The 72,089-nt window shown below is 45.1% G+C and overlaps 1 protein-coding gene across 1 annotated transcript; it reads left to right on the forward strand.

The window, feature by feature from the left end:
• Positions 1 to 7,489: 7,489 nt before the first annotated feature.
• Positions 7,490 to 56,824, forward strand: LOC140194131 (jun dimerization protein 2-like; the record flags this gene model as incomplete). The annotated part of the gene is made up of 4 exons (XM_072251603.1): positions 7,490 to 7,700; positions 53,750 to 54,051; positions 54,289 to 54,396; positions 54,984 to 56,824. Coding segments are annotated over 4 exons (783 nt in total), but the record flags the coding sequence as incomplete, so codon positions are not given.
• Between the last annotated feature and the right edge of the window lie 15,265 nt (positions 56,825 to 72,089).

Raw genomic sequence — 72,089 nt, forward strand, 5'->3', positions numbered from 1 at the left:
TGTAATTGCTGCCAAAGGTGCATCTACTGAACACTGACTTGAAAGGGGTAAATACTTACGCAATCAATTACTTTGTGGTTTATACTTGTAATTAATTTAGATCTCTTTGCAGAGATCTGTTTTCACTTTGACACAAAAGAGTCTTTTTCCATTGATCTGTGTCAAATTAAATCCACTGTGATTCAATGTTGTAAAAGAGTAAAACATGAAAACTTCCAAGGGGGGAGGGTGAACACTTTTTATAGGCACTGTATTTATGGCCTTGAAGCGCATTAAGGTTGGCAAATTCCCTGGGCCTGATCAAGTGCACCCCTGCCCCTGGACCTTATGGGAGGCCACAAAGGCCCCTGCAGAGATACTTGTTTCAATACTAGCGAAGATCCAGAAGACTGGAGAGTGGCTAATGTTGTTCCATTGCTCAAGAAAGGTAGCATGGACAGGGCAAGTGAGCCTGAATTCTGTTGCAGGGACATTACTGGAGGGAATTCTGAGGGACGAGATCTACCATCACCTGATTAGGAATAGTCAGCATGGTTTTGTGTGTAGGAAGTTATGTTTGACAAATCTTTTGGAGTTTTTTGAAGAGGTAATTAAGGGGATAGATGAGTGGGTGTAATTTATTGGGACTTTGGAAGGGTGTTTCACAAGGTCCCACATGGCAGGATGGCCTGCTGATCCGGAAGATTAGATTGATGGGATTTAGGAGAAGCTAACAAGATGATGATTGAAGGTTGATTCTCCAACTGGAGGTTTGTGACTGGTGAGGTACATTGGAACCTCTGTCATGTAAGTGATTTGGATGCAAAAGCACAAGGCATAATGGGTAAGTTTGCTGATGATACTAAAGTAAATGCTCTTGTTGATTGTGACAACACACATATGCTTGGGTTTCCAGCATCTGCAGATTTTCTCATGTTTGTGATTTGCTGTTGATTGTGAAACAGGTTATGATGAAAAGTAATTGGTTTATTATCACTAAGGAGTGAAAAGCTTACACAGTGCATTGAGATAGAGCAAGGTCAAACAATGACAATGAGTAGCAGTTGCAGAGAAAGTGCTGTGTGGGTAAACAATAAGGTGCAAAATTACATGAAATAGATTATGAGTCCAAGAGTCAATCATATAGTGCTATGGATCTATTTAATAGTCTTATAACAGCAGGGTAGAAACTGTCCTTGACCTTGGTGGAAGATGAAATGGCAGAGCAGACTCGATGGGCCAAATGGCCTAATTCTGTTCATATATCTGATAGGGTTAGGGTCCACATTGTGACCATAATCGCGCACACTGCTACAGGTGCAGTTCTACCAATATCTTGTCCAACTGTAATAGGACTCTCCACCTCTTGTAGTCAGTGCTTGTAGGAAGTAAATCAATAGGCAAGTTTTGTTGTAGAAGTGCATTTCTGGCCCCAACCAGACTGCTTTATATTTATTGCTAGAAAAGGTGCTAATTAGTAAAAGCTTTCAACTATTTCAAAACCTTTTCCTTTGTATATTCATTGTGACCAATGCTTTGGCAGCGGTGGGTAACACATTTTATGTATTTTTGTATGAATACTTCAAATAACTAAAATTTGACTCTTGTTGGAAATTGCAATTGTGGAATTGTAGTGGGGTGGAGCTGATGCATCTCTGCGTGGTCGTGTAGGTTTGGAATACATCTCAAGGAAGCCTCTGGTAGGGAGGATAGGAGATTTTCTACAAGTATGTGAAGAGCAAGAGAATAAGACGTGAGAGAATAGGACCTATCAAGTGTGACAGTGGAAAAGTGTGTATGGAACCGGAGGAGATAGCAAAGGTACTTAATGAATACTTTGCTTCAGTATTCACTGCAGAAAAGGATCTTGGTGATTGTAGGGATGACTTACAGTGGATTGAAAAGATTGAGCATATAGACATTAAGAAAGAGGATGTGCTGGAACTTTTGGAAAGCATAAAGTTGGATTAGTCTCTGGGACCGTATGAGATAAGAACTTAAGAACATAAGAAATAGGAGCAGGAGTAGGCCATCCGGCCCTTCGAGCCTGCCCCGCCATTCAATAAAATCATGGCTGATCTGTCTGTAAACTCAGCTCCATCTAACTGCCTTTTCCCCATAACCCTTAATTCCCTTACTATGTAAAAAGCTATCTAACTGTATCTTAAATATGTTTAGTGAAGAAGCCTCAGCTGCTTCCCTGGGCAGAGAATTCCACAGATTCACCACTCCCTGAGAAAAACAGTTTCTCCTCATCTCCGTCCTAAATCTTCTCCCCTGAATCTTGAGGCAATGTCCCCTAGTTCTAGTCTCACCGAACAATGGAAACAATTTTTCTACTTCTATCTTATTGAAGGAGGAAGAGCAGTAGATGTGGTGTATATGGATTTTAGCAAGGCATTTGATAAGGTACCCAATGCAAGGCTTATTGAGAAAGTAAGGAGGCATGGGATCCAAGGGGACATTGCCTTGTGGATCCAGAACTGGCTTGCTCACATTAGGCAAAGAGTGGTTGTAAACAGGTCATATTCTGCATGGAGGTCGGTGACCAGTGGTATGCCTCAGGGATCTGTTCTGGGACCCTTACTCTTTGTGATTTTTATAAATGGCCTGGATGAGGAAGTGGAGGGATGGGTTAGTAAATTTGCTGATGACACAAAGGTTGGAGGTGTTGTGGATAGTGTGGAGGGCTGTCAGAGGTTACAGCGGGACATTGATAGGATGCAAAACTGGGCTGAGAAGTGGCAGATGGAGTTCAACCCAGATAAGTGTGAAGTGGTTCATTTTGGTAGGTGAAATATGATGGCAGAATATAGTATTAATGGTAAGACTCTTGGCAGTGTGGAGAATCAGAGGGATCTTGGGGTCCGAGTCCATAGGACACTCAAAGCTGCTGCGCAGGTTGACTCTGTCGTTAAGAAGGCATACGGTGTATTGGCCTTCATCAATCGTAGAATCGAATTTAGGAGCCGAGAGGTAATGTTGCAGCTATATAGGACCCTGGTCAGACCCCACTTGGAGTACTGTGCTCAGTTCTGGTCACCTCACTACAGGAAGGATGTGGAAACCATAGAAAGGTTGCAGAGGAGATTTACAAGGATGTTGCCTGGATTGGGGAGCATGCCTTATGAGAATAGGTTGAGTGAATTCGGTCTTTTCTCCTTGGAACGACGGAGGATGAGAGGTGACCTGATAGAGGTGTATAAGATGATGAGAGTCATTGATCGTGTGGATAGTCAGAGGCTTTTTCCCAGGGCTGAAATGGCTAACATGAGAGGACACAGGTTTAAGGTGCTTGGAAGCAGCTACAGAGGGAATGTCAGGGGTAAGTTTTTTACGCAGAGAGTGGTGAGTGTGTGGAATGGGCTGCCGGCAACGGTGGTGGAGGTGGATATGACAGGGTCTTTTAAGACTCCTGGATAGGTACATGAACCTACTCTAAATTTAATCTAGCCCTTTGTTCCTACATTGCCCTCCATTTTGCTTTCATCCATGTGCCAATCTGAAAGTCTCTGAAATATCCCGAATGTATCTGCCTCCAGCACCACCCCTGGGAGGATGTTCCATGCATCTACCTCACTCTGTGTAAAAAAACTACCTCTGACACCCACCCCTATCCTTTCCTCACAACACCTTAAAGCTACATCCCCTCGTATTAGCCATTTCTGTCCTGGGAAAAAAGTGTCCTCTGATCTACTCAATCTATGGCTCTTATCATCTCGTGGCCAAGTGGTTAAGGTGTTCGTCTACTGATCAGAAGGTCGCTAGTTTGAGCCTTGGCTGAGGCAGCATGTTGTGTCCTTGAGCAAGGCACTTAATCACACATTGCTCTGCGACGACACCAGTGCCAAGCTGTATGGGTCCTAATGCCCTTCCCTTGGACAACATCAGTGGCGTGGAGAGGGGAGACTTGCAGCATGGGCAGCTGCCGGTCTTCATACAACCTTGCCCAGGCCTGCGCCCTGGAAACCTTCCAAGGCGCAAATCCATGGTCTCACAAGACTAACGGATGCCTGTAATAATCATCTTGTACACCTCTATCAATTCAGTTCTTCTGCTTTCCAGAGGGCATTGATAAAAGTCAGTAAAGGTCAACAGGGACTGAAAAGTAAAGGCACAGGTGAGCATTCCTGGTCATCGCCATTCTGTACCATAATTCAGTAATATAGTTTAATGAAACATTCATGTTCATTTAAATAATTAATGACAGGTTATACGTAAAAATACATGAATTTCATGTTATAACACTACCACATGATATATACATTATTATGATTATTATTAGATTATGAGGACACACAGTCCTCTTTTATTGTCATTTAATAATGCATGCATTAAGAAATGATACAATGTTTTTCCAGAATGATATCACGAAAACACATGACAAACCGACTTAAAAAGTGACAAAAACCACATAATTATAACATCTAGTTACAACAGTGCAAAGCAATACCATAATTTGATAAGAACAGACCATGGGCAGGGTAAAAGCCTCAAAGTCTCTCGAAAGTCTCATCATCTCACACAGACGGTAAACCTCCAGCGCCGCCAACTTGCCGATGCAGCATCCCGGAAGCATCCGACCACAGTCCGACTCCAAGTCCGTCTGAAAACTCCGAGCCTCCGACCAGCTCTCCGACACCGAGCACCAAGCACCATCTCTGCCGAGCGCTTCGACCCCGACCCCAGCAACAGGCGATAGGCAAAGCCGAGGATTCGGGGCCTTCGTCTCCGGACAGTCTCGATCACACAGTAGCAGCGGCAGCGAAGCAGGCATTTCAGAAGTTTCTCCAGGTGTTTTCCTCTGCGCTTCTCATGGCTGTCTCCATCAAATCCGGATTGTGCACAACCCCCTAGTTACACATAATCGATATTCATTCAGAACAGCCGCGCGCTCTGTGTCACACTGCCATCTTCTCCTCTCTCCCAAAAACTGATACATGTATCAATTAAAGTAAACTTGAAGTTAGATACACAATCCTGGACTCCCATATTGTCCTTTGAATTAGCTTAATGCTTTGAAGTTACAAAACATATCACTGGCTATGAAATAGTTTTAAAAATGCACCCGAGTTGGAGACTGACCCACTAGAGCACAGCAAGATGAGAGTCCTGGCTCTGTCCGTCACCGACCGCCGTCCTGGCCCTGTCTGTCACCGACCGCCGTCCTGGCCCTGTCTGTCACCGACCAATGACCTGGCCCTGTCTGTCACCGACCACCGTCCTGGCCCTGTCCGTCACCGACCGCCGTCCTGGCCCTGTCCGTCACCGACCAATGACCTGGCCCTGTCCGTCACTGACCGCCATCCTGGCCCTGTCCGTCACCGACCAATGACCTGGCCCTGTCCATCACCGACCACCGTCCTGGCACTGTCCGTCACTGACCGCCGTCCTGGCCCTGACCGTCACTGACCGCCATCCTGGCCCTGTCCATCACCAACCAATGACCTGGCCCTGTCCATCACCGACCGCCATCCTGGCCCTGTCCGTCACCAACCGCCGTCCTGGTCCTGTCCATCACCAAACACCGTCCAGGCCCTGTCCGTCACCGACCACCGTCCTGGCCCTGTCCGTCACCGACCGCCATCCTGGCCCTGTCCGTCACCGATCGCCGTCCTGGCCCTGTCCGTCACCGACCGCCGTCCTGGCCCTGTCCGTCACCGACCGTCATCCTGGCCCTGTCCGTCTCTGACCACCGTCCTGGCCCTGTCCATCACCGACCGCCGTCCTGGCCCTGTCCTTCACTGACCAATGACCTGGCCCTGTCCATCACCGACCGCCATCCTGGCACTGTCCGTCACCGACCAATGACCTGGCCCTGTCTGTCACCGACCGTCATCCTGGCCCTGTCCGTCACCGACCGCCATCCTGGCCCTGTCCATCACCGACCGTCATCCTGGCCCTGTCCGTCTCTGACCACCGTCCTGGCCCTGTCCATCACCGACCGCCATCCTGGCCCTGTCTGTCACCGACCACCGTCCTGGCCCTGTCCGTCACCGACCACCGTCCTGATTCTGTCTGTCACTGACCAACCACAATCTATTCCAGATACTACCATCCGGGAAGTGGTACTGCAGCATAAAATCCTGGACCAAAAGGCTCCAGGACAGCTTCTGTCATCTTCCCTCTGCCCCCCTCTCTCTCTCTCTTTCCCCTCCCTTTCACCATTCTCTTTCTCTACCCTTCCTACCTTCCCCTCCTTCACTCTCCCCCTCCCTCTCACCCCTCTCGTTACCCTTCCCTCTCACCTCTCTGCCCCCTCACTTTCCCCTTCCCCTCACCCCTTTTTACCCCACCCCTTTCCCCCTCTCTCACCCCTCTATTCCCCCTCTCTCCCCTCCCTCTATTCCCCTCCCTTATCCTCTCTCTCCTCCCCTATCCCTCCTTCCTCTCCCCTCTATACCCCCTCCCTCTCACCTCCCTTCCCCCTCACTTTCCCCTTCCCCTCACCCCTCTTTACCCCACCCTTCCCCCCTCTATTCCCCTCTCTCGCCTCCCTCTAGTCCCCTCCCCATCCTCTCTCCTCCCCATCCCTCCTTCCTCTCCCCTCTATACCCCTCTCATCTCCTTCCCTCCCTCCACCTCTCTATTCCCCTCCCTCTCATGCCCCTCCTCTCCACCTCTTCCCCCTCCCCTTCCCCTCAACCCCTCCCCTCCTTCACCCCTGACCCCTTAATCCCTCCTTCACCCCGACCCCTCAACCCCTCCCCTCCTTCACCCCTGACCCCTTAATCCCTCCTTCACCCCACTCCTCAACCCCTCCCTCTCCTTCACCCCCACCCCTCAACCCCTCCCTCCTCCTTCACCCCCACCCCTCAACCCCTCCCCTCCTTCACCCCACCCCTCAACCTCTCCCCTCCTTCACCCCCACCCCTCAACCCCTCCTCTCCATCCCTCCCACTCCCCTCCTTCACCCCGACCCCTCAACCCCTCCCCTCCTTCACCCACTCCTCAACCCCTCCCTCTCCTTCACCCCCACCCCTCAACCCTCCCCTCCTTCACCCCCACCCCTCAACCCCTCCCCTCCTTCACCCCACCCCTCAACCTCTCCCCTCCTTCACCCCCACCCCTCAACCCTCCTCTCCATCCCTCCCACTCCCCTCCTTCACCCCGACCCCTCAACCCCTCCCCTCCTTCACCCCACCCCTCAACCTCTCCCCTCCTTCCCCCCCACCCCTCAACCCCTCCTCTCCATCCCTCCCATTCCTTCACCCCCACCCCTCAACCCCTCTCCTTCACCTGTACCCCTCAACCCCTCCCCCTCCTTCACCCCCACCCCAACCCCTCGCTCTCCTTCATCCCTCCCCTCTCTCTATTCCCTCACCTCATTTTTCCTTCCCTCCTCTCTCTCTCTATTCCCTCATCTCATTTTTCCTCCTCTTCCCGAACCCGCTCCCTCCCCTCCCCCTCTCTCCCTTACCCCTCATGCCTCTCCCCTCCCCTCTCTCTATTCCCTCACCTCATTTTTCCTCCTCTTACCCCTCTCCCCTCCCCTCCCCTCCCTCTCTGTCCCGCTGCCCGACGTGCGGTTTCCTCTCGGGCCGAGTTCTGGAGACGGAGTGACGTGTTTGGGGGCGGACGGGTTCCGCATTCCCCCCGCTGTCGGCCCAGGCCGGACGATGGAGGGAGCGGGTCCGCGGGAGCGGCGACCAAGCGGGAGCCGGGAGCGGGAGCGGCCGGGAGCCCGTGGACGCGGACGGTGGTGGGGAGCGGTCTGGCAGGTATGGAACAAACTTGATCCAAACTTTTCCGCTGCACAAGCTTGAGCCGCAGATCAAGGTGTCCGGGCCCCGAGCCGGAGCGGGGTGGGCCGGGGAGCCAGGTTTCGGTCCCGACCCAGACCCTGCGCCCCCACCCCATTTCCCCCTATCCCCTCCCTGCAGGGCTCCTCGAACACACAGTGGGCAGGGAATTGGGGAACAGGGGATCTCTGCCCCATCTCGGTGCTGGTTGGTGACCCTCGTTCTGTTACGGGACCCAGTGGTGGTCGCGAAACTGTCCCAACCGGTGATGGGGGGGGGGGGGGCAGGTAGCCAGATCCCTTAGACCCTGGTGAACCGTTGCCCTGACCATTTCCATCTCTCCTGAGACCCATCGTCTACAGGACCTACTGGAGAAATCTTGCTGGGCGAGAACAAGCCTGTGCTGAGACCAGGACATATAAAATCGACCCCTAATGCCCAGTGTTAGGTCTCGCCTGCAACCGGAGGGTGTTTCTGCGAAAAGGGGCCGTGTCTACCGGCGTTCAGGGCTTGGTGCTGGGACCCTTGGTTTGTCATCCATATAAACGATTCTGAAGGCTACCTAAGTGACATCTGTCCTGTTGCAAAGAGACCAAAATGAATTCAATGTTCCAAATGCATTTCTATATTTCCCTCTAAATGGCTACAAGAAAGTGAATCTCAAATTCGTATATGGTACTATGTAGCTGCTTGATAAAAGTTCCAAATAAATTTATTATCAAAGTGCTTATGTGTCACCATATACACCCTGAGATAGCTGTTCTGCAGGCATTCACTGTAGAACGACAGAGGCAATGAAAAACTACATAGAATAACCATTGTGCAAAATAAGACAAGGTGTAAAACAGAAAAATTAAAAATAGTGAATAAATAACACAGGGAACATAAGTTATAGAGTCCTTGAAAGTGAGTCGATTGATCATGGGTTCACAGGTGAGGTGAGGTTCAGGAGCCTGGTGTCTTTAGGGTAATGACTATTCCTTCACCTGGAGGTGTAGGACCTGAGGCTCCTGTGCCTCCTTCCCAATTACATCAGTGAGAAGAAAGCACAAAGTATATGGTGGGGGTCGGTGATGATGGACACTGCTTTTCTGTGGCATCACTCCTTGCGAATGCGCCCAGTGGCGGGAAGGGCTCTTTCTTGTGATAGACTGAGGTGGCTCAGGTTGGTGCTGGATTCCAGGAGGGAGAATTTCTAGAATGCCTACTAGATGGTTTTAGAGCAGCTCGTGGTTGAACCCACTAGGGGGATCAGCTATTCTGGAATGGGCGTTGTGCAATGAACCACAGTTGATTAGAGAACTTAAGGGGTAAGTGATCATAATATGATCGAATTCACCCTGAAATTTGAGAAGGTGAAGCTAAAGTCAGACGTATCAGTATTACAGTGGAGTAAAGGGAATTACAGAGGCTTGAGAGAGGAGTTGGCCAGAATTGATTGGAAAAGAACACTGGCAGGGATGATGGCAGAGCAGCAGTGGCTGGGATTTCTGGAAGCAATTCAGAAAGCACAGGATATATACATCCCAAAGAGGAAGAAGTATTCTAAAGGCAAGATGACACAACCATGGCTAACAAGAGATACCAAAGTGAACATTAAAGCCAAAGAAAAGGCATATAATAGAGCAAAAATTAGTAGGAAGTTAGAGGATTGAGAAGCTTTTAAAAACCAATAGAAGGCAGCTGAAATAAGTCATTAAAAAGGTAAAGATGGAAACGAAAGTAAGCTAGCCAATAATATTAAAGAGGGTACCAAAAGTTTCTTCCGATACATAAAGTATACAAAAGAGGCAAGAGTGGATATCGGACCGCCTGAAAACGATGCTGGAGAGGTAGTAATGGGGGACAAAGAAATAACGGGTGAACAAAATAAGTATTTGCATCATCTTCATGGTGGAAGACACTTGCAGTATGGTGAAGGTTTCAGATGCCGAGGGTGATGAAGTATGTGGTTACCATTACTAGAGAGAAGGTTCTTGGGGAAACTGAAAGGTCTGAAGGACGATAAGTCACCTGAACCAGATGTTGACGTTGTGTACTTGGATGCTCAGAAAGCTTTGACAAGGTGCTGCACATGAGGCTACTTAACAAGCTATGAGCCCATGGTATTACAGGAGCGATTCTAGCATGGATAAAGCATTGGTTGATTAACAAGAGACAAAGAATGGGAATAAAGGGAGCCTTTTAGAAACAGAGAAACTTAGAAAACCTATAGCACAATACAGGCCCTTTGGCCCACAATGCTGTGCTGAACATGTACTTACTTTAGAAATTACTAGGGTTACTCATAGCCCTCTATTTTTCTAAGCTCCATGTACTATCCAGGAGTCTCTTAAAAGACCCTGTCGTATTCGCCTCCACCACTGTCGCCGGCAGCCCATTCCACGCACTCACCACTCTGTGTCAAAAACTTACCCCTGACATCCCCTCTGTACCTACTTCCAAGCACCTTAAAACTGTGTCCTCTCGTGCTAGCCATTTCATCCCTGGGAAAAAGCTTCTGACTATCCACACGATCAATGCCTCTCATCATCTTATACACCTCTATCAAGTCACCTCTCATTCTCTGTAACTCCAAGGAGAAAAGGTCAAGTTCACTCAACCTACTCTCATAAGGCATGCTCCCCAATCCAGGCAACATCCTTCTAAATCTCCTCTGCACCCTTTCTATGGTTTCCACGTCCTTCCTGTAGTGAGGCGACCAGAACTGAGCACAGTACTCCAAGTGGGGTCTGACCAGGGTCCTGTCCACCTGTAATATTACCTCTCGGCTCTTAAACTCAATCCCACGATTGATGAAAGCCAATGCACCGTATGCCTTCTTAACCACAGTCAACTTGTGCTTTGAGTGTACTGTGGACTCAGACCCTAAGATCCCTTTGATCTCCACACTGCCCAAGAGTCTTACCATTAATACTATATTCTATCATCATGTTTGACCTACTAAAATGAACTATCTCACACTTATCTGGGTTGAATTCCATCTGCCACTTCTCAGCCCAGTTTTGCATCCTATCAGTGTCCCGCTGTAACCTCTGACAGCCCTCCACACTATCCACAACACAACCAATCTTTGTGTCATCAGCAGATTTACTAACCCATCCCTCCACTTCCTCATCCAGGTCATTTATAAAAATCACGAAGAGAAGGGGTCCCAGAACAGATTCCTGAGGCACACCACTGGTCACCAACCTCCATGCAGAATATGACCCATCTACAACTACCCTTTGCCTTCTGTGGGCAAGCTAATTCTGGATCCACAAAGCAATGTCACCTTGGATCCCATGCCTCCTAACTTTCTCAATCAGCCTTGCAAGGGGTTCCTTATTAAATGCCTTGCTGAAATCCGTATACACTACATCTACTGCTTTACCTTTATCAATGTGTTTAGGCACATCCTCAGAAAATTCAATCAGGCTCGTAAGGCACGACCTGCCCATGACAAAGCCATGGTGACTATTCCTAATCATATTATGCCTCTCCAAATGTTCATAAATCCTGCCTCTCAGGATCTTCTCCATCAACTTACCAACCACTGAAGTAAGACTCACTGGTCTATAATTTCCTGGACTATCTCTAGTCCCTTTCTTGAATAAGGGTATAAAAACCACAACCCTCCAATCATCGGGAACCTCTCCCATCCCCATTGATGATGCAAAGATCATTGGCAGAGGCTCAGCAATCTCCTCCCTCACTTCCCACAGTAGCCTGGGGTACATTCCGTCCGGTCCCGGTGGCTTATCCAACTTGATGCTTTCCAAAAGCTCCAGCACATTCTCTTCTTTAATATCTATATTCTCAAGCTTTTCAGTCTGCTGCAAGTCATCACTGCAATCACCAAGATCCTTTTCCATAGTGAATACTGAAGCAAAGTATTTATTAAGTACCTCCTCTATCTCCTCCGGTTCCATACTCACTTTTCCATTGTCACACTTGATTGGTCCTATTCTCTCATGTCTTATCCTCTTGCTCTTCACGTAGTTGTAGGCTTTTCCTTAATCCTGCTCACCAGGGCCTTCTCATGGCCCCTTCTGGCTCTCTGAATTTCATTCTTAAGCTCCTTCCTGCTAGCCTTATAATTTTCTAGATCTCTATCATTACCTAGTTTTTTTGAACCTTTCATTTTTAAAAAATTTTATTTTAAAATAAAAAATAATTTCTTTGGGGGCGGGGCGGAAGGTAGAGTAAGGGGTTTATTGGTGAGTGGGTGATGTCGGCCGTGTCGCCTTTTTGAACCTTTCACAAGCTTTTCTTTTCTTCTTGACCAGATTTTCAACAGCCTTTGTACACCACGGTTCCTGTACCCTACCATCCTTCCCCTTTCTCATTGGAACATACCTATCCAGAACACCACACAAATATCCTCTGATCATTTGCCATGTTTCTGCCGTATTCCCAATATATGCTTCTAAGTTTCTGCCTGATTAACTTCATATTTCCCCTTACTCCAATTAAATGCTTTCCTAACTTGTCTGTTCCTATCTCTCTCCAATGCTGTGGTAAAGGAGATAGAATTGTGATCACTATCTCCAAAATTCTCTCCCACTGAGAGATCTGGCACCTGACCAGGTTCATTTCCCAATACCAGATCAAGTACAGGCTCTCCTCTAGTTGGCTTATCTACATATTGTATCAGGAAACCTTCCTGAACACACCTAACAAACTCCACCCATCTAAATCCCTTGCTGTAAGGAGATGCCAATCAATATTGGGGAAATTAAAATCTTCCATCACAAACAACCCTGTTATTATTGATCTTCTTCCAGAATCTTTCTCCTATCTGCTCCTCAATGTCCCTTTACTATTGGGTGGTCTATAAAAGGCACCCAGTAGAGTTATTGACCCCTTCCTCTTTCTAACTTCCACCCACAGAGACTCCGTAGACAATCCCTCCATGTCTTCCTCCTTTTCTGAAGCCATGACACTATCTCTAATCAGCAGTGTTACGTCCCCACCTCTTCTGCCTCCCTCCCTGTCCTGGCACTGTTAAGTAGCCATTCCTGCCCCTGAGTCATGCAGTCTCTGTATGGCCAAAACATCATAGCTCCAAGTACTCATCCATGCTCTAAGCTCATCTGCTTTGCTTCATGATACTTCTTGCATTAAAATAGACACATCTCAAACATATCAGTTTGAATGTGTCCTTTCTCTATCACCTGCCTATCCTCCCTCTCTCACTGTCTCTAAACTTTCTCGATTTGTGAGCCACCGCCTCTTCCCCAGTCCTCAGTTTGGTTCCCATCCCCCAACAATTCTAGTTAAAATCTCCCTGTAGCCTTAAACCTCCCCGCCAGGATATTGGTCCCCCTTAGGATATAAGTGCAACCGTCTTTTTTGTACAGGTACTCCTGGCCCAAAAGAGGTCCCAGTGATCCAGAAACTCTGAATCCCTGCCCCCTGCTCCAATCCCTCAGCCACACGTTTGTCATCCACCTCATTCTATTCCTATACAGTTGTACAAGGCCTTGGTGAGACCACACCTGGAGTATTGTGTGCAGTTTTGGTCCCCTAATCTGAGGAAAGACATCCTTGCCATAGAGGGAGTACAAAGAAGGTTCACCAGATTGATTCCTGGGATGGCAGGACTTTCATATGAAGAAAGACTGGATGAACTGGGCTTGTACTCGTTGGAATTTAGAAGATTGAGGGGGGATCTTATTGAAACATATAAAATCCTAAAGGGATTGGACAGGCTAGATGCAAGAAGATTGTTCCCGATGTTGGGGAAGTCCAGAACGAGGGATCACAGTTTGAGGATAAAGGGGAAGCCTTTTAGGACTGAGATGAGGAAAAACTTCTTCACACAGAGAGTGGTGAATCTGTAGAATTCTCTGCCACAGGAAACAGTTGAGGCCAGTTCATTGGCTATATTTAAGAGGGAGTTAGATATGGCCCTTGTGGCTCAAGGGATCAGGGGGTATGGAGGGAAGGCTGGTACAGGGTTCTGAGTTGGATGATCAGCCATGATCATAATAAATGGTGGTGCAGGCTCGAAGAGCTCAATGGCCTACTCCTGCACCTATTTTCTATGTTTCTATGTTTTCTGGCTGGTTGCCTGGCGACTAGCGGTGTTCCACAGGGGTCTGTGTTGAGATCGCTTATTTTTACGTTATAGGTCAGTGATTTGGATGATGAAATTGATGGCTTTGTTGCAAAGTTTGCAGACAAGATAAAGATTTGTGCAGAGGCAGGTTGTTTTGAGGAAGTAAAGAGGCTGCAGAAGAACTTAGACAGAACAGGAGAATGGGCAAAGACATGGCAGATGGAATGTTGTGTTGGGAAGTGTATGGTCGTGCACTTTGGTTGAAGAAATGAAAGGGCTGACAGTTTTCTAAGTGGAGAGGAAATACAAAAAGCTGAAATGCAAAGGGACTTGGAGCCTTTGTGCAGGATTCTGGAAAGGTTAATTTGCAGGTTGAGTCTGTGGTGAGGAAGGCAAATGCAATGTTAGCATTCATTTCGAGAGAGCTAGAATACAAAAGCACGAGGTAATGTTGAAACCTTATGAAGCACTGGTGAGGCCTCGCTTGGAGTATTGTGAGCAGGTTGGGCCCCTTATAGAATAGAATAGTACAGCACAGTACAGGCCCTTCGGCCCACATTGTCGTACCGACCTTCAAAACCTGCCTCCCATATAACCCCCCACCTTAAATTCCTCCACATACCTGTCTAGTAGTCTCTTAAATTTCACTAGTTTATCTGCCTCCACCACTGACTCAGGCAGGGTATTCCACGCACCGACCATTCTCTGAGTAAAAAACCTTCCTCTAATATCCCCCTTGAACTTCCCACCCCTTACCTTAAAGCCATGTCCTCTTGTATTGAGCAGTGGTGCCCTGGGGAAGAGGCGCTGGCTATCCACTCTATCTATTCCTCTTAATATCTTGTATACCTCTATCATGTCTCCTCTCATCTTCCTTCTCTCCAAAGGGTAAAGCCCTAGCTCCCTTAATCTCTGATCATAATGCATACTTTCTAAACCAGGCAGCATCCTGGTAAATCTCCTCTGTACCCTTTCCAATGCTTCCACATCCTTCCTATAGTGAGGTGACCAGAACTGGACACAATACTCCAAGTGTGGCCTAACCAGAGTTTTATAGAGCTGCATCATTACATCGTGACTCTTAAACTCTATCCCTCGACTTATGAAAGCTAACACCCCATAAGGTTTCTTAGCTATCCTATCTACCTGTGAGGCAACTTTCAGGGATCTGTGGATGTGTACCCCGAGATCCCTCTGCTCCTCCACACTATCAAGTATCCTGCCATTTACTTTGTACTCTGCCTTGGAGTTTGTCCTTCCAAAGTGTACCACCTCACACTTCTCCCAGTTGAACTCCATCTGCCACTTTTCAGCCCACTTCTGCATCCTACCAATGTCTCTCTGCAATCTTTGACAATCCTCTACACTATCTACAACACCACCAACCTTGTGTCGTCTGCAAACTTGCCAACCCACCCTTCTACCCCCACATCCAGGTTGTTAATAAAAATCATGAAAAGTAGAGGTCCCAGAACCGATCCTTGTGGGACACCACTAGTCACAACCCTCCAATCTGAATGTACTCCCTCCACCACGACCCTCTGCCTTCTGCAGGCAAGCCAATTCTGAATCCACCTGGCCAAACTTCCCTGGATCCCATGCCTTCTAACTTTCTGAATAAGCCTACCGTGTGGAACCTTGTCGTCTGTGAGTGAGTGGGCCAGTGAAGGAGTGGAGCTTTGAGGCTTTGACTCGAGAGGCTTCGACGAGACGAGGCGGAGGACAAGCTAGCTCGCAGTTAGTTTTTACAATGTCCCCTGAGACGGTGATGTACCTCTCATGTGAGATGTGACAGTCTTGGGGGAATGCCCCTCTCCCGCAGAGTCACATCTGCCAGAAGTGCATACGGCTGGGTGATCTGGAAGACCGTGTAAGGAATCTGGAGCGGCAGCTGGATGACCTTCGACTCATAAGGGAGAATGAGGCAGTCATAGATGAGAGCTACAGGGAGGTAGTCACACCTAGGCTGTTGGAAGCAGGTCGTTGGGTGACAGTCAGAGGGGGGAAAGCGAAAGTGAGCAGACAGGTAGTGCAGAGCACCCCTGTAGCCATTCCCCTGAATAATAAGTTTACCGTCCTGGATACTGTTGGTGGGGATGACCGACCAGGTGTGAGCCACGGTGGCAGGGCCTCCGGCACTGAGTCTGACCCTGTGGTGCAGAAAGGTGGGATGGAGAAGAGGAGAGCTGTCATCATTGGAGACTCTATAGTCAGGGGAGCAGACAGGAGATTTTGTGGACGTGAGAAGGACACCCGCATGGTTTGTTGCCTCCCGGGTGCCAGGGTCTGGGATGTCTCTGACCGGGTGCACGACATCCTGGTACGAGAGGGAAAGCAACCAGAAGTTGTGATACATGTTCAGACCAAAGACATAGGCAGGAAGAGAGGTGAGGTCCTGAAGTGTGAGTTTCGGGAATTAGGCAGAATGGTGAAGAACAGGACCTCAAGGGTGGCGTTCTCAGGATTGCTGCCAGTGCTATGTGACAGTGATGGTAAGAATTGGAGGAGATGGCAGTTGAATGAGTGGCTGAGGAGTTGGTGCAGGGAGCAGGGTTTTAGATTTTTGGATCATTAGGATCTCTTCTGGGGAAGGTGGGACCTGTACAGATTGGATGGGTTGCACCTGAACTCGAGGGGGAGAAATATCCTTGCAGGTAGGTTTGCTAGCATGGTTCGGGAGGGTTTAAACTAATTTGCGAGGAGGCTGGGACCCAGAGCGATAGAGCAGTGAAAGAAGTGCATGGAGTAAAGCCAGATCTAACATACAGAGAGGGTTTGAGGAGAGAGAAGCAGAATAAACGATGTAAAGACAGTAAGGTAGAAGGGCTGAAATGTGTGTACCTCAATGCAAGAAGCATCAGGAACAAAGGTGATGAACTGAGAGCTTGGATACATACATGGAATTATGATGTAGTGGCCATTACAGAGACTTGGCTGGCACCAGGGCAGGAATGGATTCTCAATATTCCTGGATTTCAGTGCTTTAAAAGGGATAGAGAGGGTGGAAAAAGGGGAGGAGGGGTGGCATTACTGGTCAGGGATACTATTACAGCTACAGAAAGGGTGGGTAATGTAGCAGGATCCTCTTTTGAGTCAATATGGGTGGAAGTCAGGAACAGGAAGGGAGCAGTTACTCTATTGGGGGTATTCTATAGGCCCGCTAGTAGCAGCAGAGATACAGAGGAGCAGATTGGGAGGCAGATTTTGGAAAGGTGCAAAAATAACAGGGTTGTTATCATGGGTGACTTTAACTTCCCTAATATTGATTGACACCTGATTAGTTCCAAGGGTTTAGATGGGGCAGAGTTTGTTAAGTGTGTCCAGGACGGATTCCTGTCACAGTATGTTGACAGGCCGACTAGGGGGAATGCCATACTAAATCTCGTACTAAGTAATGAACCGGGTCAGGTCACAGATCTCTCAGTGGGTGAGCACCTGGGGGACAGTGACCACCGCTCCCTGGCCTTTAGCATTATCATGGAAAAGGATAGAATCAGAGAGGACAGGAAAAATTTTAATTGGGGAAAGGCAAATTATGAGGCTATAAGGCTAGAACTTGCGGGTGTGAATTGAGATGATGTTTTTGCAGGGAAATGTGCTATGGACATGTGGTCGATGCTTAGAGATCTCTTGCGGGATGTTAGGGATAAATTTGTCCTGGTGAGGAAGATAAAGAATGGTAGGATGAAGGAACCATGGGTGACAAGTGAGGTGGAAAATCTAGTTAGGTGGAAGAAGGCAGCATACATGAGGTTTAGGAAGCAAGGATCAGATGGGTCTATTGAGGAATATAGGGAAGCAAGAAAGGAGCTTAAGAAGGGGCTGAGAAGAGCAAGAAGGGGGCATGAGAAGGCCTTGGTGAGTAGGGTAAAGGAAAACCGCAAGGCATTCTTCAATTACGTGAAGAAAAAAAGGATGACAGGAGTGAAGGTAGGACCGATTAGAGATAAAGGTGGGAAGATGAGCCTGGAGGCTGTGGAAGTGAGCGAGGTCCTCAATGAATACTTCTCTTCGGTATTCACCAATGAGAGGGAACTTGATGATGGTGAGGACAATATAAGTGAGGTTGATGTTCTGGAGCATGTTGATATCAAGGGAGAGGAGGTTTTGGAGTTGTTAAAATACATTGGGACGGATAAGTCCCCAGGGCCTGATGGAATATTCCCCAGGCTGTTCCACGAGGCAAGAGAAGAGATTGCTGAGCCTCTGGCTAGGATCTTTATGTCCTCGTTGTCCACAGGAATGGTACTGGAGGATTGGAGGGAGGCGAATGTTGTCCCCTTGTTCAAAAAAGGTAGTAGGGATAGTCCGGGTAATTATAGACCAGTGAGCCTTACGTCTGTGGTGGGAAAGCTGTTGGAAAAGATTCTTAGAGATAGGATCTATAGGCATTTAGAGAATCATGGTCTGATCAGGGACAGTCAGCATGGCTTTGTGAAGGGCAGATCGTGTCTAACAAGTCTGATAGAGTTCTTTGAGGAGGTGACCAGGCATATAGATGAGGGTAGTGCAGTGGGTGTGATCTATATGGATTTTAGTAAGGCATTTGACAAGGTTCCATATGGTAGGCTTATTCAGAAAGTTAGAAGGCATGGGATCCAGGGAAGTTTGGCCAGGTGGATTCAGAATTGGTTTGCCTGCAGAAGGCAGAGGGTCGTGGTGGAGGGAGTACATTCAGATTGGAGGATTGTGACTAGTGGTGACCCACAAGGATCTGTTCTGGGATCTCTGCTTTTCGTGATTTTTATTAACGACCTGGATGTGGGGGTAGAAGGGTGGGTTGGCAAGTTTGCAGACGACACAAAGGTTGGTGGTGTTGTAGATAGTGTAGAGGATTGTCAAATATTGCACAGAGACATTGATAGGTTGCCGAAGTGGGTTGAGAAGTGGCAGATGGAGTTCAACTGGGAGAAGTGTGAGGTGGTACACTTTGGAAGGACAAACTCCAAGGCAGAGTACAAAGTAAATGGCAGGATACTTGATAGTGTGGAGGAGCAGAGGGATCTCGGGGTACACATCCACAGATCCCTGAAAGTTGCCTCACAGGTGGATAGGGTAGTTAAGAAAGCTTATGGGGTGTTAGCTTTCCTAAGTCGAGGGATAGAGTTTAAGAGTCACGACGTAATGATGCAGCTCTATAAAACTCTGGTTAGGCCACACTTGGAGTACTGTGTCCAGTTCTGGTCGCCTCACTATAGGAAGGATGTGGAAGCATTGGAAAGGGTACAGAGGAGATTTACCAGGATGCTGCCTGGTTTAGAAAGTATGCATTATGATCAGAGATTAAGGGAACTAGGGCTTTACTCTTTGGAGAGAAGGAGGATGAGAGGAGACATGATAGAGTACAAGATAATAAGAGGAATAGATAGAGTGGATAGCCAGTGCCTCTTCTCCAGAGCACCACTGCTCAATACAAGAGGACATGGCTTTAAGGTAAGGGGTGGGAAGTTCAAGGGGGATATCAGAGGAAGGTTTTTTACTCAGAGAGTGGTTGGTGCGTGGAATGCACTGCCTGAGTCAGTGGTGGAGGCAGATACACTAGTGAAGTTTAAGAGACTACTGGACAGGTATATGGAGGAATTTAAGGTGGGGGCTTATATGGGAGGCAGGGTTTGAGGGTTGGCACAACATTGTGGGCCGAAAGGCCTGTACTGTGCTGTACTATTCTATGTTCTATGTTCTAAGTGCCTTATTAAAATCCATATAGATCACATCCAGTGCACTACCCTCATCTATATGCCTGGTCACCTCCTGAAAGAACTCTTATCAGGCTTGTAAGACACGATCTGCCCTTCACAAAGCCATGCTGACTGTCCCTGATCAGACCATGATTCTCTAAATGCCCAGTGATCCTATCTCTAAGAATCTTTTCCAACAGCTTTCCCATCACAGACATAAGGCTCACTGGTCTATAATTACCCGGTCTATCCCTACTACTTTTTTTGAACAAGGGGACAACATTCGCCTCCCTCCAATCCTCCGGTACCATTCCTGTGGACAACGAGGACATAAAGATCCTAGCCAGAGGCTCAGCAATCTCTTCCCTCGCCTCGTGGAGCAGCCTGGGGAATATTCCGTCAGGCCCCGGGGACTTATCCGTCCTAATGTATTTTAACAACTCCAACACCTCCTCTCCCTTAATATCAACATACTCCAGAACATCAGCCTCACTCATATTGTCCTCACCATCATCAAGTTCCCTCTCATTGGTGAATACTGAAGAGAAGTATTCATTGAGGACCTTGCTCACTTCCACAGCCTCCAGGCTCATCTTCCCACCTTTATCTCTAATTGGTCCTACCTTCACTCCTGTCATCCTTTTGTTCTTCACATAATTGAAGAATGCCTTGGGGTTTTCCTTCACCCTACTCACCAAGGCCTTCTCATGCCCCCTTCTTGCTCTCCTCAGCCCCTTCTTAAGCTCCTTTCTTGCTACCCTATATTCCTCAATAGACCCATCTGATCCTTGCTTCCTAAACCTCATGTATGCTGCCTTCTCCCACCTGACTAGATTTTCCACCTCACTTGTCACCCATGGTTCCTTCACCCTACCATTCTTTATTTTCCTCACCGGTACAAATTTATCCCTAACATCCTGCAAGAGATTTCTAAACATCGACCACATGTCCATAGTACATTTCCCTGCAAATCCATCATCCCAATTCACACCCGTAAGTTTTAGCCTTATAGCCTCATAATACCTTCCCCAATTAAAAATTTTCCTGTCCTCTCTGACTCTATCCTTTTCCATGATAATGCTAAAGGCCAGGGAGCGGTGGTCCCTGTCCCCCAGATGCTCACCCACTGAGGGATCTGAGACCTGACCCAGTTCATTACCTAGTACTAGATCTAGTATGGCATTCCCCCTAGTCGGCCTGTCCACATACTGTGACAGGAATCCATCCTGGACACACTTAACAAACTCTGCCCCATCTAAACCCTTGGAACTAATCAGGTGCTAATCAATATTAGGGAAGTTAAAATCACCCGTGATAACAACCCTGTTATTTTTGCACCTCCCCAAAATCTACCTCCAAATCTGCTCCTCTGTATCTCTGCTGCTACCAGGGGGCCTATAGAATACCCCCAATAGAGTAACTGCTCCCTTCCTGTTCCTGACTTCCACCCATACTGACTCAAAAGAGGATCCTGCTACATTACCCACCCTTTCTGTAGCTGTAATAGTATCCCTGACCAGTAATGCCACCCCTCCTCCCCTTTTTCTGCCCTCTCTATCCCTTTTAAAGCAGTGAAATCCAGGAATATTGAGAATCCATTCCTGCCCTGGTGCTAGACAAGTCTCTGTAATGGCCACTACATCATAATTCCATGTATGTATCCAAGCTCTCAGTTCATCACCTTTGTTCCTGATGCTTCTTGCATTTATCTTAGAAAGGATGTGATGGAACTAGAGAGGATTCAAAGGAGGTTCACAAAAATGATTCCGAGGTTGAATAGTTTGACATATGAAGTAAGTCTGATGGCTCTTGGCCTGTATTCACTGGAATTCTGAAGAATGAGGGGTGACCTCATTGAAACCTATTGAATGGTGACAGGCCTTGATAGAGTGGATGTAGAGAGGATGTTTCCTGTGGTGGGAGAGTCTAGAATAGAGGGGCATCATTTTAGAACGGAGATGAGGAATTTCTTTAATCAGAGGATGGTGAATCTGTGGAAATCATTGCCACAGGCGGCTGTGGAGGCCAAGTCATAGGGTGTATTTAAGGCAGAGGTTGATAGATTCTTGATTGATCAGGGCATGTAGGGAATGAGGGATATGAGGAGGGTGGGTAGGGGGAGGTGGGAGATTGAGGCTGAGAGGGAAAATAGATCAGCCATGTGAAAATTGTGGAGCAGACTTGATGGGCTGAATGGTCTCCTTCTGCCCCCATGCCTTACGGTCTCGTGGAGAAGGTGCCACACATGAAGCTGTTTAAGAAGATAAGAGCCTGAGGTATTACAGGAAAGTTTTAGATGATGAAGACACGTAGTCCTCTTTTATTGTCATTTAGTAATGCATGCATTAAGAAATGATACATTATTTCCTCCGGTGTGATATCACAAAACACAGGACAGACCAAAACGGAAAAAACTGACAAAACCACATAATTATAACATATAGTTACAACAGTGCAACAATACCATAACTTGATGAAGAAGTCCGTGAGCACAGTAAAGTTCAAAGTCTCTCAAATGTCCCATATCTCACTCAGACGGGAGAAGGAAGAAAAACTCTCCCTGCCATGCCGATCACAATCCGACTCTGAGTCATCCGAGAACTTCGAGCTCTGATCAGCTCTCCGACACCGAGTACTGAGTGCCATCTCTGTCCGAGCGATTCGACCTCTTTCTCAATCGCCAAAAGCAGGCAAGGCAGTGGGATTTTGAGGCCCACCCTCCGAAAGATTCCCGACCACACAGTAACGACAGCAGCAGACGGGCGTTTCAGAAATTTCTCCAGATGTTCCTCTGTGCTTTCACGTCCATCTCCATCAAATCAGAATTGTCCATAGCCCCTATTTAACAGATACGACATCATTTTTCACCGGAGAGCTGCGCACGCGCAGCACGCTGCCATCTTCTTCTCCTGCCTGCACTCGCATAGGTAGAAGACTGGCTGACTAGCAAGAGGCAAAGGGTGTGGGAATGAAGGGAGCCTTTTCTGGTTGGCTGCTGATGACTCATTGTGTTCCACAGGGGGTCTGTGTTGGGACCGCTTCTTTTTATGTTATATGTCAATGATTTGAATGATGGAATTGACGGCTTTGGACCAAGTTTGTGGATGATACAAAGTAAGGTGGAGGGGAAGGTAGTGTTGAGGAAGCAAAGAGGCTGTAGAAGGTCTTACACAGATTTGGGGAATGGACAAAGACATGGCAGATGGAATACAATGTTGGGAAGTGTATGATCATACACTCTGGCAGAAAGAATAAAGGTGTGGACTATTTTCTAAATGGGCAGAAAATTCAAAAATCCAAGATGCAAGGGACTTGGGAGTCCTTGTGCAGGATTTCTAAAGGTTAATTTGTAGGTTGAATTTGAGATAAGGTAAATACAATGTTAGCACACATTTCTAGACGACTAGAATACAAAAGCAAGGATGCAATGTTAAGACTTCATAAGGTGTTAGTCAGGACCAAACTACTGTGGTAGTTTGGCTCCTTATCTTAGAAAAGATGGGTTGGTATTCAAGAGTCTCCAGAGGAGGTTCTCGAGAATTATCCCAGGAAAAAAAGGGTTAACATATGAGTAGTGTTGATGGATCAGGGCCTGTATTTTTCTGGAGTTTAGAAGAATGGGTGGGGGAGGGCACTGGTGTCTTTGAAACCTATCAACTATTGGAAGAGTGGGTTTGGAGAGGATGATTCCTACAGTGGAGGAATCCAGGACCAGAGGGCACAATTCAGAATATCCATTTAGAACAGAGATGAGGAAAATTTTCTTTTGCTAGTGAGAGGTGATCTATGGAAGCCAGGTCATTGAGTATATTTAAAGCAGAGGTTGATAGGTTCTTGATTAGTCAGGGTGTCAAAGGTTTCGAGGAATAGGCAGGAGAATGGGATTGAGCGTGAGAATAAACTGGCCATGATGAAATGGCAGAGCAGACTTAATGGATTAAATGGACTAATTCTTTTCTTTCCAATATTTTTATTAATTTCTATATATAAGAATACAGTACAAGAAAAAAATGTATGTCAATACATTGAACTAAATCGCATATAGAGACTCCTTACCCTATATTCATGCAAGTCAATTAGTTCATAACATTGAAAAATAATAATTTTATTATATTAAAAAAAATGCTAACCCACGACCAAGACCGAAGCTGATTAGTAGAAAAAAAAGAAAAGAGATTGTTAGTCATCATCTGTGTTTTAACAACAAATCAAAGGTTTTGAAAATAATTCAAAAAAGGTCCCTATAATTGTTTGAAAGTCTTGACTAGGTTCAGATGAAAAAAGACGTCCCTCTACAAACACGTCCTGAAAGCATTTAGTACCTAATCTATCCCATTCTTTAAAAGCCACATCAATTGTAGAGGGTTTAAAAAAAAATTAGATAAATGGGACTCGAAAGAGAAAATCTGAATAAGCCAAAATATTTTCAGAATTGTATCCAAATCCTTATAGTGTGTTTAACTACCAGATTATCAGTTAACTTACTCAAAGACAAAGGAAGTGAGGATCCAAGAAGAGAAATAATAGAGAATTTATTAACAGAATTAGCTTCTAAAAAACCCACATCGGGCAATCCTCATGATTTATATAATATAACCAAAATGTAAGATTTCTTATATTAACTGCCCAATAATAAAATCTAAAGTTTAGTAAGGCTAATCTTCCATTCTTTTTATCTTTCTGAAGATGAATTTTATTTAATCTAGAACACTTATTCTTCCATAAATAACAAGATATAATAGAGTCAGGAGAAACAAAAAAGGATTTAGGAATGAAAACTGGCAATGCCTGAAAAAGATACATAAATTTAGGTAATATATTCATTTTGATAGAGTTAATTCGACCAATTAATGATAACAAAAGAGGCGACCAATTTGATAGTATTCTTTTTACATGATTCAATAGAGTAAGAAAATTTTCTTTAAATAGACACTTATAATTTTTAATGATTGTTACACCTAAATAGGTAAATTGGTTTCTTACAATTTTAAAAGGAAAGTTAGAATTTATTGGTATCAAACTGTTCAGAGGGAAAAGTTCACTTTTATGTGGGTTTAATTTATAACCTGAGAACTGGCTAAAACAGGAGAGTAAAGAAAGCACATGGGGTAACGAAGTCTCAGCATTAGAAATAAATAGCAGCAGATCATCAGTGTACAGCAAGAATTTGTGAATAGTGTCCCTCCTTAAAATAGAGGTGAAATCATTAGATTCTTGAAAGGCAATGGCTAAAGTTTCTAAGGCCAGATCAAAAAGCAAAGGGCTCAACGGACAGCCTTGTCTAGTGCCACATTGAAGCTTAAACAGTTTGGAATTATGAGAATTAGTGATAACCCTAGCGGAAGGAGCTAAGTAAAGTAATTTTATCCATTGAATGATAATGGGTCCAAAATTGAATTTTTCTAAAGTTTTAAATAAATAATTCCATTCAACTCTGTCGAAAGATTTCTCAGCACCTAGGGATACCACACATTCCAATATCATGTTAGAAGGAGAATAAATAACATTTAATAACTGACGAATATTAAAGTGAGAATATCGATTTTTGATAAATCCAGTTTGGTTATCAGAAATGACAGATGGGAAAATACTTTCAATCCTATGGGCCAAAACTTTAGATAGGATCTTAGTATCAATATTAAGTAAAGAAATTGGTCTATAAGAAGAGCATTCAGTTGGATCCTTATTCTTTTTAAGGATAAGCGAAATGAAAGCCTCATAAAAAGATTGAGGGAGTCTGCCTAACTTGAATGAATCCAAAAAAAACTGAACATAAATGAGATACAAGCAGTGAGGAAAAGATCTTGTAAAACTCTCCAGAAAATCCATCTGGATCCGGAGCTTTCCTCAAATGTAATGAGCGCACAGCCTCAACAATTTCCTCAAAAGAAATAGGTTGTTCCAACAACTTTCTGTTGTCGGCAGAAATTGTAGGAATGTTTAGTTGGTCTAAAAAATTGTTCATTACAGTGTTATCCTTAGAAGATTCAGAACTATAGAGTTTAGAGTAAAATTCTCTAAAAGTATCATTTATTTCTAAATAATCAATTGTCCTCTCACCATGAGCTTTGCATATTTCTTTAATCTGCTGTTTAGCTATAAATGTTTTAATTTGATCAGCCAATAATTTACCTGTTTTATCTCCATGAGTATAAAAGTGACTTTTATCTTTTAGGAGTTGGGTTTCAATTGAATAAGTTAAAAGGAGATCATATTTAGTTTTAATTTCAACACGTCTTTTATATAAGGCAGGTTCTGGAGCCAAGGCATACTCTTGGTTTAACTGTTTCAGCTGATTAGCTAAATCACTTCTCTCTTTATTAGCTTTCCTCTTAATACTTGCACTATAAGAAATAAATTGTCTTCTAATATACGCCTTAAAGGCATCCCATCTGATAAGACTAGAAGTCTCCTCTAACGTATTCTCTTCAAAAAAAAAAGGTAATTTGTCTCTCCATAAACTTTTAAAAATCTTTATCAAATAACAAAGTTAGATTAAAACGCCAAAATCTATTTGTTTGAAGAAAACCAGGAAGATTTAAAGATAGAAACACAGGAACGTGATCTGAAACAGCAATTTCTTTATATTCACAAGATCGAACTAATGGAATCATTTGGCTATCAATAAAAAATATCAATCCTGGAATATGTATGATGAACATGAGAAAAAAACGAATATTCCTTATCCACCGGATGAAAAAAATGCTAGGCATCAACAATGCTACATTTCATTAAAAAAGATTTAATAAACACAGCTGATTTATTTGATCATTAGTTTAAAAAATGAACAATCTAAAACTGGATCTAAGCAACAATTAAAGTCTCCACCCATCGCCAATGAGTACAGACTTAGATCTGGCAAAAATGAAAAAAACTGCTCAAAGAAACCTGGGTCATCCATATTCAGAGCATACACATTGGCAAATACCATTAGCTTGTTATTTCATTTCCCTGACACTATAACAGAACGCCCATTAGTAACAGAAATTACTTTATGTTGAGCAAAGGGAGCTTTATTTTCTATGAGGATCAAAACTCGTCTTGCTTTGGCCTGAAATGAAGAATGAAAATGAGTCTCTCTCCATTGAAAAAAAAGCATGAATTGTTACACTTACGTACATGTGTTTCTTGAAGAAAAACAATGGTTACCTTAAGTTTTTTAATATAGGCAAAAATCTTATTTCTTTTCACGGGGTGATTTAGTCCTTTTACGTTAAAACTAAGTAAATTAATACTTTGATCCATTTTAAGGCTCTCTATAAGAAAGATTAAAATAGCAATCAGAAAAATATATATATCAAACCCAAATAATAAACCCTGAGATACATTGACTAGCAACAGAATTGACTAGATTCCCAAATCAGCTTCAAGAAAAAAAGACTCCCCATCCCTCCTCCCCCTCTCAAAGAGAGAAACTCGGTCATAGAGCAACCGATATCTACTTCCCCGAAACACATTCTCTTAGAAAGCCTGTTGGAACCGCTCCAAGAATTCAAGGTTATTTACTATTCCAACCAAGACTAAATAATACATTGAGGAACAAGCTTAGATGGGTTTATCAAACAAAAATAACAATTATTCATACTAAAAAATATTAAACAGTCATTTTTTAATATGTAGTATTTCTGTTTTTGCAAGATTTTTAGTATATTCAATATATATATATATATTCATTCATTTTTTTCAAAGTCTAAAAATTCTTGCACCTGTTCCTTCGTATATAATCAATTAAATGATCTGTTTTCCAGTGTAATCCTTAGTCGAGCTGGAGAACGAAGAGAGGGTTTAAAATTTTGACTGTATAACTCCATCATAACTTTTTTGAACAGCACGTTTTGCCATAACTTCTGATGAAAAGTCTTGAACAATGCCTATCTTTTGATCTTGGTAGCCAATCATACCTTTTCCACTGGCAGCTCGAATCAGACGATCCTTTATTTGAAATTCATAGGAACACATAATGACTGATCTTGGTTTAGATTTTGAAGCCGATCCATGGATAGGTGACCTGTGAGCACGATCAATCAAAGGCAGAGACTTTATAATATCTGGGAATAATTCCATCAAAAGGTTTGCAAAGACTTCTTTAGGATTATCTCCTTCCGTATGTTCTTTAAGTCCCAAGATTCGTAAGTTGTTCCTCCTACTTCTGTTTTCCAAATCAATAACCTTGTCGCATCATTTCGTTGCTCTTAAATTGTTTTTTATATAGCTTTTGCATGTCATCCATTCTCCTGTCCAGTAAAGTAATAACATCTTCATGTTCCTTTATCTTCTTATCATGTTCGGTTAGAATTGCTTGAATATCTTCTAGTTTTGTACCTATTTGTTTAATTTCAGTGATGATTTCTTTTCTAAACTGTTGAAACTCCTCATTATGCTTTTGAATTGAACTTGTAATAGCTTCTAAAGCTGCTTTGGTAGTCATATTAAAATAAATCCCGTCTAGCAATAGTATTTCAAAAGGCTGGAGAGAAAAGTAAGTAAATTAGGAGCAGCAGTAGAGAGCTGTTACTCCAACAGTGGCTACCAGGCAGTCTCAAATGGACTAATTCTGCTCCTATGTTTTATGGTCTAATCTGCCTGGATTAGAGAGCATGTTTTATGAGGATAGGTTAAGTGAGCTTGGCTCTTTGGAGGCAAGGAAAATGAGAGGTGACGACAGAGGTGTACATAGATCAAAGGGACAGCCAGAGGTGTCTTCCCAGGGCTGAAATGGCTAATACAAAGGGGCATAATTTTAAGATGATCAGAGGAAGGTATAGGGGGGATGTCAGAGGTAGGTTTATTACAAGGAGAGTAGTGGGTGTGTGATACGCACTTTCAGGGGTGGTGGTAGAGGCATTCAAAAACCTGTAAGATGGGTACATGGATGATAGAAAGTGGAAGGTTATGTGGGAGGGAAAGATGAGATTATTCTTGGGGTAGGTTCAAAAGTTGAAACAGCATTGTAGGCTGAAGGACCTTTAGTGTGCTGTGGTGCTCCATGCTGTGTTCGAACGCAGATTTTCACTGTACCTTGGTAAATGTGAGAGAAGTAGACATATTGCTATTGGACCCACCTCAGCCACTCTCTCTGATAGCTCATTCCCAACGATTCAGGACCACCTGTGTGAAATTGTTGCCCTTCAGATCTTTCGAATCTTTTTTCAACCAGTGCCCAATAGTTTTGATTCCCCAGCCCTGAGAAAAAGCCTGCAACCTTCACTCAATTCCATGTGTGGTGTCAGCAGCATTCTGAAAATCACATCGTGACCTCCTGACACTTGCACTCAGCCTGGTCAAAGCCGCCTTCACTACCTTGTCTACCTGCAAACCCTGAACCCACTTTCAGGGATCCGTGTACGCTCCCCAGGGTCTCTCTGTTCTATAAGATTTCCCAGGGCCCTGCCATTCACAGCCAAAGTCCCAGCCTCAACTGTCTTCACCTCATACTTATCTGGATTAAAATCCATTTGCCACTCCTTGGCCCACTTTCCCAACCAATCAATATCTCTTTTTAATTTGATAACCTTTTCCCTTGTCCATGATACCACTTATCATCTGCAAGCTTCTGTAAAGTCAAAGAAAATTTATTATCATTTTGGCGCATTCATTTCAGACGATCTGTTGTGGGAACAGCATCTAACTGCCATTTCAAAGAAGGCACAGCAGTGCCTCTACCTAGTTCATACAGATTCTGCACGCCATCTAAAACTGGCAAACTTCGATAGCACAGTGAAGAGTATACTGGCTGGTTGCAACACGGCCTGGGATGGGAACACCAATGCTCAAAACCAGAAAATTCTACAAAATGTGGTAGGTACCATAAGACCATAAAACATACATGTAGGAGTAAAATATACTATTAGGAATATAAAATATACTGGTAGGAATTGGCCATAAAATATACTAATAGGAATATAAAATACACTAGTAGGAATATAAAATATACCAGTAGGAATATAATATATACCGGTAGGAATATAAAATACACCGGTAGGAATATAAAATACACCAGTAGGAATAGGCCATTTGGCCCATGAGACAGCTCTGCCATTTCAGAATCAGAGTCCGGTTTATTATCACCGGCATGTGATGTGAAATGTGTTAACTTAGCAGCAGCAGTTCAATGCAATACATAATATAGCAGAGGAAGAATAATAATAAATAAATACATTACAGTATATGTATACTGAATAGATTAAAATCATGCAAAAACAGAAATAATATATATTAAAAAAGTGAGGTAGTGTTCATGGGTTCAATGTCCATTTTGGAATCGGATGGCAGAGGGGAAGAAGTTGTTTCTGAATCGCTGAGTGTGTGCCTTCAGGCTTCTGTATCTCCTACCTGATGATAACAGTGAGAAAAGGGCATGACCTGGGAGCTGGAGGTCCTTAATAATGGACGCTGCCTTTCTGAGACACCGCTCCCTGAAGATGTCCTGGGTACTTTGTAGGCTAGTACCCAAGTTGGAGCTGACTAGATTTACAACCTACTGCAGCTTCTTTCGGTCCTGTGCAGTAGCCCCTCCATACCAGACAGTGATTCAGCCTGTCAGAATGCTCTCCGCAGTACATCTGTAGAAGTTTTTGAGTGTTTTTTGTTGACATGCCAAATCTCTTCAAACTCCTAATGAAGTGAAGTATAGTCGCTGTCTTGCCTTCTTTATGACTACATCAATATGTTGGGACCAGGTTAGATCCTCAGAGATCTTGACACCCAAGAGCTTGAAACTGCTCACTCTCTCCACTTCTGATCCCTCTATGAGGATTGGTATGTGTTCCTTCATCTTACCCTTCCTGAAGCCCACAATCAGCTCTTTCGTCTTACTGACGTTGAGTGCCAGGTTGTTGCTGCGGCACCACTCCACTAGCTGGTATATCTCGCTCCTGTACGGCCTCTTGTCTCCATCTGAGATTCTACCAACAATGGTTGTATCATCAGCAAATTTATAGATGGTATTTGAGCTATGCCTAGCCACACAGTCATGTGTATATAGACTATATAGAGAGTAGAGCAGTGTGCTAAGCACACACCCCTAGGTACAGCAGTGTTGATCGTCAGCAAAGAGGAGATATTATCACCAATCCACATAGACTGTGGTCGTCCAGTTAGGAAGTCAATGATCCAATTCTAGAGGGAGGAACAGAGGCCTAGGTTCTGTAACTTCTCAGTCACGATTGTGGGAATGATGGTGTTAAAGGCTGAGCTATAGTCGATGAACAACATCCTGACATAGGTGTTTATATTGTCATAGAAACATAGAAAATAGGTGCAGGAGTAGGCCATTTGGCCCTTCAAGCCTGCACCGCCATTCAGTACAATCATGGCTGATCATCCAACTCAGAACCCTGTACCAGCCTTGCCTCCATACCCCCTGATCCCTTTAGCCACAAGGGCCATATCTAACTCCCTCTTAAATATAGCCAATGAACTGGCCTCAACTGTTTCCTGTGGCAGAGAATTCCACAGATTCACCACTCTCTGTGTGAAGAAGTTTTTCCTCATCTCGGTCCTAAAAGGCTTCCCCTTTATCCTCAAACTGTGACCCCTCGTTCTGGACTTCCCCAACATCGGGAACAATCTTCCTGCATCTAGCCTGTCCAATCCCTTTAGAATTTTATATGTTTCAATAAGATCCCCCCCTCAATCTTCTAAATTCCAGAGAGTATAAGCCTAGTCAATCCAGTCTTTCCTCATATGAAAGTCCTGCCATCCCAGGAATCAATCTGGTGAACCTTCTTTGTACTCCCTCTATGGCAAGGATGTCTTTCCTCAGATTAGGGGACCAAAACTGCACACAATACTCCAGGTGTGGTCTCACCAAGGCCTTGTACAACTGCAGTAGTACCTCCCTGCTCCTGTACTCGAATCCTCTTGCTATGAATGCCAGCATACCATTCGCCTTTTTCACCGCCTGTTGTACCTGCATGCCCACTTTCAATGACTGGTGTACAATGACACCCAGGTCTCGTTGCACCTCCCCATTTCCTAATCGGCCACCATTCAGATAATAATCTGTTTTCCTATTTTTGCCACCAAAGTGGATAACCTCACATTTATCCACATTAAATTGCATCTGCCATGAATTTGCCCACTCACCTAACCTATCCAAGTCACCCTGCATCCTCTTAGCATCCTCCTCACAGCTAACACTGCCGCCCAGCTTCGTGTCTTCTGCAAACTTGGAGATGCTGCATTTAATTCTCTCGTCTAAGTCATTAATATATATTGTAAACAACTGGGGTCCCAGCACTGAGCCTTGCGGTACCCCACTAGTCACTGCCTGTCATTCTGAAAAGGTCCCGTTTATTCCCACTCTTTGCTTCCTGTCTGCCAACCAATTCTCTATCTACATCAATTGTCCAGGTGGTCTAAGGCCGTGTGAACAGCCATGGAGATTACGTCTGCCGATGACCTATTGTAGTGATAGGAAAATTGCAGTGGGTCCAGGTCCTTGCTGAGGCAGGAGTTCAGTCTCGTCATGACCAACTTCTCAAAGCATTTTAACACTATAGATGTGAGTGCTACCGGGCGATAGACATTAAGGCAGTTCCCATTATTCTTAGAAACATGGAAACATAGAAAACATACAGCACAATACAGGCCCTTCGGCCCACAAAGCTGTACCGAACGTGTCCCTACCTTAGAACTACCCAGGCTTACCCATAGCCCTCTATTTTTCTAAGCTCCATGTAGCTATCCAGGAGCCTTTTGAAAGACCCTATCATTTCTGTCTCCACCACCGTCACCAGCAGCCCATTCCACTCACTCACGACTCTGCGTACAAAAACTTACTCCTGACATCTCCTCTGTACCTACTTCCAAGCATCTTAAAACTATGTCCTCTTGTGCTAGCCAAATCAGGCCTGGGAAAAAGCCTCTGACTATCCACATGGTCAATGCCTCTCATCATCTTATACACCTCTATCAGGTCACCTCTCATCCTCCGTTGCTCCAAGGAGAAAAGGCCGAGTTCACTCAACCTATTCTCATAAGACATACTCCCCAATCCAGGCAACATCCTTGTGAATCTCCTCTGCACCCTTTCTATGGTTTCCACATCCTTCCTATAGTGAGGTGACCAGAACTGAGCACAGAGCTCCAAGTGGATCTGACCAGGGTCCTCTATAGCTGTAACATTACCTCTCGGCTCCTAAACTCAATCCCCCATTTGATGAAGGCCAATGTACTGTATGTCTTCTCAACCACACAGTCAACCTGCGTAGCAGCTTTGAGTGTCCAATGGACTCGGACCCCAAGATCCCTCTGATCCTCCATGCTGCCAAGAGTCTTATCATTAATACTATATTCTGCCATCATATTTGACCTACCAAAATGAACTACCTCACACTTACCTGGGTTGAACTCCAGCTGCCACTCCTCAGCCCAGTTTTGTAAACTATCAATGTCCCATTGTAACCTTTGACAGCTCTCCACGCTATCCACAACACCTCCAACCTTTGTGTCATCAGCAAATTCACTAACCCAACCCTCCACTTCCTCATTCAGGTCATTTATAAAATTCACAAAGAGTAAGGGTCCCAGAACAGATCCCTGAGGCACACCACTGGTCACCCACCTCCATGCAGAATATGACCCGTGTACAACCACTCTTTGCCTTCTGTGGGCAAGCCAGTTCTGGATGCACAAAGCAATGTCCCCTTGGATCCCATGCCTCCTTACTTTCTCAATAAGCCTTGCATGGGCTACCTTATCAAATGCCTTGCTGAAATCCATATACACTACATCAACTTCTCTACCTTCATCAATGCGTTTAGTCACATCCTCAAAAAAATTCAATCAGGCTCGTAAGGCACGACCTGCCTTTGACAAAGCCATGCTGACTATTTCTAATCATATTATGCCTCTTCAAATGTTCATAAATCCTGCCTCTCAGGATCTTCTCCATCAACTTACCAGCCACTGAAGTAAGACTCACTGCCTATAATTTCCTGGGCTATCTCTACTCCCTTTCTTGAGTAAGGGAACAACATCCACAACTCTTCAATCCTCTAGAACCTCTCCCATCCTCATTGATGATGCAAAGATCATTGCCAGAGGCTCAGCAATCTCCTCCCTCGCTTCCCACTGTAGCTTGGGGTACTTCCCATCCCGTCCCGGTGACTTATCCAACTTGATGCTTTCCAAAAGCTCCAGCACATCCTCTTTCTTAATATCTACATTCTCTAGCTTTTCAGTCCACTGTAAGTCATCTCTACTATCGCCAAGATCCTTTTCTGTAGTGAATACTGAAGCAAAGTATTCATTAAGTACCTCCACTATTTTCTCTGGTTCCATACACACTTTTCCATTATCACACTTGATTGGTCCTATTCTCTCACGTCTTATCCTCTTGCTCTTCACATACTTGTAGAATGCCTTGGGGTTTTCCTTAATCCTGCTCGCCAAGGCCTTCTCATGACCCCTTCTGGCTCTTCTAATTTAATTCCTAAGCTCCTTCCTGCTAGCCTTATAATCTTCTAGATTCCTATCATTACCTCGTTTTTTGAACCTTTCATAAGCTCTTCTTTTCTTCTTGACAAGATTTACAACAGCCTTTGTGCACCACAGATCTTGTACCCTACCATCCTTTCCCTGTTTCATTGGAATGTACCTACTCAGAACCCCACACAGATATCCCCTGAACATTTGCCACATTTCTGCTGTACATTTCCCTGAGAACATCTGTTTCCAATTTATGCTTCCAAGTTCCTGCCTGATAGCCTCATAGTTCCCCTTACTCCAGTTAAATATTTCCCAAACTTGCCTGTTCCTATCCCTGTCCAATGCTATGGTAAAGGAGATAGAATTGTGATCGCTATCTCCAAAATGCTCTCCCACTGAGGGTACGTCCACACTAGACCGGATAATTTTGAAAACACCGGTTTCACGTGAAAACAATAGGCATCCACACCAAGCGATTTTGAAAATACCTCCGTCCACATTAAAACGGGTATTTGGGTGAATCTCCTCCTACTGGACATGGGCAGGACACATCTACAGAAAACAAGCGACATGTTTGGTGTCGAATCTTGCTGTGAAAGTGCATGTTTGTGCAGTTTCAGACTAGAAAAACTTAAAAGGAAATTGCCAAACGAGGGACAGCTGTTGGTTCTCGCACAGGAGGACTTAAAATTTAAAAACAACAAATACGGAGGCAAACAAACAAACAAGTATGGAGGCAACCGACAGGGAGTTCACAGACAGTATGACCCGGCTGACAACGAACATTGAAAAACTGACTAACTCTGTTGCATTAATAAAGCACCTTGTTAAACGTATAAAACATGTCTGCATCAGTGTTATCTTGTATTTCCATACAATGTTACATTAGGCTGTTACACATCTATTGTCAGAGAAGTACTTGCATAAATAGGTAAACCACCTTCATACAAGCAAGGACAGAAAACAGGGCAAAGTGAGTATACTTATTTATTCAGTAAGTTATGGGTCAAAGTATTTGGTAAGTACATTTCTAACTCTTTTGGCTTCGGTATCATTGCCGTCTGTTCTGAGATCATTAGGTTGTGTGGGGACTTGCGTTCAAGAAAACAATGAAATGCCGCGCTGCCGCCACCATCTGTTCCAGCACGTCATGACAGCATTTTTAGAAATCTCTGGTTACCCCGTCCACACTGCTCTGCACAATCGGCATTTTCAAATTTACACACTCTGGAGGGCGTTTTAGAAAAGCTCCGTTTTCAGGGGAGGAAAATGCCATTTCAGTGTGGACAGAGGGTCAAAACGAAGAGAAAAAGCTTCGGTTACAAATTTATCCGGTTTAGTGTGGATGTAGCCTGAGAGACCCGACATTTGACCAGGTTCATTTCCCAATACCAGATCAAGTACAGCCTCTCCTCTTGTAGGCTTATCTACATATTGTGTCAAGAGACCTTCCTGAACACACCTAACAAACTGCGCCCCATCTAAACCCCTCACTCTATGGAGATGCCAATCAATATTTGGGAAATTAAAATCTCCCACCACAACAACCCTGTTATTATTACTACTTTCCAGAATCTGTCTCCCTGTCTGCTCCTCAATGTCCCTGTAACTATTGGGTGGTCTATAAAAAACACCCAGTAGAGTTATTGACCCCTTCCTGTTCCTAACTTCCACCCACAGAGGAACTGGTATAATTGATGCCTTGTTGAAGCAAGTGGGAACTTCCGCCCGTAGCAGTGAGAGGTTGAAGATGTCCTTGAATACTCCCGCTAGTTGGTTGGCACAGGTTTTCAGGGCCTTACCAGGTACTCCATCGGGACCTTCCGCCTTACAAGGGTTCACTCTCTTTATTTATTTTTTTTGTAATTTATTTTTTATTGAATTTCATCATCAAACAAACATTTCCATAAGATGTGTTTCAGATACTGTACATATATATCATGTAATCATATTTGTCACAAATCTCCACATCTGAGGTATACACTTATATAAAGGAGAGGAAAGAAAGAACAATCGAAAGAAGAAAACTATGTACAGAGTAGGGAGTGATCTTTTTTTTTACAACATATTCATTGACGTGAGAATAAAATCAGGCCTATGAGGTGTTATGTAGTTAAACCATTTTTTTCCAGTATGAATAAAATTGTTCCAACTTATGATTAACAGATGCTGTTATCTTCTCCATTTTGTAAATATCCATTGTAATTTCCATCCATATATTTAAAGTTGGGCTCTCCTGAGATAACCATTTCCTGGTAAGGGTCTTTTTACCAGGCACCAGCAGTACATTCATTAAATATCTCTTTTCAACTATTCTTGAGGTATATACCCAAAATGTATGGTCTTACTCTCTGAGGGTATTTCACATTTAAAGATGTCTTATAGGGCATTATGTATACCACTCCAATAGTCTTTGATAACAGGGTATTCCCAGAAAATATGATAATGGTTTGCATTTTGATTTCCACAATTTCTTCAGCAAACGGGGGCGGGGGGGTTACTATCATAATGGGATTTCTGAGAGGGTGTAATAAAATATCTTATCAAGTTTTTCCACCCAAATTCCCTCCATTTTTGTGAACTGGTACACTTCCATTGATACCTCCATATTATTGTCCAGTCTTCCTCAGATATTATTATCCCTCCTTCCTTCTCCCATTTTGTTTTAATGTATGAAGTGGAATGAGTTTTAAGATTTGACAAACCCTTATACACACTTGAAATGATTCTACTACTATTGTTGAATTATATGCTTTTCTAAATCACTCTATCAGACATGTATTTGCCTTGGTTACATTTTTTACCGTCCTACTAACATACCAGTAAAAGTTTTGTTTTTCTAATAAGTGTTTCTCTTTGAGCATTTCAAAACTGAACAGTGTTCCTCCTTTCATTATATTGCAAATAGCTGTTATTCCTTTAGCTGTCCAGTCCTTAAATCTAGCATCCAGCTTATTCGGCGTAAAATCCGAGTCATATGTACACCATTTAAGAATTGCAATGTCTCTCTCTAGTTTATATTCTTTTATAATAGTTTCCCATATTTTAAGAGTACATTGCACCCATGGGTTGTCAATATTATTTATGTAACTTTGTAGGTTGTTGTCAGCCAAAATTGCCTGTACGGGGATGGAAAGTATCTTCTCCTCAATGTTTTTCCATTGAGTGTCATATGGTGGGTTGCACCAGCATATCACAGCTCTCAACTGTGCTGCAAAATAGTAATCTCTACTAGAAAGTAGGCCCCATCCCCCCTTTTCCTTGGCTAATTGCAAAGTTTTTAGACGAACCCTAGGCCTGTTACCTTGCCATATATATCTTGATAGCATCTTGTTCCATTCATTGAATTGATTTTGGTTAATCTCTATTGGTAGGGTCTGAAGGAGATATAGTAGTCTGGGCAGTATATTCATTTTAATAGATTCAATCTTTGAACTGAGACTAAAAAAAGGAATTAGGCTCCATCTCGTTATATCTTCCTTAATTTTTATATATATAGGCTGATAATTGCATTCTGATAATTTTGCCAAATCTTTTGGCATAGTGATGCCCAAATATTTGACGGACTCTGTTTGCAATGCCCAAGGATACCTACTTTCAATTTCTCTTGGTGGGCTATAGTTATATGAAAGTAGTTGGATTTTATCTATGTTGATCTTGTATCCTGATAATTGGCCATATTGTTCAAAGGATTGCATCAATTTAGATAAACAGTATGTTGATTGCCCTAGATAGATCAAAATGTCACCCACGTAACAGGCCAATTTATGCCCCGTCCCTTTAATAATAATTCCCCTGATATCTTCATTTTGTTTGATGTATTGAGCGAATGGTTCCAGATATAATGTGAAGAGTAGCGGTGACCATGCACAACCCTGTCTCGTGCCCCTTTCTAGGGTAAAACTATTAGATAAATATCCATTGATTTTAATCCTGGCAGTAGGATTGTCGTATAGTGCCTGTATAGTTTTAATAATTGTGTCATGTAGACCAAATCTATGTAAAACTCTGAAAAGAAAATTCCAATTAACCAAATCAGATGCCTTTTCAGCATCCACGCTTATCACTACTGCTTCAATTTCATTTTTTTATATGACCCATAATGTGAAGTGTTCTTCGTATATTGTCTTGTGTTTGGCGTTGTTGTATAAAACCTGTCTGATCATTATGTATCAGTGTGGGTAGAAACTCTTCTAATCGTTTGGCCATGATGGAGGTAAATATTCTATAATCCACATTAAGAACAGATATTGGTCGAAATGACCCACATTCCATTTATCCTTGCCTTCTTTCGGTGTAGCTGAGATTATCACCTCCTTCCTGCTGGGTGGCATTTGAGCCTTTCTTAGGACCCAGTTCAGTGTGGGGAGTAAAACAGGAATTAACTCACTTCTAAACTCTTTATACCACTCTGCCGTATATCCATCTGATCCTGGTGACTTGCTTAATTTAAGCCTACTAATTGCAGTTTTTAGTTCAGCTTCAGTTATGTCAGCAGTCATCGTTCTATTTTGTTCTTTGCTTAAAGTGGGTAACTCTAAAGAATTCAGGAAGGTGTCAGTCTGGGTTATGCTTCCCTCTGGAAGTTCGGAATATAGAGTTTTGTAAAACATTTCAAAAGCTTCTTGAATTTCACTTAGCTTATTTTTTTTTATCACTTTTGTTCTTGGATCCCTAATTCTATGAATTGTATTTTCTGCTATCTTTTTTTCAGTTTCCAAGCCAGTATTTTCATAGATTTAGATCCACTTTCATAGTGTCTCTGTTTCAGAAACATTAAATTTTCTGATTTCTTGTGTATCCAAACTATTAATTTAATTCCTAATTTTTAAAATTTCCTCCAGTGTATCCTGTGCCAAACTTAATTTGTTTTTTTCTAGTTCCTTCAGCTTATTTTGTAATTCCTCTAATGCTTTATTCCTTATTTTTTTCTTATATGAAGATATTGCTGTAATTTTCCCTCTTAAGACAGCCTTCAGAGTAACCCATAGAATGATAGGTGAAACCTCTCCATTATCATTGAATTCTAAGTAAAGACCAATTTCTTTTTTAATTTGTTCCTTAAAGTAGGGATCATTGAGTAGATATGAATTTAGTTTCCAAATAATATTTTTTAGTTATAGGTCAAAATCAACAAATAAATATATAGGTGCATGGTCACTTACATCTATTGTCCCAATTCCACAGGTGATTATTTTGTCTTTGTTTATTCCAACTGTTATGAAATAGTCTATTCTTGTAAATACAGAATGGGGGACAGAATAATGAGTGTAACCCCTTCTGTCTGGGAAAAGGTCCCTCCATATATCAATTAAACCAACATCCTCAAAAAGTGTATTCACTCTCTTATGTGAGGATTTTGCTTCATAAGTTTTTATATTGGAAGAGTCTAACTTTGGTTGTAATTGTAAATTTAAGTCTCCCCCACATATCAAGAGACCTTCTGTTTCCATTACCATAATATTAGAAGTTTTCTGAAAGAAATCAATATCACTTCCTGGGGGTGCGTATATATTCAATAGAGTAACTGAATTTCCATCCATATTCCCCCTTACCAAAATATATCTGCCCTCCTTATCTTCCATTTTGCACACTTTTTCACAATTTAGCTGGCTTGAGATGAGAATAGCAACTCCTCTTCTATGTCCTGATTTATATGAAGAGAAAAACAAATTAGTGAAGCCCATTCTCTTTAATTTTCCATGCTCAGTATCACTTAAGTGAGTTTCCTGTAAATATACTACATGGGTTTATTCTTTTTTCACTTTTGATAGAATTTTACTGCATTTGACTGGATTCAACAGCCCATTGACATTAAAAGAAATTAATTTTATTTTGTCCTTAGCCATGTGTATTTATCTGTTAGTATATCATTGAAATTTGCCGAATATAACTTAATCGATCTACTCCCTGAACAAATAAGAACCAAGAAAAGCGAATAATAAAAAAAAAAGGTAACGAAGGTGTGATTCCAAGGCTGGGGTCTCTGAGTTGGGCTAGAAGAAACGTCTAGCCGTGGGGGATAGCCCCTCCTACCGTCTTACTTAGTATCTGTTCCACGTTTTGCACACGATCTTCCACCTTCTCAATTCAAGACTCTGCCACTGCTATTTTCTGATTGACATTGGCGAGCTCTGACTTGATATCATTTAGTTGCTGTTTTATATCTTTTTGGACTTCCCTTATCTGTTCCAGAATCTTTATCATATTTGCCGCTTTGCCTGAACGAGGCCCCACGTCAGCCTCGCCGCCACATGCACGAGGAGAGCTGTGTGTTGTACCTCTCTCTTCCATAGGCTCCGCAGTGGTGCTTTTTTTAATCTCCATTCTTTTCCCCCATTCTTGCCCCCCTTATCAATTCAGATATTTCCGAAAGATCTTATATTTATAATTGGCTGCAGGAGGGAGGAGAAGATGGCAGCGCGACACAGTGCGCACGGCCGTTCCGAATGATATCGTATCTGTGAAGTAGGACGCCGTGCACAATCCTGATTTGATGGAGACAGACGTGAAGGATCATGGAGGAACATCTGGAGAAACCTCTGAAATGCCTGCTTCGCTGCCGCTGCTACTGTGCGATCCAGAATCTCCGGAGACGAAGGCCCCAAATCCTCGGCTTTGTGTATCGCCTGTTGCCGGGGCTGGGATCGAAGCGCTCGGCAGAGATGGTGCTTGGTGCTCGATGTCGAATAGGTGGTTGGAGGCTCAGAGTTTTCGGATGGAGTCGGAGTCGGACTGTGGTCGGATGCTTCCGGGATACTGCATCGGCAAGTTGGCGGCACTGGAGGTTTACCGTCTGCGTGAGATGATGGGACTTCCGAGAGACTCTGAGACTTTTACTGTGCCATGGTCTGTTCTTATCAAATTACGGTATTGCTTTGCACTGTTGTAACTATATGTTATAATTATGTGGTTTTTGTCAGTTTTTCAGTCGGTTTATCATGTGTTTCTGTGATATCATTCTGGAAAAACATTGTATCATTTCTTTATGCATGCATTACTAAATGACAATAAAAGGGGACTGCATGTCTTCATAATCTAATCTAATCTATTTAATGGATTAATGGGGCAAAATTATGCATTTTTCCAGAGGAGCAATTGATTTAAGCTGCCATTCTGGACGATGACATCACTGGAACCTGGGATCACTCTCTTTAAAGACAGCCTAACATTGGCCTCTGAGACAGAGACCACAGGGTCATCAGGTGCAGCAGGGATCTTCACAGCTGTAGTTGTGTTCTCCTTTTCAAAGCGTACATAGAAGGCAAAGAGATCATCTGGTAGTGAAGCATTCATGTTATTGGGCTTCACTTTGTTGGAAATAATGTCTTGCAAACCCTGCCAGAGTTGTCGTACATCCGATGTCACCTCCAACCTCATTCAAAATTGTCTCTTCGCCCTTGAGATAGCCCTCCGCAAGTCATACCTGGTTTTCTGGTACAGACCTGGGTCGCCAGACTTGAATGCCACAGATCTAGCCTTCAGGAGTCGACATACCTCCTGGTTCATCCATGGCTTTTGGTTTGGGAATGTATAGTAAGTCTTTGTAGACACACACTCATTCACACAGGTTTTAATGAAGTCGATAACAATTGTAACATACTCATCCAGATTCGAAGATGAATCCCTGAATACAGTCCAGTCCACCAATTCAAAGCAGTCCTGTAAGCGCTGTTGTGCTTCCCTTGTCCATACCTTCCTGGTCCTCACTACTGGTGCTGCAGTCTTCAGTCTCTGCCTGTACTCAGTACAATTACAGCCAGGTGATCAGACTTCCCGAAGTGAGGGTGTGGAATAGTACGGTAGGCATTCTTGATGGTGGTGTAGCAATGGTCCAGTGTGTTGTTTCCTCTGGTATTGCAAGTGATCTGTTGATGGTAGTTGCTTAGTAATTTTTTCAGACTGAACTGGTTAAAATCTCCCAAAACTAGTGAAGGTGTTAGGGTGCGCTGTTTTGTGCATGTTGATCCCATTGCTCAGATCATCTAAAGTCTGGTTGATATTGGTCCTGAGGTGGAATATATACTGCTAGCAAAATGACCTTGCAGAACTCCCACAGTAGGTAAAAAGGATGGCACTTTACTGCTAGATATTCCAGGTCTGGTGAATAGAACTGGGACAGCACTGATATATTCCTGCACCAAGAAGAGTTGATCATGAGGCATACTCCTCCACCTCTGCTGCTGAGAGACTCTGTAGATCCATTCTGGCGGTGTATAGTAAACCCGTCGATCTGAATTGCTGCATCCGGTATGGAAGAGGTTAAACAGGATTCCGTCAAACAAAGGACACACGCAGTCCTAATGTCCCTCTGATTCAGCACCCTGGCTCTGAGATCATCGATTTTATTCACCAGAGACTGCCGTTTGCCAGCAAGATGGTCGGTATTGGGAGTTTAAAACCCTGTTTCCTTAATCACACTTGTATCCCTGACCTGCAGCCACGTTTCATTTTCATTTTAAAAATCTTTTTATTGATACATAATCTTCTACAGCTATAAAATGATACAAGACTTCAACAAATTGATATATATACAGTTAATAAAGCTGAAAAAAAACTTAACAAAAAAGAATAATATGATAATTTAAAAATTATTTTTTATAAAGAAAAGAAGGAAAAAAGAGAACCCCAACTAACTAAAAGAAAAAAACCCCACTAACTACAACAGAAAGAAAAAGAAAAAAAAAAGAGGAAAAAACCCATTAGGAACCAACTCCCAGAGCAATACGTTTTACAATCATCTATATATATAGGGACAGAGGTATCTTTCCATTTCAATAAAATAGCCCTTCTTGCCAACAGTGTAACAAATGCAATTACATGTTGGTCTGAGGATGAAATACCCTGAATATGATGTGGAACTATTCCAATAGAACAGTCAATGTATAAGGTTGTAAATTAATTTTTGGAGCTTTAGAAATTGTAGAAAATAAAGATTTCGACTTAGATTATGAAGATACGTAGTCCTCTTTTATTGTCATTTAGTAATGCATGCATTAAGAAATGATACAATATTTCCTCTGGTGTGATATCACAAAACACAGGACAAACCAAGACTGAAAAAACTAACAAAACCACATAATTATAACATATAGTTACAACGGTGCAACAATACCATAACTTGATGAAGAAGTCCATGAGCACAGTAAAAGTTCAAAGTCCCTCAAATGTCCCACATCTCACGCAGACGGGAGAAGGAAGAAAAACCCTCTCTGCCACGCCGATCACAATCCGACTCTCAGTCATCCGTTAACTTCGAGCACTGATCAGCTCTCCGACACCGAGTACTGAGCGCCATCTCTAACCGAACAGTTGGACCTCCTCTTCGGTCGCCAACAGCAGGCAAAACCGGGGATTTTGAGGCCTTCCCTCCAAAAGATTCCCGACCACACAGTAACGACAGCAGCGAACAAGCATTTCAGAAATTTCTCCAGATGTTCCTCTGTGCTTTCGTGTCCCACTCCATCAAATCAGAATTGTCCACGGCCCCTATTTAACAGATACAATATCATTTTTCACTGGAGGGCAGCGCACGCACGGTGCGCTGCTCTCTCTCCTCCTGCCAGAAAGATTTTAATGAAGAACTTGACCAGAACATAAGTGACAACATGGCTACTTCAGTTTTACACCTATCACAATAATTGTGTATGTTAGGAAATAGTTTGGATAGTCTCTCCTTTGTTAAATAATAACGGTGAACAATTTTAAATTGAATTAAACAGTGATTGGCACATATCGAAGAAGAATTGACCACCTTCAGAACTCGCAACCAATCTTCATTAACAAAGGTTCTCTCTCCCAATCTTGTTTAATATTTAGTGAGAGGTTATCTTTTTGTAGTAAAAATAAATTATAAATTCTACCAATGGAACCTCTCACTGAAAGGATTCATATTCAAAATAGTATCCAACCAATCAGATTCTTGCATATATGGAAACTTAGATAAGTAGTTTTGAAAAAAATGTCTAACCTGAAGATACTGCAGGAAGTGTGTATAAGAGAGAGAATATTTGCTAATTAACTCTTCAAAAGTCAGCAATCGACCATCACAAAATAAATCTGCAAAAAAAACAAATCCCCTTATTTCTCCACAAGAGAAAAGTGGGATCAGTCATTGAAGGTTTAAATAGAAAATTTCGATATAAGGAGCTAGACAATTTAATTTGTTTAAAATTAAAAGAGTTGCGAAACTGAAACCAAATCCGTAAGGACTGTTTAATAACAGGGTAGAGATTTAAATTTGGAATTTTAGTAAGTTGTAAAGGTAATGGAGCTCCTAATAATGAAGTTAAATGAAATTGTTTGATAGCTTTTAATTCCAAATCAGTCCAAGCTGGTTTTTGGCCCTTGTCAAGCCAATATAGCCAAAAATTTAATTGTCGAATATTAACAGCCCAATAATACAATCTTAATGCAAGTGCAAGTCCACCATCTTTTTTAGATTTTTGTAAATAATACTTAATAATTCTTGGTTTTTATTATTCCAAATAAAGGATGAAATAATATAATCAATTTGATCAAAAAATTTTTAGTTAAAAAGATAGGTATATTTTGAAAAAATATATAAAAATCTAGGTAAAATCATCATTTTCACGGCATGAATACGACCTATTAAAGAAAGTGTAAGTGGGTTCCATCTAGAAAATAACTGTTTCATAGAGTCCATTAAAGGAACTACATTAGCTTTATAAAGATCTTTATATTTTTTAGTAATGAAAATACCTAAATATTTAAAAGAATTCACGATTCTAAATGGAATATCGTTATATGTAAAAACAGGAGCATTCAATGGGAGCAATTCACTTTTATTTAAGTTAAGTTTATAGAACATAGGACATAGAATAGTACAGCACAGTACAGGCCCTTCGGCCCACAATGTTGTGCCGACTCTCAAACCCTGCCTCCCATATAAGCCCCCACCTTAAATTCCTCCATGTACCTGTCTAGTAGTCTCTTAAACTTCATTAGTGTATCTGCCTCCACCACTGACTCAGGCAGTGCATTCCTGAAAATTTTCCAAAATCATTTAATATTTCCAGAAGATTAGGAATAGATTCTTCAGGGTTCAAAATGTAAACCAAAAGATCATCTGCGTAAAGAGAAATCTTACGTATAGTCCCATTTGTAGAGATACCGTGAATATTTTTAGCTTCACGGAATATTATAGCCAAAGGCTCCAGTGTGAGATTAAATAGTAAAGGACTTAATGGACACCCCTGTCTAGTACCTCGTGAAAGTGAAAACAAGGGGACCTGAGAATATTAGTAGTAACAGTAGCAATAGGATTCTTTGAGATCATTTGAATCCACGTATTAAAATTATTACCAAAGCCAAATTTTTCTAATACATTAAACACATATGTCCGTTCAACTCCATCAAATGCCTTTTCTGCGACAAGGGAAATAACACACTGGGGTGTCTTGGATAGTGATGAGTATATAATGTTCATCGGTCTCCGAACATTGGAGAAAGAGTAATGGCCTTTAATAAAGCCTGTTTGATCCGTAGAGATGATTTTAGTTAAAATAGTTTCCAAACGGTTAGCAATTATCTTAGAAAGAATTTTTGCATCCACATTTAATAGCGAAATAGGTCTATATGATGAACATTCAGTAGGATCTTTATCTTTCTTAAGGATTAAGTAAACAGAAGCTTCATAAAAAGGAGGTAAATTACCCTTCTCAAAGGATTCATGAAATATTTCCAAAAGATATGGAGAAAGTAATTTTTCAAATTTTTTGTAAAATCCTACCGAATAACCATCGAGTCCAGGAGCTTTACCTGATTGCATTGACCATATAGCTTTCTGAATTTCATGCTCAACAATTGGAGCATCAAGGATCTGATGATCTTCAACAGTAATTTGAGGAAATTTAATCTTATGTAAAAAAGCTTTCATTTTGGAGGAATCTGCAGGAAATTGGAATTTATAAAGATTAGAATAAAAATCCTGAAAAATATTATTAATTTCTTCATGATTACTTACTATATCTCCATTATCTTTATGAATCATTAAAAATTTTTCTTTTAGCTCAAGTTGCCCTTAATTGGGAAGCTAAGAGCCTATTATTTTTATCCCCAAAAATATAAAACTGACTTTTCAATTTAAACAAATATCCTTCAATAGGATAAGTTAATAATAAATTATATTGTGATTGTAATTCCACTCTTTTAAACAAATCAACATTTGGAGAGGTTGCATTGATGTTATCTAAATCTTTAATTTGTTTAGAAATTTTATTTAATTCCATTCTTGTCTGTTTCTTCAGCTTAGCTAAATACAAAATAATCTGACCATATAAATAAGCTTTTAATGTATCCCAAATTACTAACTTTGAGACGTTTCCTGTATTATTAAAGAGAAAAAACTCTTTTATCTGAGTTTCAATAAACTCAACAAATTCTGAGCTTTGTAACAAATGTTCTGGAAAATGCCAAGGTGGTCTTGTAGAAGCAACATCTTTCAAATCAGATATTAGGTTTAAGGGAGCATAATCCGAAATAACAATTGCATCATATTCACATTTCTGAACATTAGATAGGAGTCGAAGGTCGACTATAAAATAGTCAATTCTCGAAAATTTATTATGAACATGTGAGAAAAGTAATTATTCTCTATCATTAGGGTGCATATGTCTGCAAACTTCAATTAAGCCATAATCAATTAGAAAGGAATAAGTGATGCAGAGTGATTAGGGAGTTGATTGTTGGATAATGACTTATTAAAGGATTTAAACAAGTACTAAAATCACCACCCATTAATAACATATATTCATTTAGATCAGGTAGTAGAGCAAAAACATCTTTAAAGAATGAGGGATCATCAGCATTTGGTCCATATATATCAACCAAAACCATTTTCCTGTTGTAAATTGCTCCTTTAACAATCAAAAATCTACCATTGCTATCAAATATAATATCTTCCTGGTTAAAAGGAATATTGGAATCAATAAAAATGGAAACACCTCTAATTTTACTTTGAGAATTTGCATGAAACTGAGGATCCTTCCAAAATTTAAAAAATCGATTTTTATCACGTAACCTGATATGCGTCTCTTATGCAAAAATTATGTCAGGTTGGAATTGGTTAATAGTTTTAAATGTTTTCTTATGCTTAATAGGATAATTCCAACCACGGACATTCCAACTTAAAACATTTAACTGTTTAAATATCATCATGAGACTTCATATCTAAAGAAAGTAGTTAGACGCATCTCAGGATAAGGTCGTCGAGAATGGCAGAGATAAACAACAATAATAATGATTTGCGTACGCTCCGGAATTCCATAATGGGGATAAAAAAAAGAAAAGAAAAAAGGAAAAAATCCACCCAACCTACAAAGCCCGGAAATAAGTCGATATCAATCAACGCAAGCCCCAAAGAATGCATACGAAGCAATTATAAACTCCACCTGCCTGAATAAAAGGTAAAAATGAAAAGAGTAATCTCTGTCTCCCTCTTCTGGATATAGAACTCATTACAGTTGACATACAACTCATTACAATTGAGTTGAAAAACAGTTATTAGAAATGACCTTCAGTTTTGAAAGTAACCTTCATAATATTAGATGAGGAAAAAAACACGTCCAAAAAAAATTCTTGAAATATTTGCTCAGGAGAAAAACAATTGCCAACTTTAAATTATTAAATCTATCTTTAAAATGTAAAGAAACCCAAATAATTACTTAAAAGTTCTTAGCAAAAGCATGCAAAGCAAAAAAGCAATTAGTTCATTTAAATGCTGGAAACAGAAAGAAATTCTAGATGGTTCAAAGTTATCTACAGTCTTTCGACAGTTCCCTCATTATGTCTTCTGAAGTTAAAACCATCCAAACCAATCTATTTCAGAGATAAAAGTACATTTTAAGGCAAAGACTTTCTATACCCATCAAATCTTCCGACCTCATCACTCCTTGCGTCGCCAGACAATCAAACAATTGTAAATCATTTAATCTTCAGACTCTTCAGGGGGAGAATTAATAAAACGCAATGCTTCAGCTGCGTCCTCAAATATATGAACCCCAGAATTTTTGACGAAAAGCCTGGGTATTGAAGAGATGGATGCAACTGTCTTTGATAAGCCGTACGCATTACGGCAATGAATCCAGAGCGTTTCTGAACAATTTCACATGGAAAATCTTTGAAGAAATGAATCTCAGAGCTTTGAAATTTAAACAACCTTTGTTTTCTTGCAAGCTTAATAATACGGTCTTTGTCTCTAAAACGAAGAAAACGCACAACAACATGCCTGTTTTTACTTTGATCCGAGGATTTTAAAGCACCAACCCTATGAGCTATTTCAATCCATGGCAGTTGCACGCAAGCCTCCAGAAATAAATATTGAAACACCTTAGCAAAATAGTCCAGTGTGTCGGCGCATTCCGATTCTCTTTTAATCCAACAATTCGAATATTGTTCTGATGAGAGCGAGCCTCCTAATCCACGATCCGTTGTTGAGCCTTTCCAGACAAGAAGAAGTATCGACTTTAAGATCAAGGCTCAAAGAGTCAATTTTTTCCTCCAAAGGGAGAAATCTTTCTTTGAGTTGAGTTCATCCAGTAACGATATAGCTGATTTAAGACTCTAATCTATTTACCCAGGGTGCTCCTGTGAAGTCTGGACAGCTTTTTTTTTTTGCTTACCGTTGCCTGCTTCAGGATTTCTTTTGGTGTTTCTTGTGTTAGACATAATTATAACTGTTGCTCTACAGGATCCAACTGAATAAAGTTAAAATTTCAAAGTTTGAGTCAGGAAAGGGAGAAATTAAAGGCAAACAGAAAGACACTATGTCTTACATGTCCACAGGCAGACCTGCAGCCATGTTTCCTGCGTGGAATCGAAGGAGTCCATCCACAGTCGGCATGGTTTCCATCAGTTTTAAGCAGCACTAGTTTGTTTAATCGCATCAAGGAATTCTTGTTAACTGTACTGACCTTGGAGCAGTTGTACTTTTTAGCTGTGTCAGGCTGAAATGAGAATATTTAATGGTATCGATTGAGAGTTCTGCTGCCACATGAGTCACCTCGATGCGCCCTGATTGAAAGTTCATCATGGCTGATCCATTTTCCCTCTCAACCCCAATCTCCTGCCTTTCCCACCTCCCCCGCCAGCCGTATCTTGTCAAGCCCTGACCAATCAAGAATCTAATTTATTAACCACTATCCACTCTCCACTCTATCCAGGCCTTTCACCATTCGATAGGTTTCATGAGTCATCCCTCATTCTTCTGAATTCTGGTGAATACAGGCCCAGAGCCATCAGACGCTCTTCATGTGACAAGCCACTCAATCCTGGAATCATTTTCACAAACCTCCTTTGAACCCTCTCTAGTTTCAGCACATCTTTTCTAAGATAACAGACTCAAACCTGCTCAAAATACTCCAAGTGAGGGCTCACAGTGCTTTATAAAGTCTAAACATTACGTCCTTGCTTTTATATTCTGGTCCTCTTGAAATGAATGCTAACATTGCATTTGCCTTCCTCACCACAGACTCAATCTACAAATTAACCTTAAGAGGCAGGGTTTCAAAATTCTGGATTGTTGGATTCTCTCCTGGGAACATTTTCAGTGGTGTCAAAAACAACCTCTCCCTCAATGTCACAAAAACAAAGGAGCTGGTTGTGGATTACAGGAGGAATGGAGACGGGCTAACCCCTATTGATATCAATGGGTCTGGGGTTGAGAGGGTGAACAGCTTTAAGTTCCTCAGCACAAACATCATCGAGGATCTCACGTGGTCTGTACATACCGGCTGTGTGGTGAAAAAGACGCAACAATGCCTCTTTCACCTCAGATGGTTGAAGAAGTTTGGCATGAGTCCCCAAATTCCAAGAACTTTCTATAGGGACATAATTGAGAGCATCCTGACTGGCTGTATCACTGCCTGGTATGGGAACTGTACCTCCCTCAATCGCAGGACTCTGCAGAGAGTGGTGCGGACAACCCAGCGCATCTGTAGATGTGAACTTCCCACTATTCATGACATTTACAGATACAGATAAAAAGGGCCCGAGGATCATTGGGGACCAGAGTCACCCCAACCGCGATCTGTTCCCTCTGATACCATCCCAGAAATGGTCCCACAGCACTGAAGCCAGGACCAACAGGCTCCACAGCTTCTTCCACCAGGCCATCAGACTGATCAATTCATGCTGATACAATTATATTTCTATGTCATATTGATTGCCCTATGTGCATACTATTTATTACAAATTACTATAAATTGCACATCACACATTTAGATGGAGACGTAACGTAAAGTTTTTTACCCGTCATGTATGTGAAGGATGTAAGAAATAAAGTCAATTCAATTTAAACCTGTGCCAAACAGATGGGTTACACCTGAACCCAAGGGGACCAAGATCAAGATCCTTACGTGCAGGTTTGCTTGAGCTCTTTGGAAGGGTTTAAATTAATCTGGCAATTTGAAACCCTGCTCTTTGCACCAGTTCCTCAGCCACACATTCACCTGCTAAATCATCCTGTCCTTACCCTCCTGGTGTGTGGCACAGGCATCAATTCAGAGATTACTATTCTGGAGGTCCTACTGTGCTGCTCTCTGCAAAACTCCCTATATTCTCCCTTCAGGACCTCCTCCCTTTTCCTACCTGTTGCCAACATGTACCACAACTTCTGACTGTTCACCCTCCTCCCCCAGCCTTAGGAATGGTGTGGACCCAGTCCATGACATCCCTAGCCTTGGCACCTGGGAGGTAATATACTGTCCGGATATCCATTTCACGTCTGCAGAATCTGCTTTCTGCTCGTCTGATTATGGAATCCCTTGTCACTGCTCCTCTTCCCCACCACCTTCCCTTCTGAGCCACAAAGCTCGACAACGTGCCAGAGATCTGATCACTGTGGCTTACATAGTTGACAGATGCCGACACACCGTACGCCTTCTTAACAACACCGTCAACCTGCTCAGCAGCTTTGAGTGTCCGATTGACATGGACCCCAAGATCTCTCAGATCCTCCACACTGCCAAGAGTTTTACCATTAATATTATATTCTGTCTTCATATTTTACCTACTGAAATGAGCCACTTCACACTTATCTGGGTTGAACTCCATCTGCCATTTCTCAGCCCAGTGTTGCATCCTATCGATGTCCTGCTGTGACCTCTGACAGCCCTCCACACTATCCACAACACCCCCAACCTTTGTATCATCAGCAAATTTACTAACCCATCCCTCCACTTCTTCATCCAGGTCATTTATAAAAATCACGAAGAGGAGGGGTCCCAGAACAGATCCCTGTGGAACACCACTGGTCAATTTGAGAAAACATTTAACTGAAGTGTGGGGAAATATGATGCTATTGGGCAGGAACTCAGAAACATAAATTGGGAGCAGATGTTCTCAGGGAAATGCATGTTAGAAGTGTGGCAAATGTTCAGGGAACATTTGCATGGAGTTCTGCATAGGTATGTTCAAATTGGGGCAGAGGAGGGATGGTAAGGTAAATGAACCATGGTGTACAAAGAATGTAGAAAATCTAGTTAAGAAGAAAAGCTTATGAAAGGTTCAAAAAAACAGGTACTGTTAGAGTTTTAGAAAATCACAAGGTTGCCAGGAAGGTTCTTAAGAATGGAATTAGGAGAGCCAGGAGGGGCCATGAGAAGGCCTTGGTGAGCAGGATTAAGGAAAACCCCAAGACATTCTACAAGTATGTGAAGAGCAAGAGAATGAGCTGTGTGAGAATAGGACCAATCAGGCGTGATAGCGGAAACGTGCATGGAGCTGGAGGAGATAGTGGAGGTACTTAATGAATACTCTGCTCCAGTATTCATCAGTGAAAAGGACTTTGACAATTGTGTGGACGACTTACAGTGGACTGAAACGCTTGAGTGTACAGACATTAAGAAAAAGGATGTGCTGGAGCATTTTGAAGGTATTAAGTTAGATAAGTCTCTGGGACCAGATGAGATATACCCCGGGCTGCTGTGGGAAGTGAGGGAGGAGATTGTTGAGCCCTTAGTGATGATCTTTGCATCATCAACAGGGACGGGAGATGTACCGAATGATGGAAGGGTTGCAAATGTTGTTCCATTTTTGAAGAAAGGGAGTAGAGATAGCCCAGGAAATTATAGACCAGTGAGTCTTACTTCAGTGGTGGGCAAGTTGTTGAAGATCCTGAGAGGCAGGATTTAAGGGCATTTGGAGAAACGTAATCTGATTAGGGATAGTCAACATGGTATGGGAAGGATGTGGATACTATAGAGAGGGTGCAGAGGAGATTTACAAGGATGGGAGAGTATGCCACATGAGAATGGGTTGAGTGATCTTAGCTTTTTCTCCTTGGAGTGACAGAGGATGAGAGGTGACCTGATAGAGGTGTATAAGATGATGAGAGGCATTGATTGTGTGCATAGTCAGAGGCTTTTTCCCAGGGCTGAAATGGCGAACATGAGAGGGCACATTTTTAAGGTTCTTGGAAGTGGGTTCAAGAGGGATGTCAGAGGTAAGTTTTTCATGCAGAGTGGTGGGTGTGTGGAATGGGCTGCCACCGACGGTGGTAGAGGCAGATACAATAGGGTGTTTTAAGAGACTGAGATAGGTACATGGAGCTTAGAAAAATAGAGGGCTGTGCGGTAGGACAATTCTAGAGTAGGTTACATGCTTGGCAGAACATTGTGGGCCGAAGGGCCTGTAACATGCTGTAGATTTCTATGATTTGATGAATTCACCATAACTCCCATGCATGTTAATCTGGATGAGCCTCCCAAGAGGGAACGTCAAACTCCTCATGAAAATCCTTATGGACAACATCTGCAGGTCTACCTTCATTAATCACCCTCATCACCTCATCAAAAAACTCAATCAAGTTAGAGAGGGACCTTGTCAAAGGCCTTCCTAAAATTCATTTCGACAACATCCACAGTTCTATCTTCATCAGATTCGGGAGGAAGCTTGTTAAATGCTGGGTTTGAGGGGAGCTTCCCAAACGCACAAGATGTGAGGGCGAATGTGTAGTAAACCTCACTGGTATGATCCCATCACTCTCCTCAGCCAGCTCCTTCTCTTTCAAGTGGCACATGATGTCTCACTAGTTAGTGTTCAAAGATCATTCATACAGCACTAGTTTGTGTTGTCTTTCTCCCTTGTTAATTGTAAAGGATCCCAATGGCAGTTTTCTTGGTTAATGCTCATTAGTCAGCTCACTTGGGTAATGCTGGTTATGTGAGGTCACAAGGTCACTGTTGGAGAGGGAGCTCCCTCAGTCACTGTTGGGGAAGGAGCTCCCTCGGTCACTGCTGGGGAGGGAGCTCCCTCGGTCACTGCTGGGGAGGGAGCTCCCTCGGTCACTGTTGGGGAGGGAGCTCCCTCGGTCACTGCTGGGGAGGGAGCTCCCTCGGTCACTGTTGGGGAGGGAGCTCCCTCGGTCACTATTGGGGAGGGAGCTCCCTCGGTCACAACTGGGGAGGGAGCTCCCTCGGTCACTGTTGGGGAGGGAGCTCCCTCGGTCACTGCTGGGGAGGGAGCTCTTTCCTTTGGGTCTGATCGGTGCCAGTGGAGTGGATCAGGGCCTGTCTTCCTGCATCTGTAATGTTCTCTCTTTCCCCCAAATGTCTCCCTCCAACCTCCCTCCTCTCTCCTCTCTCACTCCTCACTCACTCATCTCTCCCTCAACCTTCCATCCATCCTCCTCTGTCCCCTCAAGCTGTCTTCTCTCTCCCTCCTTCCACCAATCTCCCTCCTCTACCCTCCACTCCCCTCCACTACCTTCTACCCCCTCTTCCCCTCCACACCCTCTCCGCCTCCCCCCCTCCACCCTCACCCCTTGCACCTTCTCTCTTTCCCCCACTCTCTGCCATGTCTCTCTCTCTGGACATTTGTCCTGTATCCTTTCCTCTTGCCTGCACCTGCCTCAGCCTCCCCGACCCTACCCGAAACCTGTTGCCTACTGCAGATGTTGCCTGTGGAGTCCGGACGCTCACTGGTGACTGGAACCCTTCCCACGCTGGGCACGTTAACTGGCTTTCCCATCGACACGTTGAGCACATTGACCGGCTTACCCATCGACACGCTGGGCACGTTGACCGGCTTACCCATCGACACGCCGGGCAGTAAGGGGCTGAAGCTGGGGGGCCTGTGTCAGGTCCCAGCGGTGATCTCTCCCCTGCACTGCCTGGCTCTGCACTACAACAGGCAGCCGCACCTGCTCAAGGCGGAGGTGAGTGCAGTTCACGTACAGTCGCGCTCGTGGGCAGTGTCCCCGCGCACACTCGAACCCCCACGCGCAGTTGCCCCGCGCAGTCACCCCGCAGCTGATGGACTGATGCTGCTCCCGGCCGAAGGGAAGTGGTGTTGCTGGCTCTGGAGTCGACGTTGCTGGACCTGCCTGCCCTGTGAATGGCCTCTGACCTGGCTGACCATCTCAGCAATGGCATTTTCTCCCCCCGACCCCCAGGAGGACCGGGAGGAGGACGAGCGGCGGCGGAGGCGGCGGGAGAAGAACAAGGTGGCGGCAGCGCGGTGCCGCAACAAGAAACGGGAGCGAACCGAGTTCCTGCAGAAGGTGAGGGGGTTGGGACAGACTCTGGGCTCCTCTCCCGGACTGACACTCGTTCTCTCACACCAGGACTTCCGGTCTTCACTGCCCCCTCCTGGGAGACCCCGTCCAGTACCCTGCACCCCCCCTCCCCATGGTCTGCCCCACCTTCACCACCGGCTACCCTGACTGACTCTCACCACACTGTCCCCTGTCCAGTGCTGAGCTCCCCCCACCTGTCACTCACCGCCCCTCCCCCACCGGCCATACTGCCCCTCCCCTCACCGGTCACTCACCACCCCTCCCCCACCAGTCACTCACCACCTCTCCCCCACCGGTCACTCACCACCCCTCCCCCACCAGTCACTCACCGCCCCTCCCCCCGCCGGTCACTCACCGCCCCTCCCCCTCACTGGTCACTCACCGCCCCTCCCCCCACCGGTCACTCACCTCCCCTCCCCTGATAGGTCAGTCACCAGCTTTCCCCCCACCGGTCACTCAGCATTCTGCCCCCTACCAATCACTCACTGGTCACTGGTTGACCGGTCCTCGATCCCTCATTCCCACCGGTCACTCCCCCAGCTGCCGCTGACCACCTTGTCTGGTGTCCGCAGGAGTCCGAGCGGCTGGAGCTGATGAACGGGCAGCTGAAAACCCAGATCGAGGAGCTGAAACGGGAGAGACAAGAACTGATTCAGCTGCTGAACCTGCACCGGCCCACGTGCATCGTCAGAACAGACAGTGTCCGCAGCCCCGACTCGCTCCTCACACAGTGACTAACCTGTAACCAGCTCGGTTCTGCTGCCCCGCGCTGGCCGCTGGTTCAGTCAGCTGCTCCGAGAGAGATGCTGGTCACGCTGACCCCTGCTCCCTGAGACCCGACTGCAGAGGCCAGGATAGGCAGAACACTCAGGGTTAAACAACAGCGTCTCAGATCCACGGAGCGATAGCAGGCCTGGGTACTGACCCCTGGCGGCGGATCCAGTGCTTGTCCCCCTGGCCGAAGAGCCAGACAGTGCCACTGGTCCCCTTGGGGAGGGATGCTGACCCTCTTGTGGACGAGTCGGTGAGGAACAATGGTCCCTGACAAAAGGAGCCGGGTTGTGACGCTGGTCCCCTGGTGGAGGAGCCCAGGTGTGACGCTGGTCCCCTGATGGAGGAGCCAGGTTGTGAATCTGGTCCCCTGGTGGAGGAGCTGGGTTGTGAACCTGGTTCCCTGGTGGAGGAGCCGGGTTGTGTTGTTGGTCCCCTGGCGGAGGAGCTGGGTTGTGTCGCTGGTCCCCTGGTGGAGGAGACCAGGTGTGTCACTGGTCCCCTGGTGGAGGAGACCAGGTGTGTCACTGGTCCCCTGGTGGAGGAGTCGGGTTGTGAACCTGGTCCTCTGGTGGAGGTGTGACGCTGGTCCCCTGGCGGAGGAACTGGGTTGTGTTGTTGGTCCCCTGGTGGAGGAGCCGGGTTGTGTCATTGGTCCCCTGGTGGAGGAGCCGGGTTGCGAACCTGGTCCCCTGGCGGAGGAGCCCAGGTGTGATGCTGGTCCCCTGGTGGAGGAGCCGGGTTGTGTCTTGGTTCCCTGTTGGAGGAGCTGGGTTGTGACGCTGTTCCCCTGGTGGAGGAGTGGATTGTGAACCTGGTCCCCTGGTGGAGGAGCCCAGGTGTGATGCTGGTCCCCTGGCGGAGGAGCCGGGTTGCGTCGCTGGTCCCCTGGCGGAGCAACCCAGGTGTGTCACTGGTCCCCTGGTGGAGGAGCCCAGTGTGTCACTGGTCCATTGGTGGAGGAGCTGGGTTGTGTCATTGGTCCCCTGGTGGAGGAGCCGGGTTGTGAACCTGGTCCCCTGGTGGAGGAGCCCAGGTGTGTCGCTGGTCCCCTGGTGGAGGAGCTGGGTTGTGTCGTTGGTCCCCTGGTGGAGGAGCAGGGTCGTGAACCTGGTCCCCTGGTGGAGGAGCCCAGGTGTGTCGCTGGTCCCCTGGTGGAGGAGCCGGGTCATGTCGCTGGTCCCCTGGCGGAGGAGCCCAGGTGTGACGCTGGTCCCCTGGTGCAGGAGTGGGTTGTGACTCTGGTCCCCTGGTGGAGGAGCCGGGTCGTGAACCTGGTCCCCTGGCCGAGGAGCCCAGGTGTGATGCTGGTCCCCTGGTGGAGGAGCCGGGTTGTGTCATTGGTTCCCTGGCGGAGGAGTGGGTTGTGTCCCTGGTCCCCTGGTGCAGAGTGGGTTGTGACACTGGTCCCCTGGCGGAGGAACAGGTTGGAATTGGATATGGGGAGGTGGGAGAGGACGGAACAGTGTGCAGCTTCACACGTGACAGGCTGGGCTATGAACCATGTATACCAGATGTGTGAGCCGCTACTGAGCCCTGAACCGCCATACACATCTGGCCAGCCTGCCAGCTGGCACATCTGCATTTATCACTTTATTATACTCTTGAACTGACATTACTATCAGTAAAGGTTGAAATGGTGTCTCTGTGATGTGCGCTCCTTATTCCAAAGAGAGCAGCTGGATCCCAACATCAGGGTGGGCTACAACCCACAGCTCCTGAGCTGTTTCAGTCTTCACCTGTCACCGTTGTTCCCGTAGCCAGGGCAAGTCCCATTGACTGGAAAACAGCAAACCTCAAAATTCCATTTCATGAAACAGCAAAGATACGAGGGGCAGAACTTTACGGTGATTGGTGGAAAGTTAAGTGGGGGGATATCAGAGGTAAGTGTTTTAAACAGAGAGTGGTGGGTGTAGATACTGAGGCAGATTAATGGGGGGACTTTTAAGTGACTCTTTGATTGACACATGGATGACAGATAAATTAAGCGTGATGTGGGAGGGAAGGATTTATATTGAACTTTCACTGGGTTTAAAGGTCAGCACATCGTGGGCCGGAGGGCCTATATTGTGCTGTAATGTTCTGTGTTAAACCCCAATATTTTATATGTTTTCCGGGAAGTTATGACAGCTGATGAAGAGGCTACAAAGGGAAGTGAGTGGATGTAGAGCTGGTAAAAGGGTGAACAGTAATAATTGAATAATGATAACTAAATGCGAAATGATAATAGCGACAGCAAAGGCTGTAACTCTAGAAATTGCCAGCAGGTGGAGCAGCAACCATGGGGAGGGAAATGGCCAATGGCGCATGGGGAGCAGGGAGCTCATTAAATGTGGGTGCTGGGATGACAGTAGGTGTTGGAGTGTGGGTGGGTGCTGGGGTGTGAGCAGGTGCTGTGGTGTGAGTGTGGATTGGTGCTGAGATGTGAGTGAGAGTGGGTGCTGGGGTGTGTGTGATTGGGTGCTGGGGGTGAGAGCGGGTGCTGGGGTTGAGAGCGGGTGCTGGGGGTGTGAACGGGTGCTGGGGGTGAGAGCGGGTGCTGGGGTTGAGAGCGGGTGCTGGGGGGGTGAGCGGGTGCTGGGTGTGAGCGGGTGCTGGGAGTGTGAGCGGGTGCAGGGTGTGAGTGGGTGCTGGGGATGTGAGCGGGTGCTGGGGTGTGAACGGGTGTGGGGTGTGAGCGGGTGCTATGGTATGAACGGGTGCTGGGGATGTGAGTGGGTGGGGGTGTGAGTGTGTGGGGGTGTGAGTGGGTGCTGGAGTGTGAGTGGGTGGGGATGTGAGTGGTTGCTGGGGATGTGAGTGGGTGGGGGTGTGAGTGGGTGCTGGGGTGTGAGTGTGTGGGGGTGTGAGTGGGTGCTGGGGTGTGAGTGTGTGGGGGTGTGAGTGCGTGCTGGGGTGTGAGTGGGTGCTGGGGTGTGAGTGGGTGGGGGTGTCAGTGGGTGCTGGGGTGTGAGTGGGTGCTGGGGTGTGTGGGGGTGTGAGTGGGTGCTGGGGTGTGAGTGGGTGGGGGTTTGAGTGGGTGCTGGGGTGTGAGTGGGGGTGTGAGTGGGTGCTGGGGTGTGAGTGTGTGGGGGTGTGAGTGGGTGGGGGTGTGAGTGGGTGTTGGGGTGTGAGTGGGTGCTGGGGTGTGAGTGTGTGGGGGTGTGAGTGTGTGGGGGTGTGAGTGGGTGCTGGGGTGTGAGTGTGTGGGGGTGTGAGTGGGTGCTGGGGTGTGAGTGTGTGGGGGTGTGAGTGTGTGGGGGTGTGTGTGGGGGTGTGAGTGGGTGGGGGTGTGAGTGGGTGCTGGGGTGTGGGGGTGTGAGCGGGTGGGGGTGTGAGTGGGTGCTGGGGTGTGAGTGTGTGGGGGTGTGAGTGAGTGCTGGGGTGTGAGTGTGTGGGGGTGTGAGTGGGTGCTGGGGTGTGAGTGGGTGCTGGGGTGTGAGTGTGTGGGGGTGTGAGTGTGTGGGGGTGTGAGTGGGTGCTGGGGTGTGAGTGTGTGGGGGTGTGAGTGGGTGCTGGGGTGTGAGGGTGTGAGTGTGTGGGGGTGTGAGTGGGTGGGGGTGTGAGTGGGTGCTGGGGTGTGTGTGGGGGTGTGAGTGGGTGCTGGGGTGTGAGTGTGTGGGGGTGTGAGTGGGTGCTGGGGTGTGAGTGTGTGGTGGTGTGAGTAGGTGGGGGTGTGAGTGGGTGCTGGGGTGTGAGTGTGTGGGGGTGTGAGTGGGTGGGGGTGTGAGTGGGTGCTGGGGTGTGAGTGGGTGGGGGGGTGAGTGGGTGTGGGTGAGGAGTTCTGCCTCTGCTGAAGTAACGCGCGTCCTTTGAGCAACGAGGTTGTCCGGTGAGGCTGTGAACGGGAGTGGGAGTGGGGCGGGCTGGGAATGTCAGCGCTCCCGGAAGTGCTGCAGGCAGCAGAACACGACACATCAGGGGGCAATGTGACCTGGGGAGCCAGGAGCCAGGATTGGGAATTCCGGATGGTAGGACAAAAGTTTCCAGAGTCCGTGTGCAGTAACAGTGGGAATTGGGGAAGGGAACGAGACGTGATTGGGTGGGAGAGGAACAGGGATAAAACCTCACCGTCAGCTGCTACTTTGTCTGGTTGGAAAGATCAGACTTCGTCCTCCTTGCTTTCCCCTCCCCCTCCTCCTGCCCCTGCCCCTCCCCTTCCCCATCCCCCTCCCCTCCCCTTCCACTCCCCGCCTCCCTCCTATTCCCCATTCCCCATCCCCCATCCCCATCCCTGTCCTCAAACCCTTTCCCTTCACCCTCACCCTCCCCTTTCCTCTCGTTCCCCTTCCCCACTCACTCCCCCACCCTTCCCCTCCACCTGTCCACTCCCCCTCCCTGCCCCATCCTGTCTCCACTCCCTTCCCCCTCCTCCCCTCTCTTAACCCTCCTTTTCACTCCCCTTTCGCCCTCCCACTCGCCTCCCCCCTCCTCTCCGCTCCCCTCTCCCCAACACCACGCACCCTCTCCTCCAGCGGTATCCAAAACAAAACTACATTTAGAAAATGTCCACAAACAAGAGAAAATCTGCTGATGCTGGAAATCTGAGCAACACACACAAAATGCTGGAGGAACTCAGCAGGTCAGGCAGCATCTGTGGAAAAAATACAGTCGACGTATCGACAGGGTCTCGTTTTCCAGAGATGCTGCCCGTCCTGTGTGATTTAGCCGATGGAGATGCATGTGGATGCAGCCGTCGCTGTCTCGAACAACGGTGACATTTCTTGACCTGTTTGTCTCGATTCCCGCAAGCTCACAGTCCCATCAGTTCTATTCGCTAATGTCCAGTCGCCGCAGACTAAAATGGATTACCTGCATCTGAACCAGTGGGAGATGAGGGTCTGTTCCCTGCTTGATCTGACGGAAACGTGGCTTGGCGAGCCAGCCAGCTAGAAGGCATAATCTCCTTTCAGCTGGACGGGAACGCTACAACCTCCGGCAAGACCTGTGAAGGAGGTCTGTGTGTCTACAGCAATAAGCAACGCCTCGAGTTTTTAATGGTGAAGTGCAGGCTGGTTTCCTTGCTGGGGGAGTTCATTGTCACGGTGATCATCCCCCTCCCCTGTGCTCGTGCCGGGGACGTGCTTCAAGAGCTCGATGGCACAATCTGCAACCTCAAGCCACTCACCCCAATGTTGCTGCTGACATCAATCATGCCAACTTAAAAACGGGAACGTTCTTTCTTTTGGTTGCAGGTATCACAATAAGGTTGAACTTGAAGAGGGCTATTGATTATTGTCACATGCACCGAGACAACGAAAAGTTTTCTTCGTGGGCCATCCAGACAGACCATTGTATACATAGGGACATCAAAGTGTAGAGGGGACAATAACCATGCAGAATATCGTTACAGTTACAGAGAAAGTGAAATGCAAGTAGACAAACTGTAAGGTAGATTGAAAGTTTAAAAGTTTAAGTGACAGACAGAAGTTTAAGTGAGAAGTGGAAGTTTTTAGAGTGGGTGATACCTGGAACTCGCTACCAGAGGAGATGGTGAAGTCAGATATGATTACTGTGTTTGGTAGAACTGGAGACAGACAGTGAAAAGGAAGAGTTGAGGGGACATAGGGCAAACAGGGTTAGTGCAGAGTCGGGGTAGGGAAGCGGGGTATAGACGTTCTTAATATTCAAGGGATATTAGATGGAGCTCAGCCTCAGCTGCCCTCGAGTAGCCTCCTTGAACTTGAGGTGTGGGATAGAGCTCCAGGATTGGACCCAGCGATGGCGAAGGGAAAGTGATATATTTAAAGCACACACAAACACTGGAGGAACAGAACAGGTCAGACAGCATCTATGGGTGAATAAGCAGCTGATGGTGTGTGGGTGGGAGGCAACTTTCCAGGGCGTGGTATTTGTTCCCTGTGTCATTGGCCGTGTAGCTGGTAGAGGTGGTGGGTACAGAAGATGCTATTTAAGCAGTCTCAGTGCATTGCTGCAGTGTGCCCTGTATATGGTACTACCCTATCAGTGGTGGAGAGGCTGAATGGTTGTGGATGGGGTGTTTACTGAACAGGCTGCAGTGTCCTGGATGTTATCGAGCTTCCTGACTGTTGTTGAAGCTGTGTTGATCCAGACAAGCATGACAGGCTTTGGGGAGTTATTCACTACAGAATTCCCAGCCCCTGACCTGCCCCTATAGACACACTGTGTACATTAGGTACACATAGGCACAAGGATGGTAGAAAACTGGGTGGCTGTGTAGGGGAAGGGTCAGAAAGTTCTTGGAGTGGGTGGAAGGATTTGTACCTGGCTTAGCGTTCAATGTTCTCTGGGCCCTCTAGATCAGCAGTGACTCCTAGGCTATTGATGTTAGGGGATTCAGTGATGGTAATGCCTGTGGTGTAGGCACGTAGCCAAGTGGTTAAGGCATTGGACTAGTGACCTGAAGGTCGTGAGTTCGAGCCCCAGCCGAGGCAACGTGTTGTGTCCTTGAGCAAGGCACTTAACCACACAGTGCTCTGCGACAACTCTGGTGCCAAGCTGTATGGGTCTTAATGCCCTTCCCTTGGACAACATTGGTGTCATGGAGAGGGGAGACTTGCAGCATGGGCAACTGCTGGTCTTCCGTACAACCCTGCCCAGGACTGCGCCCTGGAGAGTGAAGACTTTCCAGGCGCAGATCCATGGTCTCACGAGACTAACGGATGCCTATTTTTTAATGCTATTGAAAGTCGGGGGTGAGAGCAGGACTTTCTCTTGTTCGATATTGTCATTGCCTGGCGCTGGTGAGGTGTGAATGTTACTTGTCACCCATCAGCCAGCCAGGATATTATCCAGGCCCTGCTGTAGTTGGATGTGCACTGCTTCATTAACTGTGGAGTGGTGAAAGATGCTGTACTTTGTGCAGTCACCAGAGACTATCCCGACCTCCGGCCTTACAGCTGAAGGAAGGTCACAGAGGAAGGTGGCTGGGCTGAAGGCACTGGTCAGGGGCACTCTGCAGAGATGTCCAGTGGCTAAGACCACCAGAGCCCCTGTAATGGGTGTAATTCTAGTCCGTGAAGGGCTTGCTCCACTTCGAGCAGCACTTCCCAAGGCCACATGATCAAACACTGCCATGATGTTGAGGACAGTGATTCACACTTCTACTCTGAAATTCAGCCCTATTGTCAAGGCAGTGATGAGGTCAGGAGCTATGTGACTCAAGCCCAGACTGAGCTTCTGTGAGCAGTTTGTGATAAATGAGCTTTCTGGCCGTGCCATAGGTTACCCGATCTATCACCGTGTTGATGGTGGAGAGCAGACTGATACCCTGTCAGCCTGCTGTGCAGCATCACCACGTGATGGAACGGGTGGGAAGTGGCCGGATTGCATTTGTCCTGCACCTTGTGGACAGTCAAGTTAGGAAAAGGGGAAGCACAACGAGATCTAGGTGTTCTTGTACATCAGACACTGAAAGCAAGCATGCAAGTACAGCATGCAGTGAAGAAAGCTAATGGCATGCTGGCCTTCATAACAAGGGGAATTGAGTATAAGAGCAAAGAGGTCCTTCTGCAGCTGTACAGGGCCCTGGTGAGACCACACCTGGAGTACTGTGTGCAGTTTTGTCTCCAAATTTGAGGAAGGACATTCTTGCTATTGAGGGAGTGCAGCGCAGGTTCACAAGGTTAATTCCCGGGATGGCAGGACTGTCATATGTGGAAAGATTGGAGCTACTGGGCTTGTACACACTGGAATTTAGAAGGCTGAGTGGGGATCTTATTGAAACATATAAGATTATTAATGGATTGGACATGCTGGAGGCAGGAAGCATGTTCCCACTGATGGGTGAGTCCAGAACCAGAGGCCACAGTTTAAGAATAAGGGGTACGCCATTTAGAACGGAGTTGAGGAAAAACTTTTTCACCCAGAGTGGTGGATATGTGGAATGCTCTGCCCCAGAGGGCTGTGGAGGCCAAGTCTCTGGATGCTTTCAAGAAAGAGATGGATAGAGCTCTTAAAGATAGTGGAATGAAAGGTTATGGGGATAAGGCAGGAACTGGATACTGATTGTGGATGATCAGCCGTGATCACAGTGAATGGCGGTGCTGGCTCGAAGGGCCGAATGGCCTACTCCTGCACCTATTGTCTATTGACAAACCTGGACAATGATCTACATTGTCAAGTCATCACCAGGTTGCAGCTGGAAATAGTGCGGCAAGTACAGGGGCACAAATGGGCTATGATGATGCTGGAATGTTGTCAGGGTCTGAGTCTTTGCCGTGTCCAATGGCATAAGAATGTTTCTTTCCCATTCTCCTAATTTCCCACTTTCTTTTCCATTCTCCTAATTTGTCTAAATCCTTCTGCATCCTACCTATTTCCTCCACACTAGCCGCCCCTCCATCAGTCTTTGTATCATCTGCAACAAAGCCATCTATTTCATCATCTAAATCATTTATATACAGCATAAGAAGAAGTGGTCCCAACACTGACTCCTGCGGAACACCACCAGTCATTGGCAGCCAACCAGAAAAGAATCCTTTTATTCCCACTCACTGCCTCATACCAATCAGCCAATGCTCTAACCATGTTAGTAACTTTCCTATCATACCATGGGTTCTTAACTTGGTAAGCAGCCTCATGTCTGGCACCTTGTTAAAGGCCTTCTTTAAGTCCAAATATACAACATCTACTACATCCCCTGTATCTATCCTACTTGTAATCTCCACAAAGAAGAATTCCAACAGGTTTGTCAGGCAGGATTATCCTTGAAGGAAACCATGCTGACTTTGTCCTATCTTGTCCTGTGTCACCAAGTACTCCATCACCTTATCCTTAACAATTGACTCTAACATCTTCCCAACCACTGAGGTCAGGCTAACTGGTCTATAATTTCCTTTCTGCTGCCTTCCTCCTTTCTTAAAGAGTGGAGTGACATTTGCAATTTTCCAGTCCTCTAGCACCATGCCAGAGTCCAATGATTTTTGAAAGATCATTTCTAATGCCATCACAATCTCTAATGCTACCTCTTTCGGAACACTGGGATGCAGTTCATCTGGTCCAGATGACTTATGTGCCTTTAGGTCTTTCCGCTTTTTGAGCACCTTCTGTCTTGTAAAAGTAACTGCACCCATTTCTCGTCCTTCAGACACTACAACATCAGGCATACTGCTAGTGTCTTCCACAGTGAAGACTGATGCAAAATACTCATTTAGTTCATCAGCCATCTCCTTCTTCTGTGTTATTATTTCTCCTACCTCATTTTCTAGCGGTCCTATATCCACTCTCATTTCTCTTTTATTTTTAACATACTTGAAAAAGCTTTTACTATCAACTTCGATATTATTTTCTAGCTTGCTTTCGTGTTTCATCTTTTCCCTTCTAATGATTTTTAGTTGCTCTCTGTAGGTTTTAAAAACCTCACAATCCTCTATCTTCCCACTAATTTTTGCTTGTTGTATGCCCTTTCTTTTGTTTTTGTTTTTTTTTCATTAGCTTTGACTTCCTTTGTCAGCCATGGTTGTACTATTTTACCATGTAAGTATTTCTTCATTTTTGGAATACTGTACACATGTCCTGCACCTTCCTCATTTTTCCCAGAAACTCACGCCATTGCTGCTGTGCTGTCATCCCTGCCAGTAGCTCCTTCCAATTTACATTGGCCAACTCCTCTCTCATACCACTGTAATTTCCTTTACTCCACAGAAATACTGCTACATCAGACTTTACTTTCTCCCTATCAAATTTCAAGTTGAACTCAATCATATTGTGATCACTGGTTCCTAAGGTTTCTTTTACCTTAAGCTCCCTACATAACACCCAAATCCAGTATAGTTGGTTCCTTGCAACACACATAAAAATTGCTGGTGAACGCAGCAGGCCAGGCAGCATCTATAGGAAGAGGTACAGTTGACATTTCGGGCCGAGACCCTTCGTCAGGACTAACTGAAAAAAGAGATAGTAAGAGATATTACAACATATTATTCTCCATAACTTCCACCACCTCCAACAGGATCCCACTACTAAGCACATCTTTCCCTCACCCCCCCACCCGCTTTCCACAGGGTTCGCTCCCTACGCGACTCCCTTGTCCATTCGTCCCCCCCCATCCCTCCCCACTGATCTCCCTCCTGGCACTTATCCTTGTAAGCAGAACAAGTGCTACACATGCCCTTACACTTCCTCGCTTACCACCATTCAGGGCCCCAGACAGTCCTTCCAGGTGAGGCGACACTTCACCTGTGAGTTGGCTGGGGTGATATACTGCATCCGGTGCTCCCGATGTGGCCTTCTATATATTGGCGAGACCCGACGCAGACTGGGAGACCGTTTTGCTGAGCACCTACGCTCTGTCTGCCAGAGAAAGCAGGATCTCCCAGTGGCCACACATTTTAATTCCACATCCCATCCCCATTTTGACATGTCTATCCATGGCCTCCTCTACTGTAAAGATGAAGCCAGACTCAGGTTGGAGGAACAACACCTTATATTCCGTCTGGGTAGCCTCCAACCTGATGGCATGAATATTGACTTCTCTAACTTCCGCTAATGCCCCACCTCCCCCTCATACCCCTCTGTTATTTATTTATATACACACATTCTTTTTCTCTCTCTCCTTTTTCTCCCTCTGTCCCTCTCACTATACTCCTTGCCCATCCTCTGGGCTTCCTCCCTCCCCCTTTCTTTCTCCCTGAGCCTCCTGTCCCATGATCCTCTCATATCCCTTTTGCCAATCACCTGTCCAGCTCTTGTCTCCATCCCTCCCCCTCCTGTCTTCTCCTATCATTTTGGATCTCCCCCTCCCCCTCCCACTTTCAAATCTCTTACTAACTCTTCCTTCAGTTAGTCCTGACGAAGGGTCTTGGCCCGAAACATCAACTGTACCAATTCCTATAGATGCTGCCTGGCCTGCTGCGTTCACCAGCAACTTTGATGTGTGTTGCTTGAAATTCCAGCATCTGCAGATTTCCTCGTGTTAAGCTGATTCCTTGGTAGGCTCAATGACAAACTGCTCTAAAAAGCCATCTCTCCACTACCAACCTGATTTTCCCAATCGACCTACATGTTAAAATCTCCCATGATTACCATAACTTTGCCCTTTTGACACGCCTTTTCTATTTCCTGTTGTAATCTGTGGTCCACCTCCCAGCCACTGTCGGTGGGCCTGTATATAACTGCCATCAGGGTCCTTTTACCCTTGCAGTTTCTTAATTCAATCCACAAGGATTCAATGTCTTCCGGTCCTACGTCACATCTTTCTACTGATTTGATGCCATTCTTCACCAGCAGAGCCGCACCAGCCCCTCTGCCTACCTTTCTGTCCCTCCGATATAACATGTAACCTTGGACATTCAGCTCCCAACTACAACCATCCTTCAGCCACAATTCAGTGATGGCCACAACATCATACCTGGCAATCTGTAATATTGCAACAAGATCATCCATCTTATTTCTTACACTATGCGCACTTAGATACAACAGCTTGAGTACCGTATTTGCTGTCATTCCTGATTTTGCATCCCTAATATTTTGATACTCAGCCTGTTGGCTACAACTATGTCCTATCACTTGCCTGCCATTCCTGACAGTCTGACTGCACGCTATCTTTACTTTTTTAACTTCTTTCCTATCCTGGCTGCCCTTCTAATGACACATAGAACATAGAATAGTACAGCACATTAGAACGTTGTCGGGCCCGGGCCTTTACCGTGGCCGATGACATTAGAATGTTGTCAGGGTCTGGGCCTTTACCATGGCCAATGACATTAGAATGTTGTCAGGGCCGAGCCTTTACCGTGGCCAATGACATTAGAATGTTGTCAGGGCCCAGGCCTTTACCATGTCCAATGCCATGTCGGGCCCGGGCCTTTACTGTGTCCAATGACATTAGAATGTTGTCAGGCCTCGAGCCTTTACCGTGTCCAATGACATTAGAATGTTGTCAGGCCTCGAGCCTTTACCATGTCCATTGACATTAGAATGTTGTCAGGACCATGGTCGTTGCTGTGTCCAGTGACATTTGCTGATGCTTCATATTGCAGTGGAATGGATATCAAGAGACTTCACTCTTCTTTCTTCCAAGCCAAGACGGAAATGGAAAATACAAGCAGGCACAATTTTAAGGTGACTGATCGAACTTCTGGGAAATGTGAGAGTATGGTGAACACTGTCAGGGTTTGTGGTAGAAGCAGATAGAACATAGAACATAGAAAACCTACAGCACAATACAGGCCCTTTGGCCCACGAAGCTGTGCTGAATATGTACTTACTTTAGAAATTACCTGGGGTTACACATAGCCCTCTATTTTTCTAAGCTCCATGTACCTATCCAGGAGTCTCTGAAAAGACCCTATCATATCCGCCTCCACCACTGTTGCTGGCAGCCCATTCCACGCAATCACCACTCACTGCGTAAAAAAACTTACCCCTGATATCTCCTCTGCACCTACTCCCCAGCACTTTAAAACTGTGTCCTCTCACGCTAGCCATTTCAGCCCTGGGAAAAAGCATCTGATTATCCACACAATCAATGCCTCTCATCATCTTATACACCTAATAAGGACATTTAAGAAACTCAAAGATAGGTACATGTATGAGAGAAAGAATGGAGGGCTGTGTGGGAGGAAAGGGTTAGATTGACCGTAGAGTAGATTAGGAGGTCAGCACAACATTGTGAACAAAGGCCCTGTGTCTGCTCTAATGTTCTACAATCACGGTGTGTCCTGTACCTAATAAAATGGGCACTGCTTGTATGTTTGTGATCTTCTTCTGCTGTAGCCCATCCACTCCATGGTTCGAGGTGTTGTACATACAGAGATGCTCTTCTGAACACCACTGTTGTAATACGTGATTATTTGAGTTACTGTCGCCTTCCTGTCTGGCCATTCTCCTCTGACCTCTCTCATTAGCAAGGTGTTTTTGCCCACAGAGCTGCCACTCACTGGGTGATTTTTTTTCTCACAACGTTCTCTGTAAACACTAGAGAATATTGTGCATGAAATTCCCTGGAGGTCAGCAGTTTCTGAGATACTCAAACCACCCCATCTGGCACCAACAGTGATCCAGAGAACCCCTCTGGATCAGTGGCTCTCAACCATTTTCTGCTCGTGGCCCACTTGTGACTTTCATTTACTGCTGTGATACTCACCCTCCATTAGTTGCTGAAGTTTTGTTTGTTCAACTGTACTAGTCTAATATACAGTCAATATTTATTTTAACAGGTTGTAGGTATTATTAAATGTTAAATTTAATGTTACAGACGTATATTAAAAATAAAACTATTTCAAAGCTCTGAATAGGATACTTTATTTATAATATATATAATATTCCATCTTCATTCTGGAAATGTCCTCCTTTTTCCATTCCTCTACCATCAACGCTACCCTCAACCAAGGAGATCCAAGGGGACCTTGCTTTGTGGATCCAGAATTGGCTTGCTTGCAAAAGCCAGAGAGTGGTTGTAGACGGGTCATATTCTGCATGGAGGTCGGTGACCAGCGGTGTGCCTCAGGGATCTGTTCTGGGACCCTGACTCGTTGTGATTTTTATAAATGACCTGGATGAAGAAGTGGAGGGATGGTTTAGTAAATTTGCTGATGACACAAAGGTCGGGGGTGTTGTGGATAGTGTGGAGGGCTGTCGGAGGTTACAATGGGACATTGATAGGATGCAAAACTGGGCTGAGAAGTGGCAGATGGAGTTCAACCCAGATCAGTGTGAAGTGGTTCATTTTGGTGGGTCAAATATGATGGCAGAATATAGCATTAATGGTAAGACCCTTGGCAGTGTGGGAGGGTCAGAGGGATCTTGGGGTCCAAGTCCATAGGACACTCAAAACTGCTACGCAGGTTGACTCTGTGGTTAAGAAGGCGTACGGTGTATTAGCGTTCATCAATCGTGGGATTGAGTTTAAGAGCCGAGAGGTAATGTTACAGCTATATAGGACCCTGGTCAGACCCCAGTTGAAGTACTGTGCTCAGTTCTGGTCGCCTCTCTACAGGAAGGATGTGGAAACCATAGAAAGGCTGCAGAGGAGATTTACAAGGATGTTGCCTGGATTGGGGAGAATGCCTTATGAAAGCAGGTTGAGTGAACTCGGCCTTTTCTCCTTGGAGCGACGGAGGATGAGAGGTGACCTGATAGAGGTGTATAAGATGATGAGAGGCATTGATCATGTGGATAGTCAGAGGCTTTTTCCCAGGGCTGAAATGGCTAACATGAGAGGACACAGGTTTAAGGTGCTTGGAAGTAGGTACAGAGGAGATGTCAGGGGTAAGTTTTTTACGCGGAGAGTGGTGAGTGTGTGGAATGGGCTGCTGGCGACAGTGGTGGAGGCAGATACAATAGGGTCTTTGAAGAGACTCCTGGATAGGTACATGGAGCTGAGAAAAATAGAGGGCAATGGGTAACTCTAGGTAATTTCTAAGTAAGTACATGTTCGGCACAGCATTGAGGGCCGAAGGGCCTGTATTATGCTGTAGGTTTTCTATGTTTCTAACCACATCTCTTCCATTTCACACATGTCTGCTCTTACCCCATCCTCCCACCATCCTACCAGGGATAGGGTTCCTCTTGTCCTCACCTACCACCCTACCTGTCTCCGAGTCCAGAACGTAATTCTCCGGAACTTCTGCCATCTCCACGGAATCCCACCACCAAGCACATCTTTCCCTCTTCCTCGCCTCCGCCCCCACTTTCTGCTTTCCACAGTGATTGCTCCCTGTGTGATTCCCTTCTCCATTCGTCCCTCCCCACTGATCTCTCTCCCGGCACTTATCCTTGCAAGCAGAACAAGTGCTACACCTGCCCCTACACCTCCTCCCTCACCACCATCCAGGGACCCAAACAGTCCTTCCAGGTAAGGCAACACTTCACCTGTGAGTCTGTTGGGCTCATATACTGTGTTCAGTGCTCCTGGTGTGGCCTCAGTGAGACTGAGGTAGATTGGGAGACTGCTTTGCCAAGCACCTGCACTCTGGCTGCCAGAAGAAGTGGGATCTCCCACTTTTATTTTTCATAGATGCTGAGTTCCTCTAGCATTTTGTGCGTGTTGTTTGGATTTCCAGCATCTGTCGATTTTCTCTTGTCTGTCATCTAGATAAGAGGTTGGAAATCCAATTATAAACAACTTTGCATTCTCCCAGAGCTGTGGAAACATATTTTGATTATCACTAGTTATCCAGAAACTTTGCTTGTTGCGTTTGAATTTTGCTCGAGCTGTTCTATCACTCTCCAGCTCAATCAGACACTCTTGCAACGTGGTGCCAATATCATTCACGTTCACCCCAAATGGATCCATAACCCAATCTGGGAAATGCACCTGCAGTAGGTCTCTGCACTGAAATTCCATATCAGTGTGCAATTGTTTCAAATGATCGAGATACACAATCAGATCGTCATCTTTCAATTCTATTTTAAGAGTGACCAGTGAAGGAAATTGCATAAACTCGTGACGTCCAATATTGCTGCCGTGACTGCTGCATTATAACACACGCAAGGCAAACAGCAGCAGCCCCACTCCACACCCCACCGCACCGGTGATTTGGGGGTGGATGAAGAACGGGGCTGAGCGGGGTGAACGGTGATCGAGATGGTGGTTAATGTACTGCACTCTCCTCCCACCCTGCGAAACACACTCACTAAACTGTTAAACGGCCTCATTTGCATAACCTAGCGTATTTTCCTCTCACAAACAAGAGAAAACCTGCCGATGCGGGAAATCCAAGCACCCCACACACAAAATGTCGACTGTGTGCTCTTTTCCATAGATGCTGCCTGGCCTGCTGTGTTCCTCCAGCATTTTGTGTGTGTGTTCCTAGCATATTTTCCTAATCATTTCATTCAGGGTTCCAATGAAATTACACATACTAATTTATTTTTTATTTGTATATTTTAGTAATATTTCATGGAAACAGTAAATTTCTCATGGCCCATTCAGAACCTGAGGCTCCTAGTTTCTTGTTTTCTTTTTACTTATGGGCCCTACAGTTCAGCACGGCCCCTGAGGGCCATGTGACCCACTGACCTTGATCACATCTCTTCCCCATTCTGATGTCCGGTCTGAACAACAACTGAGCCTCTTGACCGTGTCTGCATGCTTTTACCCACTGAGTTACTCCCACATGATTGGCTGTTTAGATATTTGTAAACAGGGGTACCTAATAAAGTGGCCTCTTGGGGATATTGTGGAGCTCCCCCTCACCCCCACCCCCACCCCCAGCCCCCGAGCTGTTTCATTCTGCCCTACCATTCCTGGCTGCACGGGGCAGGACTGTGGAGCTGACATCTGTCAAGGGACCTATTTCTGACTGTAATTCCATCTATGGCCAGTAGTTAACCACCGGGTCGCTAGATCGCTCTGTGACTAGTTCAGTAACTTAACCACTGCGTCACTAGTTCATTAAGTGAACTGTTGTGTCATTAGCACAGTCGTTTAACGGTTATACCACTGGTTTGATAGCTTAACCGTTGCATCACCAGATCCGGTAAGTTAACCAAACTGTTACCTGCTGACATATCTGATCGGAAGTGGTGTGAACTGGGTTGATTTATCCGTGAGAAAGTCTAGAAATTCTCCCCACCCCTGCAGCCCCAGCTGACTCACACAATTAACCATTTTATAGCCAGACTCTTTGCTTACATTTGTTCAAACACCAGCTTGTGGAGCCAGAATCCCAGGCCACCTCCCTCTCCCCAAATTACTCTCCCTCTTCCCACTCCCACATCTCCACATCTCTGTCTCCTTCCCCACGTCCCTTCTCCACACTCCCTACCTCCCACACCCTGCATCAACTCTCCCCTAAACATCTGTCATCACATCACCTCTCCACCCCTCCCTCTCTATTTGCCTCACCCACATTCCTTCTCCCCACAGCTCCTCTCCCCTCTCCCCTCTCTCCAACAGCCACTCACCCCCTTCTCTCACCATCACCAGTCCTGCAGTGAATCTGTGGAATTCTCTGACTGGGGAAGCGGGAGAGGGTACCTCATTAAACAGATGTTTTTGC

This window comes from Mobula birostris, chromosome 1 (genome assembly GCF_030028105.1).
Source record: "Mobula birostris isolate sMobBir1 chromosome 1, sMobBir1.hap1, whole genome shotgun sequence".
NCBI classification, from domain to species: Eukaryota; Metazoa; Chordata; class Chondrichthyes; order Myliobatiformes; family Myliobatidae; genus Mobula; species Mobula birostris.